General features: G+C 41.1%; 2 protein-coding genes and 2 long non-coding RNA genes across 7 annotated transcripts; 3 read left to right on the forward strand and 1 right to left on the reverse strand.

Annotated features, from left to right (window-relative positions):
• Positions 1-23559: 23559 nt before the first annotated feature.
• LOC115147458 (zinc finger protein 91) lies at positions 23560-29282 on the reverse strand. Of its 4 annotated transcripts, none has more exons than XM_029689705.1 (3): positions 29117-29282; positions 28079-28199; positions 23560-26667 (listed from the first exon to the last, which is right to left on the reverse strand). In XM_029689705.1, the coding sequence occupies exons 1-3, from the start codon at positions 29123-29125 to the stop codon at positions 24467-24469; spliced, it is 2331 nt and encodes a 776-aa protein (XP_029545565.1). In that variant the 5' UTR covers positions 29126-29282; the 3' UTR covers positions 23560-24466. The 4 variants fall into 4 exon arrangements, with proteins under 4 accessions (XP_029545565.1, XP_029545564.1, XP_029545567.1 ...); XM_029689704.1 differs by having other exon boundaries at positions 28067-28199; XM_029689707.1 differs by lacking the exons at positions 28079-28199; positions 29117-29282 and adding an exon at positions 28650-29108 and having other exon boundaries at positions 23560-26042; positions 26121-26371.
• A 215-nt stretch (positions 29283-29497) lies between these two features.
• LOC115147467 (uncharacterized) lies at positions 29498-31535 on the forward strand. The gene is made up of 3 exons (XR_003866347.1): positions 29498-29655; positions 31026-31085; positions 31251-31535. It is a non-coding gene; the product is annotated as an uncharacterized LOC115147467 (long non-coding RNA).
• Positions 31536-36440: 4905 nt separating this feature from the next.
• On the forward strand, positions 36441-54791 carry LOC115147457 (zinc finger protein OZF). The gene is made up of 9 exons (XM_029689703.1): positions 36441-36646; positions 37811-38076; positions 38277-38359; positions 38441-38495; positions 38628-38862; positions 39047-39253; positions 45493-45599; positions 51100-51247; positions 52727-54791. The coding sequence occupies exons 7-9, from the start codon at positions 45591-45593 to the stop codon at positions 54211-54213; spliced, it is 1644 nt and encodes a 547-aa protein (XP_029545563.1). The 5' UTR covers positions 36441-36646; positions 37811-38076; positions 38277-38359; positions 38441-38495; positions 38628-38862; positions 39047-39253; positions 45493-45590; the 3' UTR covers positions 54214-54791.
• Positions 54792-58024: 3233 nt separating this feature from the next.
• Positions 58025-58798, forward strand: LOC115147468 (uncharacterized). Its single transcript, XR_003866348.1, has 2 exons — positions 58025-58126; positions 58547-58798. It is a non-coding gene; the product is annotated as an uncharacterized LOC115147468 (long non-coding RNA).
• The last annotated feature ends 2150 nt before the right edge of the window (positions 58799-60948 follow it).

Genomic DNA, 60948 nt, shown 5'->3' on the forward strand with positions numbered 1-60948 from the left:
TAAATGTTTGGAATCCTGTTACCCTATTAATTAGCTTCCTGTAGAGCCATAAAATGTAAGGATTGGAGAGAAAGGGGAGTGTCTTAAGTAGGATGCATATATACTGTGAAGTCTGAAATCTTTTGCTGTCTGTAGGATGACAGTTCAGACACAGACTGTGTAGGTTTAGTGTGTGTATGGATGGGATGGTTAAATCACTGATTTATAGTACATTTACTATAAGACCTCCTGAATAAAGTTGGATATATTGTGTTATTTAAAGATGTAATCCTTAATGCTGAAACTCTCTGTTTGAGATATGACAACAACAAAGAAGTTACCGTAAAAAATGTACCGTTTTTATCCCCTCTGACCATAATAGAACAGTAGAACATGGACTGAACAGTTTGGCCTATACTTTTATTTAAAGGGATAGTTCAAGCCAAATTCAAAGTCATTCTAATTGAGGAATTAAAAAGCATTTTCCATAAGCATTTTTTCAAAACAGAAGAATTACATTAAAAGCCACAATGCCTATAACCCATGACTGGATTCAATCCCGCCCAATGTCTATTGAGCAGCACTGGGGCTGTTGAATTTCACAGTAGCGTGCTGGAAATCCTCGTCCTGTTTCTGGGGGTGGGACGGTGCAGTCCAGAGGCACTTCCTGGTTTCTGTGTTGGATGCTGGCTTAGGTAACATCATGCTGCTCATCTGTGATCGCTCTCTGTGCTGCAATAGAGGCCATGGCCATGCCTGAGATGTTGTCATACACTGGATTAGAGTCTGTCTGATGGGGAGAGAGGACAGACAACATGAGGGGGGAAAAATATTACCAGTCATTGAGTCCATCTATACACAGATGATTGGAGTCAGTTGACTGAGAACTGCAACAAACTCACCTCTCCATTCTCTGCTGTATCTCTTCTGTCTCTTGTGTCAGAGGTGGATTTGGAGGCCTTCTTCCTGTTTTGTGAAAAAATGAATCAATTAATAAATGAACAATTAATCAAGCAATATACATAATTTGATCGATTATACCACAGAATGTGGAAAAAGGATAAATTCATCTCACTCACCTGAACCACATGAACCCAAAGAGAGTATGAGAATCAGAATAACAACTATGATTCCTACAACTGCATTCTTCAAAGACTTTAGTTCCCCAATGAACATAACAGGAGAACGGTGGTTCTCGTAACCTTTAACACTACAGGAGTAGCTGACTGCGTCCTCACTGCGGATTTGGACTAGGTAGAGGTAGTTATCTTGGGTGTTTGTGTTGGTGAGACGTTGTCCGTTCTTGTACCAGATGTAGGTGTGGTTGTCAGAGTACAGGTGGTGCTACAGGTCAGTGTCACCTTCCCTTCCTCTGTGCCAGGAGTCTCCTTCACCTGTAAGTCTGAAAAGGGGTAAATTAAGACAAAAGAGCACAATCATCATTATTTCCACCAACAATATGACTTAGACTAGATGATATAATACTGTAACAGACAGTAATACCTGTGACATTCAGTTATTCCAGGTCATCTGTATCCCCATTTTACCTCAGTTGTTGTAAATCTAAACTTGTATTCAGCAGAGTCACTCTCTTTCAGGTCTGTGATTCTCAGGGTGGAGTCCTTGTCTGTAGTTGGATGGTACTTCACACTACCTGCATACTCTGTGTCCTGGCTTAGATCTGTAGTAACTCCAGACTCCCATTTGTTGAACCAGGATACTTCTGTGACGTTATTCCAGCTGGGATGTCTATACGTACAGGTAATGTCCACTGTTGACCCCTTCAAGGCACAGATACTCCTCTTGGTGTAAGTCACATTCAAACAGCTCTGACCATGAACACCTGAAACTAAATGTATCTGATCAAATCCTCAAACGATAATGAGACGATTTTCAAGTGTTTTAGATGTATTGGACTGATTCATTTAAAATGAATAAAATATACAGACCCACACAGTGCATTCGGAAAGTATTCAGAACCCTTGACTTTTTCCACATTTTGTTACATTACAGCCTTATTCTAAAACGAATTCCAAAATTATAATTCTAAAACGGTATAACATACCATCGGCCATCGTCTACCTTGTATATTATACTGCATCATTTCTACTAGTGTTACAGATTTGTATGTTTTCCCCCACATGTTCTACTATTGGTCCACAGGCCTTAATGATTGATACTTAAGATGATTATTATAGGTGAGTCCAGACTCACACACTGTAGGAGTGAGAAAATCCTCATGGTCTTTTACAGCACAGGAGTAACTGTCTGCAGAGTAATAACAGACCACTAGAGTATTACAGGAGTATTGTTAGGAAGTAGGGTCATGGAGATGTTGTCCGTTCTTGTACCAGATGTAGGTGGGTTGGGGTTGTCAGTCAGAAGACAGGTGGTGCTACAGGTCAGTGTTCTCTTCTATTCCTCTGTGGAGGAAGACACCTTCACCTGCAGGTCTGAATGATCATTATTAGAACTTGCAATATGAAATTGTACTGGATTACAATTAATATATTTGTATAAGTAGTTGCAGTAGATATATATTACCTGTATCAGTACAGTGGATATAAAACATCTACACACCCCTGTTAAAATGCCAGGTTTTTGTGATGTAAAAGAATGAGACAAAGATAAATCATCTCAGAACTTGTTCTACTGTTAATGTGACCTATAATGTGAACAATTCAATTGAAAAACAAACTGAAATCTTCGAGGGGGAAAAATAAAAACCTTACAATAACCTGGTTGCATAAGTGTGCACACTTAACTGGGGATGTGGCTGTGTTCAGAATTAACCAATCACATTCAAACTCATGTTAAATAGAAGTCATTACACACCTGCCATCATTTAAAAGTGACTGACATGATTTATCTTTGTCTCATTATTTTACATCACAAAAACCTGCCATTTTAGCAGGGGTGTGTAGACTTTTTATATCCGCTGTAGTTGTAGAAGTAGTAGATATTATATATTACCTGTATTAGTAATAGAAGTAGTAGATATGATATATTACCTGTGTTAGTAGTTGTAGAAGTAGTAGATATTATATTACCTGTATTAGTAGTTATAGTAGTTGCAGTAGATATTATATTACCTGTATTAGTAGTAGAAGTAGTAGATATTATACACTGCTCAAAAAAAAGGGAACACTTAAACAACACAATGTAACTCCAAGTCAATCACACTTCTATGAAATCAAACTGTCCACTTAGGAAGCAACACTGATTGACAATACATTTCACATGCTGTTGTGCAAATGGAATAGACAACAGGTGGGAATTAGGCAATAAGCAAGACACCCCCAATAAAGGAGTGGTTCTGCAGGTGGTGACCACAGACCACTTCTCAGTTCCTATGCTTCCTGGCTGATGTTTTGGTCACTTTTGAATGCTGGCGGTGCTTTCACTCTAGTGGTAGCATGAGACGGAGTCTACAACCCACACAAGTGGCTCAGGTAGTGCAGCTCATCCAGGATGGCACATCAATGCGAGCTGTGGCAAGAAGGTTTGCTGTGTCTGTCAGCGTAGTGTCCAGAGCATGGAGGTGCTACCAGGAGACAGGCCAGTACATCAGGAGACGTGGAGGAGGCCGTAGGAGGGCAACGACCCAGCAGCAGGACCGCTACCTCCGCCTTTGTGCAGACTCCAACAGACTCCATGAGGGTGGTATGAGGGCCCGACATCCACAGGTGGGGGTTGTGCTTACAGCCCAACACCGTGCAGGACGTTTGGCATTTGCCAGAGAACACCAAGATTGGCAAATTCGCCACTGGCGCCCTGTGCTCTTCACAGATGAAAGCAGGTTCACACTGAGCACGTGACAGAGTCTGGAGACGCCGTGGAGAACGTTCTGCTGCCTGCAACATCCTCCAGCATGACCGGTTTGGCGGTGGGTCAGTCATGGTGTGGGGTGGCATTTCTTTGGGGGGCCGCACAGACCTCCATGTGCTCGCCAGAGGTAGCCTGACTGCCATTAGGTACCGAGATGAGATCCTCAGACCCCTTGTGAGACCATATGCTGGTGCGGTTGCCCTGGGTTCCTCCTAATGCAAGACAATGCTAGACCTCATGTGGCTGGAGTGTGTCAGAAGTTCCTGCAAGAGGAAGGCATTGATGCTATGGACTGGCCCGCCCGTTCCCCAGACCTGAATCCAATTGAGTACATCTGGGACATCATGTCTCGCCCCATCCACCAACGCCACGTTGCACCACAGACTGTCCAGGAGTTGGCGGATGCTTTAGTCCAGGTCTGGGTGGAGATTCCTCAGGAGACCATCCGCCACCTCATCAGGAGCATGCCCAGGCGTTGTAGGGAGGTCATACAGGCACGTGGAGGCCACACACACTACTGAGCCTCATTTTGACTTGTTTTAAGGACATTGCATCAAAGTTGGATCAGCCTGTAGTGTGGTTTTCCACTTTAATTTTGAGTGTGACTCCAAATCCAGACCTCCATGGGTTGATAAATTGCATTTCCATTGATTATTTTTGTGTGATTTTGTTGTCAGCACATTCAACTATGTAAAGAAAAAAGTATTTAATAAGATTATTTATTTCATTCAGATCTAGGATGTGTTGTTTAAGTGTTCCCTTTATTTTTTTGAGCAGTGTATATTACCTGTTAGTAGTTATAGTAGTAGAAATTATATATTACCTGTGTTAGTAGTTATAGTAGTAGATAATATATATTACCTGGAGACAGACAGAGATGTTCCAGGGAAGCTGTACCCCCATTCTGCATACTGTGTTTTAAATCTGAACATGTACTCAGCTGAATCTCTCTCTCTCAGGTCTGTGATTCTCAGGGTGCAGTCTTTCTCTTTAGTCCCAAGATACTCAGCACGACCTGCATACTCTGGCACCGAGCTCAGCATTTTAGGCACCTCATTACATTTCTCTTGGCTATACCAGTTTGGTTCTGAGACTACATGATTACTTGGATGTTGATATGTACAGGGCAGTTCCACTGTTGAGCCCTTTAAGGCACAGATACTCTGATGGGTGTATGTCACATTGAAACCGTTCTGACCTAGAACACCTAAAACAGTAGTAGGCACATTATTCATTCAATTAGTTTCAATTATTATTACTACACTGAACAACAATAGAAACACAACAATCAACAATTTCTAAGATTTTACTGAGTTACAGGTCATATAAAGAAATCAGTCAATTGAAGTAAATGAATTAGGCCCTAATCCATGGATTTCACATGACTGGGAATACAGATATGCATCTGTTGGCCACAGATACCTTTAAAATAAGGTACCCAGTACCTGGTGTGGCCACCATTTGCCTCATGCAGTGTGACACATCTCCTTCACATAGTGTTGATAAGGCTGCTGATTGCGACCTGTGGAGCAGCTGTGCGAAGTTGCTGGATATTGGCGGGAACTGGAACACGCCGTCGTACATGTCGATACAGAGCATCCCAAAGATACTTAATGGGTGGCGTGTCTGGTACGCAGACCATGGAAGAAATGTGATTTTTCCAGCTTCCAGGAATTGTGTACAGATCTTTGCGACATCGGGCTGTGCATTATCATGCTGAAACATGAGGTGGGGCAGCGGATGAATGGCACGACAATGGGCCTCAGGATCTCGTCACAGTATTTCTGTGCATTAAAATTGCCATCAATAAAATTCAATTGTGTTCGTTGTCTGTACCTTTTCTGCCCATACCATAACCCCACTGCCACCATGAGGCACTATGTTCACAACGATGATATCAGCAAACCGCTGGCCCACATGACGCAATACACGCTGTCTGCCATCTTCCCGGTACAGGTGAAATTGGGATTCGTCCGTGAAGAGCACACTTCTCCAGCATGCCTCGCCATCGAAGGGGAGACTGAAGTCTGTTACAACGCAGTCAGGTCAAGACCCTGGTGAGGACGACGAGCAAGCAGATGAGCATCCCTGAGATGGTTTCTGACAGTTTGTGCAGAAATTATTTGGTTGAGCAAACCCACAGTTTCACTAGCCGTCCGGGTGGCTGGTCTCAGACAATCCCGCAGGTGAAGAAGCCGGATGTGGAGGTCCTGGGCTGGGGTGGTGACACGTGGTGTGGGATTGTGAGGCCAGTTGAACGTACAACCAAATTCTTTAAAGCGCTGTTGGTGGCTTATGGTAGAGAAATTACCATTCAAGTTTCTGGCAAAAGCTCCGGTGGACATTCCTGAAGTCAGCATGCAAATTGCACACTTCCTTCAAAACTTGAGACACCTGTGACATTGTGTTGTGTGAAAAAGCTCATTTTAGAGCGGCTTTTTATTGTCCCTAGAACAAGGTGCACCTGTGTAATTGTAACAGTATAGCTTCTGTCCCTCTCCTCGTCCGAACCAGGGACCCTCTGCACACATAGACAACTGCCTCCCACGAAGCATCGTTACCCATCGCTCCACAGAAGCCGCGGCCCTTGCAGAGCTACCGATTGAAACGCTATTAGTGCGCACCCCGCTAACTAGCTAGCCATTTGACATTGGTTACATAATGATCATTCTGTTTAATCAGCTTCTTGATATGCCACACCTGTCAGGTGGATGAATTATCTTGGCAAAGGATAAATGCTCATTAAGAGGGATGTAAAGAAATTTGTGCCAACAATTTCAGAGCAATAAGCTTTTTGTGCATATGGAAAATGTCTAGGATTATTTATTTTAACTCATGAAACATGAGACCAACTGTCACGTTCTTGGAAATGAGCGGACCAAGGCGCAGCGAGTATAGTTCGACATATTTATTTAAGTGAAACTTACAAAGACCGTGAGGACGTAGCGCCCAAACACACTAACAATCAATCAATATCCCACAAAACACAGGTGGGGAAATAGCTACCTAAATATGATCCCCAATCAGAGGCAACGATAAACAGCTGCCTCTAATTGGGAACCATATTAGCGCTAACATAGAAATAGAGATACTAGATCACCCCCTAGTCACGCCCTGACCTACTACACCATAGAGAACCAAGGGCTTTCTATGGTCAGGGCGTGACACCAACACTTTACATGTTGCGTTTATATTTTTGTTCAGTATATTTTTTTATCAGCTGATTTAGGACTGAACAATACAACTTTAGTAATAATCTAATAAACTTTAAAATTGTAGTTGAATCCATACTCAGACACTGCAGGAGAGAGGAGATCCTCATAGCCTTTTACAGCACAGATGTAAATGTCTGAATAGTAAATGTGGATAGAATATTGTTGGGAAATGTGCTCATCTAGACGTTGTCCATTCTTGTACCAGATGTAGGTGGGGTTGGGGTTATCCCTCAGAGTACAGGTGTTGCTACAGGTCAGTGTCACATCCTGTCCCTTATCTGCGATGGTGGGAGGCACCATCACCTGGCTTTGTTGTCCACACTTTGTTGCTGTATTTGCTGAGTTGAGTGTAAATGAAATCTGTAGAATAGCATAACTTAGTGATATGTGAGAGACAGCTGGGTCATTCCAGGAAGAGTGCCTTTTGCTTCCCTTTGTGTAGCAATATTGAATTTTAAAAGCCTGTTATAGTAAATTAAGTGCCCTTTAATATAGACAACATGAAGAAGAATTCAATAAATCTGATTACCCCTAAGGTCAATGTCCGCGCCCCATGGAAATCTAATTAGCACAATACAAAAATCCCCATTAAAAATCCATCTATTTAAGATATCAGGTTTTTTTGCACTGGATGCCTCTCAATCCACCGTATCTGCCTATTTCGCACTTCCGCATCTGCTGTGAAAGATGACCGAGCTAGAGAGGTGTCTTCTCACAAAATCGTCTGCAGCGTCCGAACGGTCTAGGAAGTCCACAGGCCTCACAAGACTCGTCTGAAGGTCCCCCGTACCAGTTAAACATGAATGGAAGTATATATAGACACTGTTTAGTGCCAAAAATAAGGAGTTAAATACATGTAAAAAAAATAATCATCATCCTGATCTCTAAGAATAATAGTGAAGACATCAAAACTATGAGAGTGTGCAATGCTGTCATCAAGGCAAAGGGTGGCTACTTTGAAGAATCTCAAATATAAACTATATTTTGATTTGTAACCTCTTACATCTAGACGTCCCGCTAGCGGAACACCTGCTCCAATATCCAATGATGGGCGTGGCGCGAAATACAAAGTCCTCGAAAATCCGAAAACTTCCATTTCTCAAACATATGACTATTTTACACCATTTTAAAGACAAGACTCTCCTTTATCTAACCACACTGTCTGATTTCAAAAAGGCTTTACAGCGAAAGCAAAACATTAGATTATGTCAGCAGAGTACCCAGCCAGAAATAATCAGACACCCATTTTTCAAGCTAGCATATAATGTCACAAAAAACCCAAACCACAGCTAAATGCAGCACTAACCTTTGAGGATCTTCATCAGATGACACTCCTAGGACATTATGTTATACAATACATGCATGTTTTGTTCAATCAAGTTCATATTTATATCAAAAAACAGCTTTTTACATTAGCATGTGACGTTCAGAACTAGCATTCCCACCGAACACTTCCGGTGAATTTACTAAATTACTCACGATAAACATTCACAAAAAACATAATTATTTTAAGAATTATAGATACAGAACTCCTTTATGCAATCGCGGTGTCCGATTTTAAAATAGCTTTTCGGTGAAAGCACATTTTGCAATATTCTGAGTAGATAGCCTGGCCATCATGGCTAGCTATTTTGACACCCACCAAGTTTGGTACTCACCAAACTCAGATTTACTATAAGAAAAATTGGATTACCTTTGCTGTTCTTCGTCAGAATGCACTCCCAGGACTTCTACTTCAATAACAAATGTTGGTTTGGTTCCAAATAATCCATAGTTATATCCAAATAGCGGCGTTTTGTTGTGCGTTCAAGACACTATCCGAAGGGTAACGAAGGGTGACGCGCCCGGCGCATTTCCTGACAAAAAATTTATAAATATTCCATTACCGTACTTCGAAGCATGTCAAATGCTGTTTAAAATCAATTTTTATGCGATTTTTCTTGTAAAAAAAGCAATAAAATCCCGCCCGGGAGTCGTTGTTTTCAAAGACAGAGAAAGTAAAATGGACTCTTCTCGTGCACACGCGCGCCAGTCTCATTGTTCTCAGATCGACCACTATCCAAATGCACTACTGTTTTTCAGCCATGGCCTGCAAAGTCATCATTCAACGTTCTGGCGCCTTCTGAGAGCCTATAGGAGCGTTAGAAAATGTCACGTTACAGCAGAGATCCCCTGTTTTGGATAGAGATGATCAAGAAGGCCAAGAAAAGGTCAGAGAGGGCACTTCCTGTTTGGAATCTTCTCAGGTTTTGGCCTGCCAAATGAGTTCTGTTATACTCACAGAAACCATTCAAACAGTTTTAGAAACTTGAGTGTTTTCTATCCAAAGCTAATAATTATATGCATATTCTAGTTTCTGGTCAGGAGTAATAATCAGATTAAATCGGGTACGTTTTTTATCCGGCCGTGAAAATACTGCCCCCTATCCATAACAAGTTAACACTTTTTTGGTTACTACATGATTCCATATGTGTTTTTTCATAGTTTTGATGTCTTCACTATTATTATACTATGTAGAAAATAGAACAAATAAAGAAAACCCCTTGAATGAGTAGGTGTGTCCAACCTTTTGACTGGTACTGTAGGTCAGATACTTCAGAACAAACTTCCTTTTAGGTTTGTTTTTTAAATGATCTGTTCTATGTAGTGAATCTGTTATTCAACATGATTCTATGGGCTAACAGCTGTAAGGGATTTATTTAATTTTGGGGGGGATGCTTTAAGGGATCTTAGAATTCAAAATCGAGTAGTAAAATGATCCTTGGTATGATGTTAAAACAATTACATGTAGCTTACTTGAACATCTAATTGTTAAATCATCGTGTAAAAGCAGGTGAGCTGGTTCTACTCTTTTTAGCCATTTTCTGGTGTTTTGTGGTGGAAAACTGAGTGGGACGAGAATAACACGTCAACCCTGTTGGATATGTTTTAACAATTAAAACATTTATGTGAAGCTTGCTTTCGAATGCAACTCCCTGTTGCACACAACAACCTTCCATTCCCCTTATCACAAAGGGATTAACTGCAGATTTAAGATTAAATTGTCAACCCTGTCACGGTCAACCCTGTAACTTTATTTGGAACTTAATAGGCACTTACTATAGTCATTTTTTATTGAACCTCTTGAGATGGGAAAACACATGTTTTATTAAGTTGAACACATGCTCTTCATGAAAATTAGGTGTAATCTGAATAATCTTTTGACCAAGAAACACTTCTCAGAAGGCACCGGATTGGTGGAACGACCCAGCTTCTGAAGGGAAATGGGAATGCCTAAAATACCCCTGAACACACCAGAATATTCATAATCATAAAACTAAAAACACCTTTAACCAGTTCGACACATACAACAACAGAGTTACACATGAAGTAAAACAAACAGTCAATAATAAGTCTATATACAATGTGAGCAAATGAGGTGAGATAAGGGAGGTAAAGGCAATAAATAGGCCATGGTGGCAAAGTAAATACAACATAGCAAGTAAAACACTGGAATGGTAGATTTGCAGTAGATGAATGTGCAAAGTGGAAATACTGGGGTGCAAAGGAGCAAAATAAATACATAAATACAGTAGGGGAAGAGGTAGTTGTTTGGGCTATTTATAGATGGGCTATGTACAGGTGCAGTGATCTGTGAGCTGCTCTGACAGCTGGTGCTTAAAGCTAGTGAGGGAGATAAGTGTTTCCAGATTTTTGTAGTTCATTCCAGTCATTGGCAGCAGAGAACTGGAAGGAGAGGAGGCCAAATAAGGAATTGGCTTTGGGGGTGACCAGTGAGATATACCTGCTGGAGCGCGTGCTATGGGTGGGTGCTGCTATGGTGACCAGTGAGCTGAGATAAGGGGGGACTTTACCTAGCAGGGTCTTGTAGATGACCTGGAGTCAGTGGGTTTGGCGACGAGTACGAAGCAAGGGCCAGCCAACGAGAGCGTACAGGTCACAGTGGTGGGTAGTATATGGGGCTTTGGTGACAAAACGGATGGCACTGTGATAGACTGCATCCAATTTATTGGAGGCTATTTTGTAAATGACATCGCCGAAGTCGAGGATCAGTAGGATGGTCAGTTTTACGAGGGTATGTTTGGCAGCATGAGTGAAGGATGCTTTGTTGCGAAATAGGAAGCCAATTCTAGATTTAACTTTGGATTGGAGATGTTTGATGTGAGTCTGGAAGGAGAGTTTACAGTCTAACCAGACACCTAGGTATTTGTAGTTGTCCACATATTCTAAGTCAGAACTGTCCAGAGTAGTGATGCTGGACGGGCGGGCAGGTGCAGGCAGCAATCGGTTGAAGAGCATGCATTTAGTTTTACTTGTATTTAAGAGCAGTTGGAGGCCACGGAAGGAGAGTTGTATGGCATTGGAGCTTGTCTGGAGGGTTGTTAACACAGTGTCCAAAGAAGGGCCAGAAGTATACAGAATGGTGTCGTCTGTGTAGAGGTGGATCAGAGACTCACCAGCAGCAAGAGCGACATCATTGATGTATACAGAGAAGAGTCGACCCAAGAATTGAACCCTGTGGCACATCATGTTGTCCTGAACCATCTCATGGCATTATATAATTGTCTGTTGATTTAATAGCAACAAGGATACCTATCATAAGAAGACTATTACAAATCTAAGAACGTGACCATACAGTCCCTGCCACTGACAAGAGAAAGACCACCAACACACTTCCTGCTGTTCTCAAGACCATTGTTGCATCACCCACCCTGCAGTGTTAGAAACATAAACAACAACTCACTCTGTACCTGGTGAATAACTACTCCTTATAAATCAATTGAGAGGTAAACAATTACTTATTGAACAGACCTGTCTATAGCACTGTATACACATAATAATCAATTTATTGCTCAAAATCTGTTTTATTCTTATAATCCTACAGCATTGAGACATGGGTCCCTATTATTATCAATAGCCAGAAGAATGTGGTTTATCACTAAAAACATACTATCAAACACTATATTATAAGATGACTTCAAGTGTACTTACAGAACAAAGTGGAGAGGTTTTGGAAGACAACTCACTGGCAGTATGAAAACGAAAGTACGTGAGTGGTTGACACATGTTGTAGTCAGGGCACAAGTTGCTGTAATTTCCTTCCTTTTCATGCAAGAAGACAACAATTATTGGACGGTTTCCAGGCAGAACTGTCACATCTGTCGTCAGGAATGGACCAAGGCGCAGCGGGTTGCGTGCTCATCATTGTTATTTATTAGTGAACACGAAAAAAACCCACGACAGTGCAGGCTATACTAAAAGCAATGCAAAAACAACTATCCACAAAACCCAAACCAAACACACACCTAATTATATGACTCTCAATTGGAGGCAACTAGAAACACCTGCCTCCAATTGAGAGCCCAACACCCAAACCTAAACATAGAAAAACTAAACTAGACAGAACGTCGAAATACATACAAAAACACAAACCCTCTGCCACATCCTGACCAAAACTAATACAATTACTACCTCTGCTGGTCAGGACGTGACAAGAACACATTTCAGAAGTTGCATCACAGCTGAAAAAAAACTTGTGGCAAGGCAGCATTTGCCACAGCACATTAGATTTCGTTGAATAAAATATTTAGACACAAAAAGGACAAACTGCTGTTTTTTTAACCCGATGTGCCTCATGATTTTGTCTACTCACACATAAAGATTGCTGCTGTAGTGTAATGCTTGGGCGTAGTTGTAATGGAAATTATATGATTAAAGGTTTGACTAAATGATTTCACTCAGAAACCCTATAACCTGTTGAAATGTATTCGAAATAAGGCTATAATAATGGGTTAAAAACTATATTGCAATACTGTGTGTGAGTAAGACACTGGTACCAATTCAAAATGAGCAGGGCAGAGTTGATAAGACGACCTTGGGAAAGGAACAGGAGAAGAGGCCTCCTTAAGTTAGGGAGAGAAACAACGGCCTGGGAACAGTGAGGTTGGCAAAAGATAAGGAGACAGGTGGTCTGGGTACTGTGGAAAAATACAGCCACCTAAAGCTGGGTGGAGTTCTCTACTGGTGTGTGTGTGTGTGTGTGTGTGTGTGTGTGTGTGTGTGTGTGTGTGTGTGTGTGTGTGTGTTAATACACTGCTCAAAAAAATAAAGGGAACACTTAAACAACACATCCTAGATCTGAATGAAATAAATCATCTTATTAAATACTTTTTTCTTTACATAGTTGAATGTGCTGACAACAAAATCACACAAAAATAATCCATGGAAATCCAATTTATCAACCCATGGAGGTCTGGATTTGGAGTCACACTCAAAATTAAAGTGGAAAACCACACTACAGGCTGATCCAACTTTGATGTAATGTCCTTAAAACAAGTCAAAATGAGGCTCAGTAGTGTGTGTGGCCTCCACGTGCCTGTATGACCTCCCTACAATGCCTGGGCATGCTCCTGATGAGGTGGCGGATGGTCTCCTGAGGGATCTCCTCCCAGACCTGGACAAAAGCATCCGCCAACTCCTGGACAGTCTGTGGTGCAACGTGGCATTGGTGGATGGAGCGAGACATGATGTCCCAGATGTGCTCAATTGGATTCAGGTCTGGGGAATGGGCGGGCCAGTCCATAGCATCAATGTCTTCCTCTTGCAGGAACTGCTGACACACTCCAGCCACATGAGGTCTAGCATTGTCTTGCATTAGGAGGAACCCAGGGCCAACCGCACCAGCATATGGTCTCACAAGGGGTCTGAGGATCTCATCTCGGTACCTAATGGCAGTCAGGCTACCTCTGGCGAGCACATGGAGGGCTGTGCGGCCCCCCAAAGAAATGCCAACCTACACCATGACTGACCCACCGCCAAACCGGTCATGCTTGAGGATGTTGCAGGCAGCAGAACGTTCTCCACGGCGTCTCCAGACTGTCACGTCTGCTCAGTGTGAACCTGCTTTCATCTGTGAAGAGCACAGGGCGCCAGTGGCGAATTTGCCAATCTTGGTGTTCTCTGGCAAATGCCAAACGTCCTGCACGGTGTTGGGCTATAAGCACAACCCCCACCTGTGGACGTCGGGCCCTCATACCACCCTCATGGAGTCTGTTTCTGACCGTTTGAGCAGACACATGCACATTTGTGGCCTGCTGGAGGTCATTTTGCAGGGCTCTGGCAGTGCTCCTCCTGCTCCTCCTTGCATAAAGGCGGAGGTAGTGGTCCTGCTGCTGGGTTGTTGCCCTCCTACGGCCTCCTCCACGTCTCCTGATGTACTGGCCTGTCTCCTGGTAGCACCTCCATGCTCTGGACACTACGCTGACAGACACAGCAAACCTTCTTGCCACAGCTCGCATTGATGTGCCATCCTGGATGAGCTGCACTACCTGAGCCATTTGTGTGGGTTGTAGACTCCGTCTCATGCTACCACTTGAGTGAAAGCACCGCCAGCATTCAAAAGTGACCAAAACATCAGCCAGGAAGCATAGGAACTGAGAAGTGGTCTGTGATTACCACCTGCAGAACCACTCCTTTATTGGGGGTGTCTTGCTTATTGCCTATAATTTCCACCTGTTGTCTATTTCATTTGCACAACAGCATGTGAAATTTATTGTCAATCAGTGTTGCTTCCTGAGTGGACAGTTTGATTTCACATAAGTGTGATTAACTTGGAGTTACATTATGTTGTTTAAGTGTTCCCTTTATTTTTTTGAGCAGTGTATATATTTACCAAAAAAATATATGGGGGATTGGAAATGATGCAGACAATTACATTGATGGAAGAAACAATCATTCCGCAATATTAAGCAGATCCACCCCTTAAAAAAAGCTAATATTGTACCTAGTAAGCTAACGTATCTAGCTAGTGTCGTGGAAATATTGGTTCAGAAATATTTCTCAGATACCGGAACTTTAAATTTAAATAGACTTTATTACAAAGCCAAGCTGGTCCAAGGATCATCTGACTTTGCCAGTCTCAGCACACTCCTTTTATACAGTTTCATCCTTACATAACATACATAGTCACTCCTATTAATGTAAATTATTAATACCCTTTGGCATTTCACCACCATTATCTTTTTGTCTCACTTCTGACTTATTTACGCCCATCTTAGATTATATTGTTTTATTTACGCCCATCTTAGATTATATTGGTGGCGTCACCATAGTACTAATACAAAAATATATATATATATATTTTACCAGGCAAGTCAGTTAGGAATAAATTTTTTTTTACAATGACGGCCTTGTTCTGGTGCAGAACGACAGATATTTAACTTGTCAGCTCGGGAATTCAATCCAGCAACCTTTCGGTTACTGGCCCAATGCTCTAACCACTAGGCTACCTGCCACCCCCATACATACATATGTTCCTAATACAGGTGCATGTCTACTGGTGCCTATAAATGATTAACTAATGTGCATGTCCAATAGCCTTCACAAGACCAGGCATGACCCAGAATGGTTAAGCCTGTACTGACTGAGCTTGCATTGGTTCTGATTACACATATACTAATGGTTAACTCGCTCTAACCACTAGGCTACCTGCCGCCCCAAACATAACCAGAACACAGAAATTTGAAGGATCAAATATGATGAAAAACTAGGCCTAGACATTTTATACAACAGAGCAGGCATATAATGTTAAAACCAGACTTACCCGATCCATTGGGGAAGCTACTGTTTCTTTGTATGTTTTGAACTGTTTGCCGCTAGATGTCCGCGTCAACAATTTGCTGTTGTCTTGTTCTTCTTTTGGGTTTTATGGCAGACTACACCTATTGGCGTATTGCCGCCACCTACTGTACAGCGAGTGAACGAAAAAGATAAATATCCATCCAAATTATTTCAATCGTAGGTAAAGAATTCATGCAGTACGTCTCTCCTTAATAGTGTCAAATCTTCATGAATTTGTTCCATTATAAATCTACTGATGTCTTGCCACAGATTCTTTACATGAATACCATAAAAAAAAGATTCAACACTGTTTCTGGATGGTCATTTCAAAAGGTAGAATTTGAATGTATCTATTTTTTGTACTTCTTCATGTAGTGGTTGGCAGGGTAATATGAACGAATAATTATATAATAAACTGCCTTAATTGTGTAAGTAAGTATGTGTGAGACAACAGATATTATCAATAAAACGATTCCAGTAAGGCATGACATAAAGTATATAGATAGATACAAAATCCTGTTGATACAGGGCAAGTACCACTGTTGTTGAATGGACCAAAACAAAAACAAATCTTTACTACTATTGAGTCAACAGCGGTAATCGAAGGTAGGTTCTGAGGGTCTTAACATGTTCCTGCATAATAAAGCAACACCTGAGGGAATGGAGACTAAAACCATTGCAAACTCTTTAGGCTTTATAGGGATCTTGTAAAGTAATAAGAATGAGTCATAATGAAGTAAAAGACCCTCTGCATTTACAAGTTGTCTCACCAAGAGGATATTATTTCTGAACCAATATTCTAAAAACAGAGATTTATTGTTATACAATATGTGCTGATTATTCCAGATATAATATATTGTGGGGAGAAATGACGCTTCTAAATGAAGGACCATGACTAGAAAACCTGCCAATGAAAAGCGGAGCTTCACTGGAACTTTGTCAATATTATAATTGCAAACCAACATGAAGTTAAGGCCACTAAAAGTAGAAAAGACATGATGAGGAATGCAGTCCCACATAGAAGTGGGTCTTCTTAGTAAGTGTTTTATCAAACTGATCTGAAAAGTATTATTTAAGGTAGGAATGTCCAGAAAATTCAGCCCACCATTCTCATAAGTGTTCAATGCAACAGTTTCCTAATGTGACGGGTACAGTTTCTCAAAGCACCTGGTCTGTAGAAAGGGTTCTACATGGAACCCTAAAGAGTTCTACCTTGAACCAGAGGTTCTACCTGAAACTCAAAAGGGTTCTTCAAAGGGTTCTCCTATGGGGACAGCCGAAGAACCCTTTAAGGTTCTAGATAGCATCTTTTTTTCTAAGAGCGTAGTGTTGTCCCGCCCACTCCTTTACAACACTTCAACCGTCCAAATAAATGATGTCATGGAGCATCACCATGGCGATGATGATTTGTGAGATGTCATTGCATTGACAATCCCCAATAGTGACTTAATGACATTTGGAGTTCCTGACATCATTTGTTTGGCTTTTAACTGTTAGAGAGGATGGCTGCATCTGAAATGTCACCTGACAGTATTTAGGGAATAGGATGCCATTTCAGACACAGACTATGTGTAGGTCTATTCTAGTCTGGTGGATGGATGGTGTAATAGATTGCTCCTGAGTCTAAGGCACTGCATCTCAGTGTAGAGTCGTTATTGTAGTCTCTGGTTTGAATCCAGGCTGCATCACATCCGGCCGAGTCCCATAGGGCGGCACACAATTGGCCGGCGTAGGCGCCATTGTACATAAGAATTTGTTTTTAACTGACTTGCCTAGTTAAAGAAAGGTTAAAAAAATAGATATTTAAAAAAATGAACATGGTAATCTGCCTAGATACAATTATCACTTACCTGAATTGTTGTTACCCTTTTTATGAGCTCATATAAACACCTACGTGAAAGTTACTGTCAGCACAGTGTAACAGCCATTTATAGCATTCTTTGTTCATTTTTCTTCCTCTTCCCCAGTCCACTTAAGAAAAGTTTTATTTCTCATTAGCTTCACCCGAGTACCCCCTAGTGGCTGGAAAACAACTGTATTAAGCCTCTTACAGTTAATCCTGTGACCTCTGAACTTTTATAGAACGTGCTGCCTCAAACATGCCCGTGTTGTACTACCATTTTTTAATTAGTAAAATTTCCCTATTAGCTCCTCTCTCCTGTCCAGTTGTTATTATTAGTTGTTCTATAGGTGATAAAACCTAAAATACTACAAATGGACTCAAAAGAACAAACGTGTGAAATGTAAATTGAGTAGCCATGCATCTGATAGGAAGAACATACAGAACTATCGCAGAGGATATTAGCCCAAAGAACTGTAGCGATGGAAGATGGCTACTATGCAAGGCGGACAAGTGGAGGAGTACAAAGAATCGCGGGAGGATTTTGAAAGCTATCTTGAGCTTTTGGAGCTATGGATGTTTACAAATGACATTAAATACGACAAGAATGTCAGTGTGTTTCTTTCTGTGATCGGTGCAGAAACATATGGACTATTAAAGAGACTGATCACACCTGATACACCAAGTACTTTGCAGTATGAAGAATTGAAGCTAGTGTTGCTAGTTCACTACAAACCAAAACCTCTGGTGATTGCGGAGCAATTTCATTTGAAAAAAATTTAACCAGAAGGAAGGAGAGTATGTGTCTGATTATGCGATGGCTTTGCGATAGCTGCCAGCTAATTGTGTTTTTGGTCCATATCTAGGAAAGGCATTGAGAGATCAGTTTGTAAGTGGACTGTGCTCTGAAGCTTTGCAGCACAAGATGCTAGCAGAGAAGGATCTAACATTCAGAAATGCATGTAAGATGGCATTGTCAATGGAGTTAGCTTCCAAGAACACCAGGGATATTTCAGAGTAAGCAAAAGAGCCTCAATGAGTAAATGCAGTGAATAAAAATGCTAAAACATTTCCCAGGAGAGCAAAAGGACAGTTCAAGGACAGAAATGACAATGGAGAGAAACATTATAAAAAAATGACACAAGGCAAGAGAATTCTGGTCAGCAACCATGCTACAGGTGCAGAGGAAAACATTCTGCTCGTGGTTGCAGATTCAACAATGAGAAATGCATGTCTGTTCTAAATTTGGACACATTGCCTCTTCATGTAGGAACCGCAGAGCAGGACAGACACAGTATGTTGATGCTGCTGAGAGCAATGGCAAGAGTAAGGAGGATGATTTAGAGTTTTTTGGGGTGTATACAGTTTATACTTCTTCCAATGGGAAAAGGGCATTACAATGAATGTCACATTGGATGGAAAGGATTTGGACATGCAGTTAGACACAGAGGCCGCTGTCTCTCTGGTCTCGGAACTGTGTTACCATGATGCTCTGACTCACCTGCCGTTAAAGAAAACGCAGTGAGAAAATTCCTTTGCTAGGTGAGACCATTCCTTTGGTGGGTGAGACGATTCCTTTGCTAGGTGAGACCATTCCTTTGCTGGGTGAGACCATTCCTTTGCTGAGTGAGAACATTCCTTTGCTGAGTGGGAATTTGCTGGGTGAGAACATTCCTTTGCTGGGTGAGAACATTCCTTTGTGAGGTGAGAACATTCCTTTGTGAGGTGAGAACATTTCTTTGCGAGGTGAGAACATTCCTTTGCGAGGTGAGAACATTCCTTTGCTAGGTGAGAACAGTCCTTTACGAGGTGATAATCGACGGTGAATCAAAGTGGTTAGAAGTTTTTCACATAACTTCAATGACATCAACGAATTTCATCAAAAACCTGCGAAGGCTGTTTGCAGCCTATGGATTGTGCAAAGAAATTGTCTCTGATAATGGACCCCAGCTGGTCTCTTCTGATTTCAAACAATTCCTAAAAAACAACAGAATCAAGCAGACCCTTCCTGCTTACCATCCTGCCTCGAATGGTGCAGCAGAAAGGTCAGTCCAGATAATCAAGCGTGCTCTGATAAAAAATGTTTGAGGACAACAGACAATCTACTGTCTTTCTCAAGCATCGCTGAGCCAATGTTCCGCAGTACCCCCCACAGAGTCACATGTCTGACCCCTGCTGAGCTCTTCCTGAAGCGCCAGATCCGAACACGCTTCAACCTACTCCGACCTGACTTAGCTAAAACAGTGGAAGAAAAACATGCCAAACAAAAAAAACACCATGACCATGGTAGACTACACCTTTGAGTTTTCCAGGAGGAAGAACAAGTGCGACAGGGAAAGATAAATGGATTCAGGCGACAGTAATCTGGAGACTGGGACCTCATTCAGGACGGAAAGAGAAAACGTTTTAATCACTGTGTAGATTTATTGTTAGGCCTCGTTAAATAAAGCTGATTATATTGTGTTATTTAATACATGGTGCTTACTAAGTTAAATCAAGCCCAGCATATACTTTTAAAAGTTATGGTTTAACCCAAAATTATTCTCATTATAAATTATACTGCATTTTACAAAACATTTTACTAAAAATCAGAACAATTTCAAGGTAAATTGCATGATGTGTATGAAGGGCCTGATTCAGACTTGAGATATGTAGACATAACATGGACTTAAATCAATAAAACGTGGACATTAGGCAATATTTTGGGACACTTGTCGATGTTAAGTTCTGAAGTCTGAATAGGGTTCGAAGTGTGGGTGTATACAGTCTTGAACATTAACCTCACTAGGGTAGGGGGCACTATTTTCACCTCCGGATGAAAAGCGTGCCCAAAGTAAACTGCCTGTTACTCAGGCCCAGAAGCTAGGATACTGATCTAAAACTGTTAAAATAATGTCTGAGAGTATAACAGAACTGATATGGCAGGCGAAAACCTGAGAAAAATCCATCCAGGAAGTGGGATTTCTTTATGTTTGTAGTTTTCCACTGACTGCCTATACAGTATCCCATGACTTAGGACTGAGATTGCACTTCCTATTGCTTCCACTAGATGTCAAAAGTCTTTAGAAATTGTTTCAGGCTTGTATTCTGAAAAATTAGAGATTAAGACCTCTCTGAGTGAGTGGATAGTGGAAAGTCCCCAGACCTGACCTACTGCGAACGACCGAGAGTGCGCCTTTCTTGTTTTTCTTTTATATTGACGAAGCTATTGTCTGGTTGAAATATTATGATTATTATTACAACCCGAGGATTGATTATGAACATCGTTTGACATGTTTCTACAAACCTTACTGATAGTTTGGGGATTTTTCGTCTGCCTGTTGTGACCGCCTTGGAAAACAAATTAATGTTGACCTCAACTCACCTGTCCATTCCCTGCCATGCCCCTTGTGTCAGATTTGGAGGCTGTCTTCATGTTTTTAACACAAATGAATGAATGAATCATTGAATAACAATCAAGTTCGTAACAAATCTAAATTATAAAGTGAAAGATAAGTCTTAGAAAGATGGCCACCTGAACCACATGAAGCCAGAGAGACAGAGGGTGAGAACCACAACTACATTTCCTATAGCAGCATTCTTCTGTATGTCCCATCAGCTGCACTAAAACCTGGTAAAAGGTTTTACAATAAATATGTCAAGATCTTTTTGGAGAAAACTTATTCTAGAAGAGGCCTCTGGTCCATATAAAAAACAACACTTAAATGAAGTGAGAAGCAGATGTGGTTGAGCAGATAATGGATTTAATATACTGATCTACTGAATCCATGAATACACACCAAGTATTGTTGAAACATTATTCTACATTATACAATTAATTAATGGATAATAGGATTTCATGAAATAAGATACAGCTCTGAACACCCCACCCACCTCAACATCCCCCTCTACACACAAACGGTTCACTATGACATTTTCCATGATGATATTAAGCCAATTAGATCAAAATGAGAATACATGGATAGGGGACCTGATCCTAGATCAGCACCACTACTCCAACACACTTGATACATATGGATCCAGAGCTGCATATTATGATACATAGGTTACCATGGTAATTAGACTTGGTAAACTGTTTGAGAATGGGAGATAGAAAACATCTTGTAAAGAGTAGTCTATTGAAACTTTATTTAGGGATCTGGAACCGGTGCCGGAGAGGAGGGAGATAAAAGATGACACATTTGTGCTTTCTGGTGTTTTATCAGTGACCCTGAATGAGCAAATCTCTTTCCACTGTGGTGGACATTTTAATATTATATTATTCTACTATACTGTTTAATTAGACATACTATACTGTTTAATTAGACATACTATACTGTTTTTACTTAGATAATTTTCTATTGTTGTATGTTACTATTCTACTGAAAGAATTTTCTATTGTTATATGCTAATATTCTTTGCTGATACAGGCTTGTTTTGTGTGACTTAGTCATAAATCTGAGTGTACAGATTTATGAGCTGCTTGGGTGCTACCGCAATATGTGACCTCCTGTGTTTACAATCGGCAGAAATGTAGCTATGTGGGAAGTGCAGGGAGGAACAGAGTGGTGCCGATATCAGCCATCTTGATCTACACAGACGAGCTAAATGACTTCTTACAACTCTGTTTCCAGTGCCTGTTTCTGCACATCTGCTAACTGTCAAATATAAAAGGATGTACTTTCAACAAAAGGTGAAAGACAGCTCTGTTCATTGAGCTTTCAACACTGACTATTGTTAGTGATGGTTGATAGCTTCATTTTTGCAAATCTTATAATAAAAATGTTGTTTGAAAAGTCTCTCTTCTTATTGAATTTCTCTGACACCACAAAGACAGGAGTAAGGATTCTCTCCAGCGTGTGAGCAGGAATTGAGTTTAATAAGAAGAACATTGTTAGATACAGTCGCAAATATTTCTACTTTTAAGAGAAACTGGCTGGCTGGCAGATAGGATTTAGTTCCTCGATCCCTGTTGCTGGCCCACACTCTAGTACATTAGGTGGTGTAATGTACCATAAAGTTGGATGCCAACCACCGATAAACCCCAAAGAAGAATATGTATTTTCACTGTCAGAGTGAGTATCTGGTCATATAATGGATAATTAGATTTTCAATCAGTGGAGGTGAACAAGTGCGCAGTTTGGGAGGAAGTAGAGATACGTTAGGTAATATGACAGATGACATGATATAGATGTACACAAATTTTCTGACGGAAAAAATATCCTAACAAGTTTTACAATCATGCTTATTTTTGTCCTGCAATTTAAACCGAACAAAGGAATGTGGAGGATCAAAGATGATGAAAACTACACCTAGACATTTATACAACACAGCAGGCCTATACTGTTAAATGGAAACCAGACTTACCGGATCCATCGTGGAAGCTATTGTTTTCTTCAGTGTTTCTTACTAAGACAAGAAATGTGTAGGCTACAGTACAGTTACTTTGCTGTCACAGAGTTCAGATAAGGATTAGGGGGAGAATTCCAGTCTCAAGGCTGCAACTGATGACCCCTAGGCCAGAGCAATCAAACATCTATTTAGATATTCAAGCTCAATTACGTTATGACAGCATAACGTCTCATATCTTTATTTAACTAGGCAAGTCAGATAAGAACACATTTTTATTTACAATGACGGCCTAGGAACAGTGGGATAACTGCCTTGTTCAAGGGCAGAACTACAGATGTTTACCTTGTCAGCTCGGGGATTCGATTTAGCAACCATTCAGTTACTTTCCCAACGCTCTAACCACTAGGCTACCTGCTGCCCCAGGCTAATCTTACTTCAGAAAGTTCCTGGATAAGATTCTACCTAATCTATACAGGTTGAGTAAAGCCAAGAAAACGTTCAACAACACCCCTTTCCAAAAGTATCCGGTTGTCTGCTATCGTCTACTTTAACCTGACAGCAACTTGGAACAGAGTTCTATTTGAGTCCAGTTGTTCTCAAGACTATTGTTGTATCTCCCTCCTTGCAGCCATAGAAACAACAAACACACTTTATAACTGGTGAATAACTACACCTGATAATTACATTAAGCAGGAAACAACACTTATTGTAGCAGATGTGTAGCACTGTAAGACACGTGTTTCTCTGTTGAATGTTTTAAACCTGTTTTAATCTCAGGACCATGACTACAACATTGAGTGTTGGGACACAGGGCAACAACTAATTGGTCAATTCAACATAATTCAGCTAAACATTTAAAAAATACATATTTAAAAAAAGTGTAAATGCAATCAGCAATGTAAAACAAAACAAGAAAACATGAAACCACATTCCAGATGTATGTTTTACAATGACATTTACATGCAATCATTCGTTCTGCGTAACAAATCACCAATGGTAAGGTATAAGATATTATCAAGTGTATTTCCAGTGTGAAGAGAGGAGTTTGGTAGGAGACCTTACTGGCCGTGAGAGAACAGAAGAGTGTGAGGTCTGTGGTTGACATAACCTATAAGTACTGATGGGCAGAGCTGGCTTCCTGCCCTCATGATGCCTTTTCCTAACAACCAACACATAATTCGATTCACAATAAAATGTGTGAACATCTTTCTGGAGCACACTTAATATACAATAAGGAAAGTTCAAAGATATCACTTTTAAAATCCTTTAAAATAAATGCAACAACATAATTTGACGACACTAATAGTCCTATGTCTTCTGTACTTCCATATGTCCCATCAGCTACACTAAAACCTGGTGAAGGGTTTTAAAATAAATATGTCAACATCTTTATACAAAAGGCCTGTGATCCTTATAAAAATAGAGATTTTAAAAACATATATTTAATGGATAATAGGAATTAATGAAATAAGATACAGCTCTGAACACCCCCACCCCACCACACACAGCACTCCTACTCCAAGACGCTTGATACATACGGATCCAGAGCGGCATAATATGCTACACAGGTTACCATGGTAATCAGACTTAGTAAACTGTTAAGAGAATGGGAGATGGATGACTCATGACAAGATGTTTTCCATTGAAACTTTATTTAGGGATCTGGAACCAGTGCTGGAGAGGACGGACATAAAAGATGACATGTTTGTGCTTTCTGGTGTTTTTTCAGAGACCCTGAACGAGCAAAGCTCTTTCCACATAGACAGGAGTAAGGTGTCTCTCCTGTGTGTGTGATCTGGTGTGTAGTCAAGGTGGAATTTTGAGAAAAACTCTTCCCACACTGATCACAGCTATAAGGCTTCTCTCCTGTGTGTATGCGCTGGTGTATAGTCAAGTATTCTATCTTCCTGAAACTCTTCCCGCACTGATCACAGGTATAAGGCTTCTCTCCTGTGTGTATGCGTTGGTGTGTAGTCAGGTTTCCGGATAGAGCAAAGCTCTTCCCACAATGATCACAGCTATAAGGCTTCTCTCCTGTGTGTATGCGTTGGTGTTTAGTCAGGGATCCTGAATGATTGAAACTCTTCCCACACTGATCACAGCTATAAGGCTTCTCTCCTGTGTGTATGCGTTGGTGTTTAGTCAGGGATCCTGAATGATTGAAGCTCTTCCCACACTGATCACAGCTATAAGGCTTCTCTCCTGTGTGTATGCGTTGGTGTGCAGTCAGGTCTCCTGATTGATTGAAGCTCTTCCCACACTGATCACAGCTATAAGGCTTCTCTCCTGTGTGTATGCGTTGGTGTGTAGTCAGGGCTCCTGATCGATTGAAGCTCTTCCCACAATGATCACAGCTATAAGGCTTCTCTCCTGTGTGTATGCGTTGGTGTGCAGTCAGGTCTCCTGATCGATTGAAGCTCTTCCCACACTGATCACAGCTATAAGGCTTCTCTCCTGTGTGTATGCGTTGGTGTGCAGTCAGGGCTCCTGACTGACTGAAGCTCTTCCCACACTGATCACAGCTATAAGGCTTCTCTCCTGTGTGTATGCATTGGTGTGTAGACAGGGATCCTGAATGATTGAAGCTCCTCCCACACTGATCACAGCTATAAGGCTTCTCTCCTGTGTGTATGCGTTGGTGTGTAGTCAGGGCTCCTGAATGATTGAAGCTCTTCCCACACTGATCACAGCTATAAGGCTTCTCTCCTGTGTGTATGCGTTGGTGTGTAGTCAGGGCTCCTGATTGATTGAAGCTCTTCCCACACTGATCACAGCTATAAGGCTTCTCTCCTGTGTGTATGCGTTGGTGTGCAGTCAGGGCTCCTGATCGACTGAAACTTTTCCCACACTGATCACAGCTATAAGGCTTCTCTCCTGTGTGTATGCGTTGGTGTGTAGTCAGGTTTCCTGAATGATTGAAGCTCATCCCACACTGATCACAGCCATAAGGCTTCTCTCCTGTGTGCATGCGTTGGTGTGTAGTCAGGGATCCTGAATGACGGAAGCTCTTCCCACACTGATCACAGCTATAAGGCTTCTCTCCTGTGTGTATGCATTGGTGTGTAGTCAGGGATCCTGAATGATTGAAGCTCTTCCCACACTGATCACAGCTATAAGGCTTCTCTCCTGTGTGTATGCGTTGGTGTTTAGTCAGGGATCCTGAATGATTGAAGCTCTTCCCACACTGATCACAGCTATAAGGCTTCTCTCCTGTGTGTATGCGTTGGTGTGTAGTCAGGGATCCTGAATGACGGAAGCTCTTCCCACACTGATCACAGCTATAATGTCTGTCTCCTGTGTGTATGCATTGGTGTGTAGTCAGGGATCCTGATTGATTGAAGCTCTTCCCACACTGATCACAGCTATAAGGCTTCTCTCCTGTGTGTATGCGTTGGTGTTTAGTTAGGGATCCTGAATGATTGAAGCTCTTCCCACACTGATCACAGCTATAAGGCTTCTCTCCTGTGTGTATGCGTTGGTGTGCAGTCAGGTCTCCTGAACGACTGAAGTATTTCCCACAATCAAAGCAGGTGTAAGTCCTCTCCCCTGTATGAATTCTCTGATGAGATTTTAAGATTTTAGATGCAGCTAAACTCTTCCCACACTGAGAGCAGTGGTACGGTTTCTCTCTATTGTGAATCGGCTCATGAATCATCAATTCCATCTGTTTAGCAAAACTCTTCCCACAGTCAGAACAGCAGTGGTGAGGTTTCTTCCCTACTCGTCTCTGCCGGTGTTTCTTGAAGTGTTCTGATCTGGAGAGAGTCTTCTCTTTCTTGTCAGCACCATGATGTTGTTGAGGTTCCCCAGATGATAAGCTCCTTCCACTGAGAGAGCAACGATTAGGGCTGTCCCCTGTGAGAAAAAGACATTGAATAATTACGTTTTGCAAATATGGATCCATAAACAGATGGATCCTTCCATTAAATAAATGCCTTTTGGGTCCGTTTGACATTTTTCCTTTAATAATTGTACTCGAATATTGAACTGTTATTATTTTAAATAAAGTGCCATTTAATACAGAACACATGGATAATTCAATTAATCAGATATGTATTTGAATAAAAACTTTCTAAAGTTACACCATTCAGCAATTTGACAGGTCCCTCCGTCAACCCTGTGTAACTTCTAGATAGATTTTAACCCACCTAATACAATAATTACTCCAAGTTTTACCATCATTGAGTAAAGTTACAAGCGCAGAATAATATGATTATTGTGAAGTCAATTAGTATAAGAGTTTGATTTAACCGTTGACATGCTATGAAAGAACAATTTCCCTAAAAAACCTGTTTACATGGACACACCTGAAATCAGGCTACCTGATGGGACTATGATAGCCAATTTTTTTAAATGTATCAAAATAAAAGGTTCTATAACAGCGATCATGTTATTTTTAAGCATATTTGATTCTAAGTTTGGACAAATAAAGTGTGTATGTGAAAACTATTTCTAAGCTGTATACTTTCAGTTTTTCCTGAACTCACTGCACTCGAGCAAAAGAACGAAGCTTGCGCTGCTTGTGTTAGCACATGCACAGATTAAATACACCTCTATAACTTTGATTAAAGTGTTTACATGTCCTAATCATTCTACAGATTGTTCAGAAAACCAGGTGTTTTTAAAGGCGTATGCTTACTTCAGTTATGACCTTACACCAATTAAGATAAGCAGAGTAACGGCCTACTGCCATAATCAGTTAAAATAATTGTTGCATAAGAAACATTGAACATCTAATAGTCAAATCATAGAGTAAAAGCAGGTGAGCTGGTTCTACTCTTTTTGTAAATTCTTTTTTGTGGTGGAAATCTGAGCATCTCAACCCTTCTATCCATACACAGACATGCTAGAACTGTTTAAACAATAACTTTTTTTTGTCAAGATTGCATTCAATTGCTACTCCCTGTTGCACAATACTAGCTTCCACTCCCCCTGTCACAAGCAGATTCATGACTGATTTAAAGGACTATTTTACCAATGTAATGTTTTGTTGTTTTCACTAGTCCCCTGTTACGGTCAACCCTGTTACTTTATTTGGCACATTGGCTCTTACTATATGATTTATATTTCATTTAACCTCTTGAGATGGCAAAACATGTGTTTTATTAAGTTGAACACGTGATCTTTATGACAGAATGTTAAAATGATGTGAAATCAAACTTTTTTTGGTACACTTCTTAAAATTGGGTGGAACGACAAGATATTTTCATCAATTAAATTGTCACAGAAGCAGACTGTAATCTAATCTACACACCATGGTTCTTACGTAATGAAATCAAATCTCCATGTTCCTCTTCTCCTCTCTTAGTTCCACTCTGACCCGGTGTTTTCCTGCAGACGACCAGACCCAGCAGTAAAGTACAGGGAGGCGATTGACCTGGGGACTCCTGGAGGATGGAGAGGGACGGGCTAGCTTTGGTATTCAACATAGATTAACATTAAACCAAATATTGTATTAATTTAGTCTAAACCTCTGATTTGGGTGCATTCCTCGAACATCTCCTTTTTCCTCAAATGTTCAATCGTTCACTACAACCCACAAATCTAATAGTATTGGTTTGGTGGAGGAATGGGCTAGTTTCCACCATTTATCTCATACTAGTCATTTCCCTTCAAACAGCGATGTAGAGAGAGGGATAACTGGGCCCAAAATCTGTCTTCTGCCTTATTTGATCTAATATACATTTCGTAACGATTAGGTTGCTAGGAGAGTATTGATAAAAGTACGAAACTTCATATGGAAATAGTGCCTGGACTTCAATAGTTACCGCAAACAAAGCCATAAACCACGCCCATTTCTACAATTGATCTGATTAACATGTGATTTTAACCTTAACAACACTTCTAGCTTTATGCCTAACATTAAATAAATCAAAATGCGATATAGACGTTTGTGGCTGTGGAACAAGTGTAAACACGCAGGTCTGCCCTCTCATTGGCTATAATGGTCCCACCTGATCTTGCCTCTTTACTGATTGCCTTCCATTGTTGAAAACATTTATTTTCTTTGTTAGAACGGCCACTTGAGTATATGGTCAAATAATGGATAACGTGTTCGAAAGGAATTTGAACACTTTGTGGAGGAAGGATAGATAATTAGTTCATTATCACAGATTCCTAAACATGATATAGTAGCAGGCTACTTTGACGAAGAAGAAAAAAATTACAACAAATTTTACCGTCATGTTTTTTTGGTCGAGACGTTTAAACCCAACACAGGAATGTGAAGGATCAAAGACGATTAAAACTAGGCCTGGACATTTTGTACAAAATAGCAAGCATATACTGTTAAAGCCAGACTTACCCGATCCATTGTGGAAGCTATTGTTTCTTTGTATGGAATGAAATGTTGTAGTCTACAGTACAGTTAGACTACTTTGTTGTAGTGTAGAGATCATGACTAAGGAGTTGCGGAGAGAAAATTCGATTCTCAAGGCTGCAAATGATGCGTCCCTAGACCAGAGCAATCAAACATCTATTTAAATATCAAAACGGAATTAAGTTCAAACAAATAAACGTCACATGTAGCCTAATATTACTTCAGAAAGTTCCTGGATAACATTTTATGTGATCTATAAAAGTCGAGTAAAGTCAAGAAAACGTTAAGAATCTTGTTGTCTGCTATCTTCTACCCTTGCCTGGCAGTCACTTGAAACACATGCGCAAAGAGGGAGTATCTGAATTACTACTATCTGAGAATTACTACTTCCGGTCTTTGGCTGCTACTATAATGGCAGCTGCTGTACGCTACCAGCACAGATCGGACAAAGAGCTGTTTATGCAAGTCTTTGCAATGGGTGCATCAAACCTAATTCACAAGTAATTCTCCGGTCAAAAATAAACGTAAGTCTAGTGGTGGAAAAAGTACTCAAGTGTTATACTTGAGTCAAAGTAAAGATACCATAATAGTAAATGACAAGTACAAGTGATAGTCACCCAGTCAATTCTACTTGAGTAAAAGTCTAAAAGTATTTGGTTTTAAATATGCTTATGTAACTAAATAAATATAAATGCTCAAATATACTTAAGAATTAAATTAAAAGTATGAATAATTAAAATGTCCTTATACTAAGCAAACCAGACGGCATCATTTTCTTGTTTTTTAAATGTACGGATAGGCAGGGGCACACTCCAACCCTCACTTAATTTACAAACAAAACATTTGTGTGTAGTGAGTCCGCCAGATCAGAGGAAGTAGGGATGACCAGGGTTGTTCTCTTGATAAGTGTGTTTATTTAACCATTTTCTGTCCTGCTAATCATTCAAAATGTAATGAGTACTTTTGCATGTCAGGGAAAATGTATGGAGTAAAAAGTATATAATTTTCTTTAGGAATGTAGTAAAGTAAAGGTAAAAGTTGTCAAATATATAAATACTTAAGCAAAGTACAGATTCCCACCAAAAAACTAATACATTCTTTAAAGTACTACTTAAGTATTTTACACCACTGCATAAGTCTTTCTTCTAAACTAAACTACAGCCAAATATACTGTATTTATAACTAACTCCCTTCTGTCTATGTAAATAACTTGTATAAAATAAAAATGTTATTTCAAAATAACAGTAAACAATGCTTTATAGCTACAATATAGCTAACATTAGCTAGCTACTGACAAGCTCATCTCTGCTGCCTGGATGCTTTCACATTTCTCTCGTCTGGGTTTCTTGTTAGCAAGCAAATGTACAAGCAGTAGCCTGCTGCAGTAGTAAGACTACACAAATTACCAACATTTTATTTTACACTGCACAGATATTTGAAAACAGTCAGCCCTCGAATGCTAGCTAACGAACGTTAGTTGATTGTAACATTGACACTGTCTGTGTGCTGACTACAGGTATAACTAACGTTATTTGATTGTATTATTGACATTGTTTTGTGCTGACTACATGTTTAACTAACGTTATTTGATTGTATTATTGACATGGTCTGTGTGCTGACTACATGTTTAACTAACGTTATTTGATTGTATTATTGACATTGTCTGTGTGCTGACTACAGGTTTAACTAACGTTAGTTGATTGTAACACCGACACTGTCTGTGTGCTGACTACAGGTTTAACTAACGTTAGTTGATTGTAACATTGAGACTGTGTGTGCTGACTACAGGTTTAACTAACGTTAGTTGATCGTAACATTGAGACTGTGTGTGCTGACTACAGGTTTAACTAACGTTAGTTGATTGTAACATTGAGACTGTGTGTGCTGACTACAGGTTTGGACGTCACTCTACAGATGAACCCTCTATCCTGACACCTCTGGAGCAGTGCTGCAGGTATAACATGGTACATGATTAAACATTAAGACGCAATGAGTTGTGTTGTCATGAATATATATATTCAGCTAGAGGAGAGAACATGATAAATGAAAAATATAATTTATTCCTCTTCTTTCTCAACTTTCACTCCATTTCTCTCTCGCTCTCTTTCTCCTTATCTAGGATCCGTTGCTCCACCCTACTGCTTCTGTCTGCGTCTCCTCTCCCTGCCCCAGTACAGTCTGTCATGTCATGAGGGACTCTGTTTTTCATGATCCTCTATTCTCCGTGGCCCCTCTCCGAGCTGCATCTCTCCTCCCTGGACCGTCGCCTAGCGACCATGCTCAGAACCTTGAGCCGTTGCCAGGAGTGACAGTGTAGCCACCATGGAAGAGGCGAGGATGATGTCACTCATTATAAGACCATGGTTACACCTGTGACACATGCAGGGTACACTCTTTGAAAAAAGGATTCCAAAAGGGTTCTTCGGCTGTCCCCATAGGAGAACCCTTTTGGGTTCCAGGTAGAACCCTTTTGGGTTCCATGTAGAACGCCTTTGTAGAAAGGGTTCTACATGGAACCCAAAAGGGTTCTACCTGGAACCAAAAAGGTTCTATATGAAAAGGGTTCTTCAAAGGGTTATCTTATGGAGAAAGTCAAAGAACCCTTTAAGGTTTTAAATAGCCCCTTTATTTTCTAAAAGTAGTGTTGCCACGCCCACTCGACGACAACACTTTAACCGTCAAAAGAAATAGTCCTGGCGCATCACCATGGCGTTGAATAATTGTGTGACGTCGTTACATCGGCAAGCCACAAGACTGACGTAAGGACATTTGGAGTTCCTGGCATCATTTGTTTGGCTTCTAACTGTTAGAGAGGATAGCTGCATCCCAAATGTCAACCGACATTCGGTACCAGTCAAAAGTTTGGACACTCCTACTGATACATTGTAGAATAATAGTGAAGACATAAAACATATGATGTAGTTACCAAAAAAGTGTTAAACAAACCAAAATATATGTTATGTTTTAGATTTTTCAAAGTAGCCACCCTTTGCCTTGATGACAGCTTTGCACACTCTTTGCATTCTCTACCAGTTTCATGAGGTAGTCACCTGGAATGCATTTCAATTAACAGGTGTGCCTTGTTAAAAGTTAATTTGTGGAATTTCTTTCCTCCTTTATGTGTTGCCAATCAGTTGTGTTGTGACAAGTTAGGGGTGGTATAAATCAAATCGAACTTTATTTGTCACATGCGCCGAATACAACAAGTGTAGACCTTACTGTGAAATGCTTACTTACAAGCCCTTAACCAAAAGTGCAGTTCAAGAAAGAGTTAAGAAAATATTTACCAAATAAATGTAAGTAAAAAATTATAAAAAGTAACACAACAAAATGACAATAACGAGGCTATATGCAGGGGGTACCGGTACCGAGTCAATGTGCGGTGGTACAGGTTATTTGAGGTGATTTGTACATGTAGGTAGGGGTGAAGTGACTATGCATAGATAATTAACAGCAAGTAGCAGCAATGTACAAAACAAATGGAGGTGGAGGGTGGGGGGGTTGTCAATGTAAATAGTCCGGTGGCCATTTGATTAATTGTTCAGCAGTCTTATGGCTTGGGGGTAGAAGCAGTTAAGGAGCCTTTTGGCCCTAGACTTGGCGCTCCGGTATCACTTGCCGTGTGGTAGCAGAGAAAACAGACCATTTTTGGGGCTTTCCTCTGACACCGCCTAGTATATAGGTCCTGGATGGCAGGAAGCTTGGCCCCAGTGATGTACAGGGCTGTACGTACTACCCTCTGTAGCGCATCTGAATGATGGCGAGCAGTTGCCATACCAGGCGGTGATGCAACTGGTCAGGATGCTTTCGATGGTGCAGCTGTAGAACTTTTTGAGGATCTGGGGACCCACGCCAAATCTTTTCAGTCTCCTGAGAGGGAAAAGGTTTTGTCATGCCCTCTCCACGACTGTCTTGGTGTGTTTGGACCATGATAGTTCTGTCGTAACGTTGGCTGACTATCTTTCATTAATGTGATGACTCTTATATCAAATCATTTCTCCATGTGTAAGTATTACCTGATTAAACTAATCACGTAAACAGTAATTAACTAGGAAGTCGGGGCACCATGGGAAAATGCGTTCCATGATGTTTGGGTATAATGTCTGGCTCACGAGGGCGTGTTTAAGCCATATAAAAACAATCCTCTCGTTTAGAAGGCACATTACATATTCTCAAAATTATTGTTATACTTACCGTAAATTCCGGACTATTAAGCTCACCTGAATATAAGCCGCACCGACTGAATTAAAAAATATATAAATATTTTGAAGATAAATAAGCCGTACATGTCTATAAGCCGCAGGTGCCTACCAGTACATTGAAACAAATGAACTTTACACAGGCTTTAACGAAACACGGCTTGTAACAAAAATAAATAGGCTTTAACGAAACACGGCTTGTAACAAAAAATAAAAAATTAGCAGTAAACAGTAGCCTACCAAGAAAGTCATTGCTCCAGACCAAGCTCCCGTGCAGCAGCTCTATTTCCTTTTCCAACAGCCAGATCAATCGCCTTCAACTTGAAAGCTGCATCATATGCATTTCTCCGTGTCTTTGCCATGATGAGGGTGACAAAATGACTACCGTAATCAGAATGATGAGCGCGCTCGATTTAATCTAAACAGTTAACCAAAAAGTTGTTTGACCTTAACCCGTTCGGCAATTTCATTGGTCTAATGAAAGCTTCATGCCGCCAAAAAACTGAGTATGTCACAGAATGTGTTCTTTTAAAAAAAAAATATATATTATATTAGCCGCGTCATTGTTTAAGCCGCGAGGTTCAAAGCGTGGGGAAAAAGTAGCGGCTTATAGTCCGGAAATTACGGTAATCGTTATTTTATACAACATTCAGATGCAAACCTCATAATTGAGAAGTGCATACAAACAAAGATACTGTAATGTGGTTGTGACTGTATTAACACTTTGCTTGTTTGATGGTTTGTCTGAGGGCATAGCAGGATTTCTTATAAGCATCCGGATTAGTGTCCCGCTCCTTGAAAGCGGCAGCTCTAGCCTTCAGCTCGATGTGGATGTTGCCTGTAATCCATGGCTTCCGGTTGGTACAGTTGAAGTTGGAAGTTTACATACACCTTAGCCAAATATATTTAAACTCAGTTTTTCACAATTCCTGACATTTAATCCTAGTAAATATTCCCTGTTTTAGGTCAGTTAGGATCACCACTTCATTTTTAATTATGTGAAATGTCAGAATAATAGTAGAGTGATTTATTTCAACTTTTATTTCTTTCATCACATTCCCAGTGGGTCAGAAGTTTACATACACTCAATTAGTATTTGCCTTTAAATTGTTAAACTTGGGTCAAACATTTTGGGTAGCCTTCCACAAGCTTCCCACAATAAGTTGGGTGAATTTTGGCCCAGTCCTCCTGACAGAGCTGGTGTAACTGAGTCAGGTTTGTAGGCCTCCTTGCTCGCACACGCTTTTTCATTTCTGCCAACAAATATTCTATGGGATTGAGGTCAGGGCTTTGTGATGGCCACTCCAATACCTTGACTTTGTTGTCCTTAAAACATCTTCGGGCTAGGGGGTGCTATCCTGAATTTCCGCCTGTCTGACATGCCCAAAGTAAACTGCCTGTTACTCAGGCCCAGAAGCTAGGATATGCATATAATTGGTTGTATTTGATATTAAACACTTTGAAGCTTCTAAAACTGTTAAAATAATGTCTGCGAGAATAACAGAACTGATATGGCAGGCAAAAACCAGAGGAAATTTGTTATTTTTTGGAGCTCACAGGCCATTCCAATGTTAGCCTATTGACTATACAAGAAAATTGCTCCCAGATTGCAGTACCTATGGCTTCCACTAGATGTCAAGTCTTTATACAAGGTTTCAGGCTTGTTTTTTGAAAAACGAACAAGTAGTTGTAGTTTATCCAAGGTGTTCCTCATTAGGAAAGTAGGCTTGTGGCACATGAATGAGGGCTCGCTCTTTGTTATTTATCTTCCCTATTGAACATACTTCTTTCCGTCTTAAATATTATCATTTATTTACATATTATGGTACAACGGGTTTGAATTGAAACGTTGTTTAACCTCACTAGGGTAGGGGGCACTATTTTCACCTCCGGATGAAAAGCGTACCCAAAGAAAACTGCCTGTTTCTCAGGCCCAGAAGCTAGGATATGCATATAATTGGTAGATTTGGATAGAAAACACTCTAAAATTTCCAAAACTGTTAAAATAATGTCTGTGAGTATAACGGAACTGATATAGTAGGCGAAAATCTGAGAAAAATCCATCCCGGAAGTGGGATTTTTTTATGTTTGTAGTTTTCCATGGACTGCCTATACAGATTCCAATGACTAAAGACTCATCTTGCACTTCCTATTGCTTCCACTAGATGTCAACAGTCTTTAGAAATTGTTTCAGGCTTGTATTCTGAAAAATTAGGGCGTAAGACCACTCTGAATTAGTGGACCCTGCAGTGTCCCAGAGCTATTTACTGCGTGCGACCGAGAGTGCGCCTTTCTTGTTTTCCTTTTATATTGATGAAGCTATTTCTGAAGACATTTCTCCAAAAAGTACGATCTTTGTCCCCATGTGCAGTTGCAAACCGTAGTGTGGCTTTTTTATGGCGGTTTTGGCGCAGTGGATTCTTCCTTACTGAGCGGCCTTTCAGGTTATGTTGATCTAGGACTTGTTTTACTGTGGATATAGTTACTTTTGTACCTGTTTCCTCCAGCATCTTCACAAGGTCCTTTGCTGTTGTTCTGGGATTGATTTGCACTTTTCGCACCAAAGTACGTTAATCTCTAGGAGACAGAACGAGTCTCCTTCCTGAGCAGTATGACGGCTGCGTGGTCCCATGGTGTTTATACTTGCGTACTATTGTTTGTACAGATGAACGTGGTACCTTCAGGCATTTGGAAATTGCTCCCAAGGATGAACCAGACTTGTGGAGGTCTAGAATTTTTTTGTTGAGGTCTTGGCTGATTTCTTTTGATTTTCCCATGATGTCAAGCAAAGAGGCACTGAGTTTGAAGGTAGGCCTTGAAATACATCCACAGGTACACCTCCAATTGACTCAAATTATGTCAAGTAGCCTATCAGAAGCTTCTTAAGCCATGACATAATTTTCTGGAATTTTCAAAGCTGTTTAAAGGCACAGTCAACTTAGTGTATGTAAACTTCTGACCCACTGGAATTGTGATATAGTTAATTATAAGTGAAATAATCTGTCTGTAAACAATTGTTGAAAAATTACTTATCATGCACAAAGTAGATGTCCTAACTGACTTGCCAAAACTATAGTTTGTTAACAAGAAATGTGTGGAGTGGTTGATAAATTAGTTTTAATCACTCCAACCTAAGTATATGAAAACTTCCGACTTCATCTGTACATCTGGTACAAGAACGGACAACACCTCACCAGCTCAAAGACTCTAGATAACTCCCTGATCCTAGACCCAGTCAGCAGTGAGGATACAGGCAGATACTCCTGTGCTGTACAAGGCTACAATAATATCTACTCTCCTGAAGAGACTGTTATTTGTAAGTATTTGTAAGACTTTTTTTCTATTGTGCTATTGACTGTACACTTGTTTATTCCATGTGTAACTCTGTGTTGTTGTTTGTGTCGCACTGCTTTGCTTTATCTTGGCCAGATCGCAATTGTAAATGAGAACTTGTTCTCAACTAGCCTACCTGGTTAAATAAAAAATAAAATACAAGAATCTCTACTCTCCTGAAGAGACTCTCACTGTTATTTGTAAGTATTTGTAAGTAAATGACAGTTTTAAACTTCACTTGTACTGTGTGTGCTCTTGTATTGAGTTGAGTTCATTTATACTCCTGAACTGGAAATACCCCCAAACTGCATCATGCTCCCTTTTTGGTGGCAGAGATTGTTAATACTTTAAGAGGGATGTCACATGTGTTTGCAAGACAGAGAATCTGAGATCTGATCTCCTTGCGAGCTAGTGAGGGAGGAAGCAGCAAGATGCTGGTTACAATCTTCTTACCATTTTACCAGCAGCGTACCACCCTGCATCCCACTGCTGGCTTGCTTCTGAAGCTAAATAGGGTTAGTCCTGGTTGGTCCCTTTTTTAATTTAATTTATTTAACTAGGGAAGTCAGTTAAGAACAAATTCTTATTTTCAATGACAGAACAGTGAGTTAACTGCCTTGTCCTGGGGTAGAACGACATATTTTTACCTTGTCAGCTCAGGGATTCGATCTTGCAACATTTCAGTTATTAGTCCAACGCTCTAACCACGAGGCTACCTGCCGCTCCTTGATGGGAGACCAGATACTGTTGGAAGACCACTAGGAGGCACTCTTCCTCTGGTCTGAAAAAAATATCCCAATGCCGAGGGCAGTGATTGGGGACATTACCCTGTGTAAGGTGCTGTCTTTCAGATGGGATGTTAAACGGGTGTTCTGACTCTTTGTGGTTACTAAAGATCTAATGGCACTTATCGTAAGAGTAGGGGTGTTAACCCCAGTGTCCCGGCTAAATTCCCAATCTGGCCCTCAACCCATCATGGCCAACTAATCATCTCCATTTTCCAATTGGCTGATTCATCCCCCCTCTTCTCCCCTGTAACTATTCCCCAGGTCGTTGATATGAATTAGAATATGTTCTCAGTCAACTTACATGTTAAAATAAGGGTTAAATAAGAAAAATATAACCCTCCTTTCGTCTCCAACACCAGATCCTCCAAGGAAATCACTCCGGGTCAGTCAGTCCTTCTGGTAAAATAGTGGAGGGCAGTTCAGTGACTTTGACCTGCAGCAGTGACGCCAACCCACCTGTGGACAAATACACTTGGTACTTTCAAAAAAGGACTTTAACCAAATGGATTCGAACAGATCTACAACATCACCAACTTCAGGTCTGAGGACAGTGGACATTACCACTGTGAGGCCTGGAATAAAATGGCATCTAAGAACTCTACAGCTCTGATGATTATTATAACAGGTACAGTTTAATCAACAATGGTCTGTCTTTACATAAAAATACACAGTTCAAGCTCATTATTTGCTCATAGTCATTACATTTAAAGCTCATTGAGAAACATTTTAAGCAATGTATTTGTTGGCTTATAGCAATAATGTATTTTTCTTGTTTTAAGTTTATTAGAGCATCTATGTACTAATTTCCTCCACATTTTTGTTTAGTGAAACAAATTTCAGTTATGACTGCAGTTGTAGGAATCATAGTTCTGGTTCTCATCCTTTGTCTCTGGTTACATGTGGTTCAGGTGAGAATCTTTCTAAGACTTTCCTTTCACTTTATCATTTTCATCCATCCATCCATCCATTAATTAATTCATATAAAACAGGAAGAAGGACTCCAAATCCACCTCTGACATTAAAGACGCAGCAGACGATGGACATGTGAGTTCAGATCAAATAGTATTTGTTTTCTATCAGATTTATTTCATTGGTTGATTAATCTTGCCTGGCACAAAAAAGCAATGGAATAGTTCCAAGGTCTGCTTATCTTGTCTGTCCTCTCTCTCCATCAAGGAGACTGTAGTCCCATGTATGACAACATCTCAGGCATGGCCATGACCCCCACTGCAGCACAGAGAGCAGACAGAGGTGAGCAGGATGACAGTCACTACACCACCGTCCACGTCTCTTGGTTCAATAACCAGGAATTGCCTCTGCATTCCACTGTCCAACTGCCTCAACCCCAGAAAGAGGATGAGGATGTCCAGTACGATGTTGTGAAATTCAACTCCCCCAGTGCAGCCCCACGGTAAGTAAGTCTAGACATTACAACATCTCAGATAATTTCAAAATTATATGGTTCTTGTGCTTGACAGCTAGGAATGCGTACAATACTTTTATGTTAAGAAGACCAGCAGTTGTTTGGTTTAAATGTATTAAGATGTACAATGACTTCAAAGTTGTTTGGGTTAAATGTATTAACATCTATACAGACTACACTGTGCCTGAGGAAGGCCCCCATCATCAAGGACCCCACACACCCCAGCCACAAGCTGTTCATACCCTTACCGTCGGGTATCGGAGCATGAGGTCTGATGCCAACTGGCTCAGAGAAAGTTTCTATCTACAAGCCACCAGACTGCTTAACACTTGAACCAAGAAGAACTGAACACAAGATGATCTTTGTTGCGTCCCAAATGGTACCTCTTTCCCTCTAGTGCACTGTGTAGTCGTGGGTCGTGGGCTATTGGCTTGAGAATGAGCTTTGCTTTGTATATCTGAAAGGGAACAAGACAATACCAAACTTGTCATTCTTTAGCTCTTTGTGTGTGTTTTAGCGAGAGGAAAATGTTGTCCATAATGTTTTAGGTCATCATGAGGGATGGCACAACAAATTGGGGAATCATTACTGTATCTTCAGTACTGTTAACTTCCCTGGGCTAGCGTCCCACCCTAGTCAACAGCCAGTGGAATTGCGTGGCGCGAAATACAAATACCTCAAAAATGCTATAACTTCAATTTCTCAAACATATGACTATTTTCACCATTTCAAAGACAACACTCTCGTTAATCTAACCACATTGTACGATTTCAAAAAGGCTTTACAGCGAAAGCAAAACATTAGATTATGTCAGGAGAGTACCCTGCCAAAAATAATCACACTGCCATTTTCAAAGCAAGCATATATGTCACAAAAACCACAGCTAAATGCAGCACTAACCTTTGATGATCTTCATCAGATGACACTCCTAGGACATTATGTTATACAATACATGCATGTTTTGTTCAATCAAGTTCATATTTATATCAAAAACCAGCTTTTTACATTAGCATGTGATGTTCAGAACTAGCATACCAACCGAAAAATTCCAGTGAATTTACTAAATTAGTCATGATAAATGTTCACAAAATACATAACAATTATTTTAAGAATTATAGATACAGAACTCCTTTATGCAATCGCGGTGTCAGATTTTAAAATAGCTTTTCGGTGAAAGCACATTTTGCAATATTCTGAGTACATAGCTCGGCCATCACGGCTAGCTATTTTGACACCCACCAAGTTTGGCACTCACTAAACTCAGAATTACTATTAGAAAAAGTGGATTACCTTTGCTGTTCTTCGTCAGAATGCACTCCCAGGACTTCTACTTCAACAACAAATGTTGTTTTGGTTCCAAATAATCCGTAGTTATATTCAAATAGCTCCGTTTGGTTCGTGCGTTCAGGTCACTATCCGAAGGGTGACGCGCGAGCGCATTTCGTGACTAAAAATGTCAAAATATTCCATTATCGTACTTAGAAGCATGTCAAACGCTGTTTAAAATACATTTTTATGCTATTTTTCTCGTAAAATAGCGAAAATATTCCAACCAGGCAACGTTGTATTCATTCAAAGGCTGAAAGAAAAAAATTGAGAATTCTCGTGAACGCGCATCTCAGTCTCACTGTCCCCAGGCTGACCACTCACAAACTCTGCTGCTGTTCTTTGCCCAGAGACAGCAGACACCCCATTCCACTTTCTGGTGGCTTTAGAGAGCCAATGGGAGCCTTAGAAAGTGTCACGTTACAGCACAGATGCTGTATTTTTGATAGAGATGCAACAGAAGGACAACAAATTGTCAGACAGGGCACTTCCTGTATGCAATCTTCTCAGGTTTTGGCCTGCCATATGAGTTCTGTTATACTCACAGACACCATTCACAGTTTTAGAAACTTTAGAGTGCTTTCTATCCAAATCTACTAATTATATGCATATTCTCGTTTCTGGGCAAGAGTAGTAACCAGTTTAAATCGGGTACGTTTTTTATCCGGCCGTGCAAATACTGCCCCCTAGCCCCAACAGTTAATGTACAAGACTATACAACCACACTGTTATTCACTTCAGAACCTATTCAGACTTTAGATAAGTTGACTTCACATGGACATAAGTAAAAAAATGTTCAGTCTACTTATCTCAAATCTGAATTGGGCCCTTCATACACATCTTGCTATTAATAATGTTAAAACAAATGTAAATTATTTTGTAAAATGCTCAATTAAAATTACTTTCATTTAGGGTTGAACTATCCTCTTGAATAAAAGTATATGATAAAACTGGGCTTGATTTCACCCCCCAAAAATGTAACCTTTATTTAACTAGGCAAGTCAGTTAAGAACAAATTCTTATTTACAATGACGGCCTACAATGACGGCCTACACTCAGTACGCTCCATGTATTAAATAGCAGCTTTATTTAAGAGGCCTTACAATAAAGGTACACAGTGATTTAATCATCACATCCCATCTGTAGTATTTTAGGTGTTATCACCTATAGAATAACTAATAATAACTGGACAGGAGGGAGCAGCTCATTTGGGAAACTTTACTAATCCAAAACATGATAGTACAACACAAGGGCATGTTTGAGGCAGCACATTCTATCAACGTATTAAAGTTAAGAGGTCACAGGATTAACCAATCAGGTAAGTGAACTTCGTATCTTGGCAGACTACCATGTTAATAGACCAATCTATTACATCATCCATCCACCAGACTAGAATAGACCTACACATAGTCTGTGTCTGAAATGGCATCCTATTCCCTATATACTGTCAGGTGACATTTCAGATGCAGCCATCCTCTCTAACAGTTAAAAGCCAAACAAATGATGTCAGGAACTCCAAATGTCATTAAGTCACTATTGGGGATTGTCAATGCAATGACATCTCACAAATCATCATCGCCATGGTGATGCTCCGTGACATAATTTATTTGGATGGTTGAAGTGTTGTCGAGAAGTGGGCGTAACAACACTACACTCTTTGGAAAAAAGGTGCTATCTAGAAACTTAAAGGGTTCTTCAGCTGTCCCCATAGAGAACCCTTGGAAGAACCCTTTTGAGTTTCAGGTAGAACCTCGAACCTAGAACCTGGTTATCAGAAGGGGGAAAGGAGAAGATTAATTGAGTGTCGTCTGCATAGCAATGATAGGAGAGACCATGTGAGGATATGGCAGAGCCAAGTGACTTGGTGTATAGCGAGAATAGGAGAGGGCCTAGAACTGAGCCCTGGGGGACACCAGTGGTGAGAGCACGTGGTGCGGAGACGGATTCTCGCCACGCCACCTGGTAGGAGCGACCTGTCAGGTAGGACGCAATCCAAGAATGAGCCGCGCCGGAGATGCCCAACTTGGAGAGGGTGGAGAGGAGGATCTGATGATTCACAGTATCAAAGGCAGCAGATAGGTCTAGAAGGATGAGAGCAGAGGAGAGAGAGTTAGCTTTAGCAGTGCGGAGAGCCTCCGTGACACAGAGAAGAGCAGTCTCAGTTGAATGACCAGTCTTGAAACCTGACTGATTTGGATCAAGAAGGTAATTCTGAGAGAGATGGCAAGAGAGCTGGCCAAGGACGGCACGCTCAAGAGTTTGAGAGAAAAGAAAGAAGGGATACTGGTCTGCAGTTGTTGACATCGGAGGGATCGAGTGTAGGTTTTTTGAGAAGGGGTGCAACTCTCGCTCTCTTGAAGACAGAAGGGACGTAGCCAGCGGTCAAGGTTGAGTTGATGAGCGAGGTGAGGTAGGGGAGAAGGTCTCCGGAAATGGTCTGGAGAAGAGAGAAGGGGATAAGGTCAAGCGGGCAGGTTGTTGGGCGGCCGGCCGTCACAAGTCGCAAGATTTCATCTGGAGAGAGAGGGGAGAAAGAGGTCAAAGCATAGGGTAGGGCAATGTGAGCAGGACCAGCGGTGTCGTTTGACTTAACAAACGAGGATCGGATGTCGTCAACCTTCTTTTCAAAATGGTTGACAAAGTCATCCACAGAGAGGGAGGAGGGGGAGGAGGATTCAGGAGGGAGGAGAAGGTGGCAAAGAGCTTCCTAGGGTTAGAGGCAGATGCTTGGAATTTAGAGTGGTAGAAAGTGGCTTTAGCAGCAGAAACAGAGGAAGAAAATGTAGAGAGGAGGGAGTGAAAAGATGCCAGGTCCGCAGGGAGGCTAGTTTTCCTCCATTTCCGCTCGGCTGCCCGGAGCCCTGTTCTGTGAGCTCGCAATGAGTCGTCAAGCCACGGAGCAGGAGGGGAGGACCGAGCCTGCCGGGAAGATAGGGGACATAGAGAGTCAAAGGATGCAGAAAGGGAGGAGAGGAGGGTTGAGGAGGCAGAATCAGGAGATTGGTTGGAGAAGGTTTGAGCAGAGGGAAGAGATGATAGGATGGAAGAGGAGAGAGTAGCAGGAGAGAGAGAGCGAAGGTTGCGACGGCGCAATACCATCTGAGTAGGGGCAGAGTGAGTAGTGTTGGAGGAGAGCGAGAGGGAAAAGGATACAAGGTAGTGATCGGAGACTTGGAGGGGAGTTGCAGTGAGATTAGTAGAAGAACAGCATCTAGTAAAGATGAGGTCAAGCGTATTGCCTGCCTTGTGAATAGGGGGGGACGGTGAGAGGGTGAGGTCAAAAGAGGAGAGGAATGGAAAGAAAGAGGCAGAGAGAAATGAGTCAAAGGTAGACGTAGGGAGGTTAAAGTCACCCAGAACTGTGCGGGGTGAGCCATCCTCAGGAAAGGAACTTATCAAGGCGTCAAGCTCATTGATAAACTCTCCAAGGGAACCTGGGGGGCGATAAATGATAAGGATGTTAAGCTTGAATGGGCTAGTGACTGTGACAGCATGGAATTCAAAGGAGGAGATAGACAGATGGGTCAGGGGAGAAAGAGAGAATGTCCACTTGGGAGAGATGAGGATTCCAGTGCCACCACCCCGCTGACCAGATGCTCTCAGGGTATGCGAGAACACGTGGTCAGACGAGGAGAGAGTAGTAGGAGTAGCAGTGTTTTCTGTGGTAATCCATGTTTCCGTCAGCGCCAAGAAGTCGAGGGACTGGAGGGTAGCATAGGCTGAGATGAACTCTGCCTTGTTGGCCGCAGACCGGCAGTTCCAGAGGCTGCCGGAGACCTGGAACTCCACGTGGGTCGTGCGCGCTGGGACCACCACGTTAGAGTGGCAGCGGCCACGCGGTGTGAAGCGTTTGTGTGGCCTGTGCAGAGAGGAGAGAACAGGGATAGACAGACACATAGTTGACAGGCTACAGGAGAGGCTACTCTAATGCAAAGGAGATTGGAATGAAAATTAACTAAACAACTGGGGAAGCGAGAGAGCAGGGCCTCCCTCACTAACCATTCACTGAAACACTCAAATATAACTTTTCCAACTTCCACTTTAGAAATTATAATTGATGTAAACTACAGTGGTTCAATGTTTCCAGGAATAGGCTCAAACTTATTTTATTCAGCTAGATAACTTGGTACAGTATTCTTCCGTGAACCCCACCCAGTGCACCGTATCCTATGACGCCATAGCTAACTAGCATGCTAGCATCCAATAACACACGGTTAGCACCAATACTTGGTTACAACGAACTACCAATGGATCATTCGTGTCCGTGTTTAGTTCCTTTCATAACGCAGAAGTAATGAGTATGGTAGGCTGAATTTTCTGGACATTCCTACCTTAAACGATACTTTATAGATCAATTTGATAAAACACTTCATAAGAAGACCCACTTCTATGTGGGACTGCATTCCTCATCATGTCTTTTCTACTGTTGGTGGCCTTAACTTCATGTTGGTTTGCAATTATAATATTGACAAAGTTCCAGTGAAGCTCCGCTTTTCATTGGCAGGTTTTCTAGTCATGGACCTTCATTCAGAAGCATAATTTCTCTCCCCACAATATATTATATCTGGAATAATCAGCACATATTGTATAACAATACATCTTTGTTTTTAGAATATTGGTTCAGAAATAATATCCTCTTGGTGAGACAACTTGTAAATGCATTGGGTCTTTTACTTCATTATGACTCATTCTTATTACTTTACAAGATCCCTATAAAGCCTAAAGAGTTTGCAATTGTTTTAGTCTCCATTCCCTCAGGTGTTGCTTTATTATGCAGGAACATGTTAAGACCCTCAGAATCTACCTTCGATTACCACTGTTGACTCAATAGTAGTAAAGATTTGTTTTTGTTTTGGTCCATTCAACAACAGAGCGATACTTGCCTTGTATCAACAGGATTTTGTATCTATCTATATACCTTATGTCATGCCTTACTGGAATCGTTTTATTGATAATATCTGTTGTCTCACACATACTACTTACTAACACAATTAAGGAAGTTTATTATAAAATGATTCATTCATATTACCCTGCTAACAACTACATGAAGAAGTACAAAGAAATAGATACATTCAAAATGTACTTTTTGAAATGACCACCCAGAAACAGTGTTGCATCTTTTTTTTAATGGTATTCATGTAAAGAATCTGTGGCAAGACATCAGTAGATTTATAATGGAACAAATTCATGAAGATTTTACACAATTATGGAGAGATGTACTGCATGAATTCTTTACCTACGATAGAAATAATTTGGATGGATGTTTTTCTTCTTCGTTCACCCGCCGTGCAGTAGGTGGCGGCAATAGGTGCAGTCTGCCATAAAACCCTAAAGAGGAAAAGGACAACAACAAATTGTTGACTCGGACAGCAGTTCATATCATACAAAGGATGGATCGAGTAAGTCTGGTTTTAACATTATATGCCCGCTGTGTTGTATAAAGTGTCTAGGCCTAGTTTTCATTATCTTTGAACCTCCACATTGCTGTGTTATGTTTGGGGCGGCAGGTAGCCTAGTGGTTAGAGCATTGGGTCAATAACCGAATCCCCGAGCTGACAAGGTAAACATCTGTCGTTCTGTCCCTGAACAAGGCTATTAATCCATTGTTCATAGGCCGTCATTGTAAATACGTTTTTGTTTCTATATCGGACTTTCCTAGTAAAATAAAGGTTACATTTTTTTTAAAGTAGCCTACAACTATATCATTTGTATTGTAACGACCCTGGGTTTATAAGCGCGGATATCGACTCTCCCGCTTGAGCATGCTTTTGCGGCACAGTAGATAGCGCGCTGGACTTCGGCATAGAAGGTCGAGGGTTCGAGACCTGCTCCCTACTTCTTTCATTACAGTATTTATTATGGATCCCCATTAGCTGCCAACGCAGCAGCTACTCTTCCTGGGGTCCAGCAAAATTAAGGCAGTTCATACAATCGTGTTTAGGAATCTGTGACTATGACCTAATTCTCTCCTCCCTCCCGAAGTGTGTACATGTTCACATTCCTTCACTGATTTCTTACACATTATCCATTATTTGACCAGATATTCAAGTGGCCGTTCTAACAAAGAAAAGAAATGGCTGCAGTCCAAACACGTAGTTTTTCCCTTGGTGGTATCCCCGTCGAAACCGGATGCAGTTTGATTGCCATCTTAAAGGAGGTCTAACATTGGCCCTTGATTTAGCTTGAAGGAGCGAGTGAACAACGGGGTTGATATGACCCACAATTCATTGCAAACTGTAGTCACATGTCAAACTCTGGTGGCCGCTAAGCGTAAAATTTTATCAACAACCTGCATTTTCAGTATCTCAGTAAAAATATTAAGCTAGCTTGCAATTATAAAAATATATATTAGTGTTGGCAAAGTGGGTTAGTTTTGTTGTGAGGAGTGCAATTCTGAAATGTATTGGAATAAATGACCAAACTATGAAACTAGCTAGCCAGCTATGGGTAACTGTAGCTAGCTACCTGACAGGAGTGCTAGTGTTGGATTTTCCAGTACCTATACTGTTTTCTTAGAAGTAGTAAGCAGAATCGATATAGGGTTAACCATTAGTATATGTGTAAGCAGAACCAATGTGTTTGTGCAAGCTGACTCAATACAGGCTTAACCATTCTGGGTCATGCCTGGTCTTCTGAAGGCTATTGGACATGCACATTAGTTAATCATTTACAGGAACCACTAGACATGTACTTGTATTAGGAAGGTACAGTTGAAGTCGGAAGTTTACATAGACCGTAGCCAAATACATTTAAACTCAGTTTTTCACAATTCCTGACATTTAATCCTAGTAAAAACTCACTGTCTTAGGTCAGTTTGGATCAACACTTTTTTTTTAAGAATGTGAAATGTCAGAATAATGGTAGACAATGATTTATTTCAGCTCTTTCTTTCATCACATTCCCAGTGGGTCAGAAGTTTACATACACTCAATTAGAATTTGGTAGCATTGCAATTAAATTGTTTAACTTGGGTCAAACGTTTCAGGTAGCCTTCCACAAGCTTCCCACAATAGGTTGTTGAATTTTGGCTCATTGCTCCTGACAGAGCTGGTGTAACTGAGTCAGGTTTGTAGTCCTCCTTGCTCGCACACGCTTTTTCAGTTCTGCCCACACATTTTCTATAGGATTGAGGTCAGGGCTTTGTGATGGCCACTCCAATACCTTGACTTTGTTGTCCTTAAGCCATTTTGCCACACATTTGGAAGTTTGCTTGGAATCATTGTCCGTTTGGAAGAACCATTTGCGCCCGAGTGTTAACTTCCTGACTGATGTCTTGAGATGTTGCTTCAATATATCCACATAATTTTCCTACCTCATGATGCCATCTATTTTGTGAAGTGCACCCTTCCCTCCTGCAGCACAGCACCCCGAAAACATGATGCTGCCACCCATGTGCTTCACTGTTCGGGATGGTGTTCTTCGGCTTGCAAGGATCCTCCTTTTTCCTCCAAACATAACGATGGTCATTATGGCCAAACAGTTCTATTTTTGTTTCATCAGACCAGAGGACATTTCTCCAAAAAGTATGATCTTTGTCCCCATGTGCAGTTGCAAACCGTAGTGTGGCTTTTTTATGGCGGTTTTGGCGCAGTGGATTCTTCCTTACTGAGCGGCCTTTCAGGTTATGTTGATCTAGGACTTGTTTTACTGTGGATACAGATACTTTTGTACCCATTTCCTCCAGCATCTTCACAAGGTCCTTTGCTGTTGTTCTGGGATTGATTTGCACTTTTCGCACCAAAGTATGTAAATCTCTTGGAGACAGAACGCGTCTCCTTCCTGAGCTGTATGATGGCTGCGTGGTCCCATGGTGTTTATACTTGCGTACTATTGTTTGTACAGATGAACATGGTACCTTCAGTCGTTTGGAAATTGCTCCCAAGGATGAACTAGACTTGTGGAGGTCTACAGTTATTTTTCTGAGGTCTTGGCTGATTTCTTTTGATTTTACCATGATGTCAAGCAAAGAGGCACTGAGGTTGAAGGTAGACCTTGAAATACATCCACAGGTACACCTCCAATTGACTCAAATTATGTCAATTAGCCTATCAGAAGCTTTTAACTCCATGACATCGTTTTCTGGAATTTTCCAAGCTGTTTAAAGGCACTCGGTGTATGTAAACTTCTGACCCACTGGAATTGTGATACAGTGAAATAATAAGTGAAGTGAAATAATCTGTCTGTTAACAATTGTTGGCAAAATGACTTGTCATGCACAAAGTAGATGTCCTAACCGACTTGCCAAAACTATAGTTTGTTAACCTGTTATGGATAGGGGGCAGTATTTTCACGGCCGGATAAATCGGGTACGTTTTTTAATCTGTTTATTACTCCTGCCCAGAAACTAGAATGTGCATATACTTTTGGATAGAAAACACCCTAAAGTTTCTAAAACTGTTTGAATGGTGTCTGTGAGTATAACAGAACTCATATGGCAGGCCAAAACCTGAGAAGATTCCAAACAGGAAGTGCCCTCTCTGACCATTTCTTGGCCTTCTTTAGCCTCTTTATTGAAAACAGAGGATCTCTGCTGTAACGTGACACTTTCTAAGGCTCCCATAGGCTCTCAGAAGGCGCCAGAACGTTGAATGATGACTTTGCAGTCCATGGCTGAAAAACAGTAGCGCATTTGGATAGTGGTCGATCTGAGAACAATGAGACGGGCGTGCAAGTGAAGAGTCCATTTTACATTTTCAGTCTTTGAACGAAAACAATGACTCCCGGTCGGAATATTATCGCTGTTTTACGAGAAAAATCGCATAAAAATTGATTTTAAACAGCGTTTGACATGCTTCGAAGTACGGTAATGGAATATTTTGAATTTTTTTGCCACGATACGCGCGGGCGCGTCACCCTTCGTTACCTTTCGGATAGTATCTTGAACGCACGAACAAAACGCCGCTATTTGGATATAACTATGGATTATTTGGAACCAAACCAACATTTGTTGTTGAAGTAGAAGTCCTGGGAGTGCATTCTGACGAAGAACAGCAAAGGTAATCCAATTTTCCTTATAGTAAATCTGAGTTTGGTGAGTTCCAAACTTGGTGGGTGTCAAAATAGCTAGCCAGTGATGGCCGAGCTATCTACTCAGAATATTGCAAAATGACACTATCCGAAAGGGTAAATAAGGGTTACGCGCACGACGCATTTCGTGACAAAAAAATTCTAAATATTCCATTACCGTACTTCGAAGCATGTCAACCGCTGTTTAAAATCAATTATTATGCCATTTTTCTCGTAAAAAAGCGATAATATTCCGACCGGGAAAGCGTGTTTAGGTTCACAGACGAAAGAAAATAAAACATGGGGTCTACTCGTGCACGCGCCTCAGCCCATTGTCCTCTGATAGAGCACTTGCCAAAAGCGCTAATGTGTTTCAGCCTGGGGCTGGAATTACATCATTCAGCTTTTTCCCGCCTTCTGAGAGCCTATGGGAGCCGTAGGAAGTGTCACGTTACAGCAAAGATCCTCAGTCTTCAATAAACAGAGTCAAGAAGCTCAAGGAATGGTCAGACGGGCCACTTCCTGTAAGGAATCTTCTCAGGTTTTTGCCTGCCATATGAGTTCTGTTATACTCACAGACACCATTCAAACAGTTTTAGAAACTTTAGGGTGTTTTCTATCCAAAGCCAATGCATATTATATGCATATTCTAGTTACTGGGCAGGAGTAGTAACCAGATTAAAGCGGGTACGTTTTTTATCCGGCCTTGCAAATACTGCCCCCTATCCCCAACAGGTTAACAACTAAAGGCTTTCAGCTGAGCCACTTACTGTGAGTGGTCTTATTCTCTCCCCATTCACAATAGAAGCCTGAAACAACTTTCTAAAGACTGTTGACATCTAGTTGAAGCCTTAGGAAGTGCAATCTGACCCCATAGACACAGGATATTGGATAGGCAATCACTTAAAAAAACTACAAACCTCAAATTTCCCACTTCGTGGTTGGATTTTTCTCAGGTTTTTGCCTGCCATATGAGTTCTGTTTTACTCAGACATTATTTTAACAGTTTTGGAAACTTCAGAGTGTTTTCTATCCAAATCTACTAATTATATGCATATTCTAGCTTCTGGGCCTGAGAAGCAGGCAGTTTACTCTGGGCACGCTTTTCATCCAAACTTCCCAATGCTGCCCATTATCCCAATGAAGTTAAACTTCAAGATTTCCACCAAGGACGTTGCCTCCGATTATCACTCTCCCTCGCTTGGGCAAGGGACGTTTTAAGGTACACTCGGATGTAAAACGCAATTCAAGGGCTGAGGTCTGTTCAGTTTGAAACGCCACTTGAAGGCTATCGAGAAGGGTCAACATCAGGTGGGACGATTACAGCCAATGAGAGGGCAGATATGCATGTTTTCACTAGTTGCCACAATGTCAACCATCTATATCGTATTTTTATTTATTTATAGGGTTAGGCATAAAGTTTGTGTTTTCAAGTTAGGGTTAAAATCACATTAGTTGTAGAAATGGGTGGGGTTTATGGCTTTGTTTGTGGTAACTAGTGACGACCAGGCACTACTTCCATAGTTTTTTCTTTTTTTTCTCAAAGTTGCCGGGATGTGACGTCCTACTTTTACCAATACACTCCTAACAACCAACTCGTTACGAAAATGTATGTATGATCAAATAATCCAGAAGCCAGATTTTGGGCCCTGTTGTCCCTCTTGCTTCTCCTCTTCTGCTCTGTTTGATAGGAAATGACTGGTACAAGAAATATGGTGGAATCTAGCCCATGCCTCCACCAATCCAATGCTCTTAGATTTGTGGGTTGTAGTGAACGATTGAACATTTCAGGTAAAAGGGGATTTTCGAGGGATGCACCCAAATCAGAGGTTTAGACTGAATTAATACAATATTTGGTTTAATGATCAACTGTAAACTTCTTGTGGCCAACAGGACAAAGCTAGCCCGTCCCCCTCCACCCTCCAGGAGTCCCCAGGTCGACTGCCTCTCCGTACTTTACTACTGGTTCTGGTCGACTGTAGGAAAACACCGGGGCAGAGTGGAACTGAGAGACGAGAAGATGGAGATTTGATTTCATTACGTAAGAACCATGGTGTGTGGATTAGTCTGCTTCTGTAACAATTAATTGGTTAATTATATATTGATAAAAATATTTGGTAGTTCCACACAAGTTTGAGAAGTGTAACTTGGTCCCCCCAAAAAATGTTTGATTTAACCTAATTTTGACATTTTTTCATGAAGAGCACATGTTCAACTTCATAACATGTTTTCCCATCTCGAGGTTATATGAAAATACATACTGTATTAAGTGCCAATGTGCTAAATAAAGTAACGGGATTACTGAAAACAACAAAACCACTAGTTTACAGTGGTAAAATGGAAGCTAGTTTTGTTCCACAGGGAGTGGAAATTGAATGCTAGCTTCACACAAAAAAATTATTCTACCATACCAATTTCTGGGTAAAATGGTTCACTTGCTCAGTTTTTTACAAAAAACAACATAGAATCGATAAGACTAGAACCAGCTCACCTGCTTTTACTCTATGATTTGACATTCAGTGTTTCTTTTGCCCAAAAAATGTCAGGAACAGTTTCACCATATTAAAACATGGGTTGATCTTAAAATGAGGGACATATGTAAATGAATCACTAATTACATGAAATAAATAATGTTCAGAAATGACTGTCGAAGTCACCAAATAACTAGGGCTTTACATGCACACTCATAATTTGACATTAAACTAGTTATGGCAGTAGGCCGAATATGGCATTAGTCATGTAAACACCTTACTCTGCTTATCTTAATTGGTGTAAGGTAATAACCGAAGTAAGCATACGCCTTCAAAAACACCTGGTTTTCTGAACAATCTTTAGAATGATTAGGACATGTAAACACTTTAATCAGAGTTATAGAGGTGTATTTAATCTGTGTATGTGCTAACACAAGCAGCGCAAGCTTCATTCTTTTGCTCGAGTGCAGTGAGTTCAGGAAAAACTATTTCTAAGCTGCATACTTTCGGTTTTCACATACAAACCTTAATTTTTGAAGCAGTTCGGAAAAATAACATGGTCGCTCTGGTAGAAATGTTATTTTGATTGGCCATTTTCAGCATTTATCAAAGTCCCATCAGGTAGCCTGATTTCAGATGTGTCCATGTAAACAGGTTTGAGGGAAATTGTTATTTCAAAGCATGTCAACGTTTAAATCAAACTCCTTATACTATTTGACTATTCACAATAATCATATTATTCTGCGCTTCTAACTTTACTCAATGATGGTAAAACTTGGAGTAATTATTGTATTAGGTGGGTTAAAATCTATCTAGAAGTTACACAGGGTTGACGGAGCGACTTCAGAATTTTCAAAATTCAGAATTTTGTCACTTTAGCAAGTCTTTATTCATATTATTTAATAACAGATGTAAAATGTAATACTGGTGCACAATTTCTACTTGAAAAATATAAAAGGGAAGCAAATGGCATTCATTTCATGGAAGGACCCATCTGTTTATGGACCCATATTTGCAAAATCTAACTATTCAATGTCTTTGTTTCACAGGGGACATCCCTAATCGTTGCTCTCTTAGAGGGAGGGGCTTATCATCTGGAGAGCCTCAACAACATCATGATGCTGACAAGAAAGAGAAGAGTCTCTCCAGACCAGAACACCTCAAGAAACACCAGCATAGAGGTATAGGGAAGAAACCTCACCACTGCTGCTCTGACTGTGGGAAGAGTTTTGCTAAACAGGACTTGACAATTCATGAGCAAATTCACACTCTAGAGCATGCATCTAAAACCTTAAAATCTCATCTGAGAATTAATTCAGTGGAGGGACCTTATACCTGCTTTGATTGTGGGAAATACTTAAATAAGTCAGGAGCCCAGACTAAACACAAACACATAGGACAGAAGCCTTATAGCTGTGATCAGTGTGGGAAGAGCTTCAATCACACAGGAGCCCTGACTAGACACCAACGCATACACACAGGAGAGAAACCTTATAGCTGTGATCAGTGTGGGAGGGGCTTCAATGAGTCAGGACACCTGACTAAACACCAACTCATACACACAGGAGAGAAGCCTTATAGCTGTGATCAGTGTGGGAAGAACTTCAATCAGTCAGGACACCTGACTAAACACCAACGCATACACACAGGCGAGAAACCTTATAGCTGTGATCAATGTGGGAAGAGTTTCAGTGACTCAGGATCCCTGATTACACACCAACGCATACACACAGGAGAGAAGCCTTATAGCTGTGATCAGTGTGGGAAGAGCTTCAATGAGTCAGGACACCTGACTAAACACCAACGCATACACACAGGAGAGAAGCCTTATAGCTGTGATCAGTGTGGGAAGAACTTCAATCAGTCAGGACACCTGACTAAACACCAACGCATACACACAGGAGAGAAGCCTTATAGCTGTGATCAGTGTGGGAAGAGTTTCAGTGACTCGGGATCCATGATTCTACACCAACGCATACACACAGGAGAGAAGCCTTATAGCTGTGATCAGTGTGGGAAGAGCTTCAATCAATCAGGAGCCCTGACTACACACCAACGCATACACACAGGAGAGAAGCCTTATAGCTGTGATCATTGTGGGAAGAGCTTCAGTCGATCAGGAACCCTGAGCAAACATCAACGCATACACACAGGAGAGAAGCCTTATTGCTGTGATCATTGTGGGAAGAACTTCAATCAGTCAGGACACCTGACTAAACACCAACGCATACACACAGGAGAGAAACCTTATAGCTGTGATCAGTGTGGGAAGAGTTTCAGTGACTCGGGATCCATGATTATACACCAGCGCGTACACACAGGAGAGAAGCCTTATAGCTGTGATCAGTGTGGGAAGAGCTTTAATCATTCAGGAACCCTGAGCGAACACCAGCGCATACACACAGGAGAGAAGCCTTATAGCTGTGATCATTGTGGAAATAGCTTTGCTCATTCAGGATCACTGAAAAAACACCAGAAAGCACAATCATGTTTTCTTTCATCTCGTTTCTCTCCGGCACCGGTTCCAGATCCCTAAATAACAATTCAATAGAAAACATCTTGTAAAGAGTTATCCGTCTCCCATTCTCTAACAGCTTAAGTCTGATTACCATGGTAACCTGTGTAGCATAATATGCAGCTCTGGATCCCTATGTTTCAATCGTCTTTGAGTAGGAGTGGTGTGTGTGTGTGGTGGGGGGGAGTTCAGAGCTGTATCTTATTTTATTAACTCATTATCCATTAAATAATGTTTCACCAATAGTAGGTGTATATTCATGTGTGGGGGAAATGTTGTCTGAAGAGAGCTCCTTGAATTGTACATCTTGTCTCATAAAATCATTGGTTCCTGTAGGTGCTGGGTGGAGATGTGAGGGGGAGACAGTCAGACCTTTTGGCAGAATGCCCAGAATATGTTCTATAAGTTACATGCAGGAATCAAACGTTAAGGATGAATAATGTAAATCATGCAAATATAACTTTTCTGTTTAAGAAGTATATAAGAGAACTAACAGGACTACCCCGAAAGAGCTCCTGACCAACGTGTACTATGGTGCATTACGTTTGTTGCAACCTCTCCAGCTTGCTGATAATAAAGAATGATTCATTTATGTTTGACTTTGAGTCCCTGGTGGTAATTTCCATGACATGTATTCAATACATCAATAAATGAAACCCATTATCTTATGTGAAGGAGATGTCGCACTGCATGAGGCAAATGGTGGTCACACCAGATACTCACTACCTTTTTTAAAGTTATCTGTGGCCAACAGATACATATCTGTTTTCCCAGTCATGTGAAATCCATAGATTAGGGCCTAATTCATTTATTTCAATTGGCAGATTTTTTTCACCTATGTAATATATAATCATCTTAAGTATCAATCATTAAAACTTCTTATGGCTTGGGGGTGCTATTTTCACGTCCGGATTAAAAGTGTGCCCAAAGTAAACTGCCTGCTACTCAGGCCCAGAAGCTAGGATATGCATATAATTAGTAGATTTGGATGGAAAACACTCCAAGTTTCTAAAACAGTTTGAATGATGTCTGTGAGTATAACAGAACTTATTTGGCAGGCGAAACCCCGAGGACAAAACATCCAGGAAAAATAAATGTTGAGGTCACTCTCTATTCAATGGAATTTCATTGAGAATCTTGAATTCTAAGGCAGTTGCTTGCAGTTCCTATCGCTTCCACTGGATGTCAACAGTCTTTAGAAATTGGTTGATGTTTTTCCTTTATGTAATGAAGAAGTAGCCCTGTTCAGAACAAGGGTAGAGTGAAGTGTACTGTTTGATAGAGGTGCGTGACCTAAAAAGCACGCTCCACTTTGTTTTCCTCCGGTATTGAACGCAGTTTATCCCGTCTTAAATTTTATCGATTTATTTGCGTTAAAAAAAAACTAAAGTTGTATTAGGAAAGTTGTTTGAAATTTTTGGACAAAGATTACAGGTAACTTATGAGATATTTTGTAGTAATGTTGTGCGAGTTGCAACCGGTGTTTTTCTGGATGAAACGCGCCAAATAAATTGACATTTTGGATATATAACGACGGAATTAATCGAACAAAAGGACCATTTGTGATGTTTATGGGACATATTGGAGTGCCAACAGAAGAAGCTCGTCAAAGGTAAGGCATGAATTATATCGTTATTTATGAGTTTTGTGTCGCGCCTGGCGGGATGAAATATGATTGTCTGTGTTTGTTTGATGGGGTGCTGTCCTCAGATAATAGCATGGTTTGCTTTCGCCGTAAAGCCTTTTTGAAATCTGACATGGTGGCTAGATTAACAAGAAGTTCAGTTTTAATTTGGTGTATCGCACGTGTGAATGTATGAAAGTTAAATATCTTTTTGGGGAAATTTGGAATTTGGCCCTCTGTCATTTCACCGGATGTTGTCAAATCAATCCCGTTAACGGGATTTGAGCCATATATCAATTGTAGAGCATGTGGGAAGAAACAGACAAATCTGTGCACTCTTGGATAGTAACACTAGTAGAAATGATGCAGTATAATATAAAAGGTAGAAAATGGCTGATGGCATGTTATCTTGTTATACCGTTTTAGAATTTTTTTTCAATCCATTTTAAAATAAACCTGTAATGTAACAATGTGGAAAAGGTCAAGGGGCCTGAATACTTTCCGAATGCACTGTGTGTGTCTATATATTTCATTCATGTTAAATGAACCAGTCCAATACATCTAAAACACTTGAAAATCATCTCATTATTGTTTGAGGAATTGATCAGATACATTTAGTTTCAAGTGTTCATGGTCAGAGCGGTTTGAATGTGACTCACACCAAGAGGAGTATCTGTGCCTTGAAGGGGTCAACAGTGGACATTACCTGCACGTATAGACATCCCAGCCGGAATAACGTCACAGAAGTATCCTGGTTCAACAAATGGGAGTCTGGAGTTACTACAGATCTAAGCCAGGACACAGAGTGTGCAGGTCATGTGAAGTACCATCAGTGTTATAGTCATGAGAATAAAACAGGTTCAAAACAATGGACAGAGAAACACTTTACTTACAGTGCTACACATCTGTTTTGATAAGGTATTTTTCCTGCTTAATTAGATCAGATGTAGTTATTCACCAGTTATAAAGTGTGTTTGTTGTCTATCTTTATGTTTCTATGGCTGCAGGGAGGGAGACGCAGCAACGGGCTTGAGAACAGCAGGAATAGATACATAGGCCTGTGGTTTACACACATCTCTCAGCAACTGTGTAACAAACTGCTTCAGAGTGATTCTTTTATTTATTTAACCTTTATTTAACTAGGCAAGTAAATGTCGGCCTACCAAAAGGCAAAAGGCCACTTACTGGGGCTGGGATATATATATATCACACTCCAGCCATCCAACCACTCCAACACACATCACGACAAGAGAGGCAAGACAACACTACATAAAGAGAGACCTAAGACAACAACATAGCATGCTATCAACACAACATGACAACAACATGGTAGCAGCACAAAACATCGTATAAACATTATTGGGCACAGACAAAAGCACAAAGGGCAAGAAGGTAGAGACAACAATACATCTCGAGATACTTCTCCATGGTTGTTATTCACACAGAACTCAGCAACTTTGGCAACAAAGTGTTGACAAACTGTCTGTGTGAGCTAATAGGTTTGTGCCTAATTTAATATCCTTTTGATGTGTGATTGTGTTTCAGTGATACTGGGGCAGGATGGCTGGAGTGTGACTTACACCACTCAGAGTATCTGTGCCTTGAAGAGGTCAACAGTGGATCTGTCCTGCTCTTACACATATCCCAGAGGTCATACAGTCACAGAGACATCATGGTTCTATAGACGGTCTGGTGTGAAACCTCAGAATGATGATCGTGTGGAGTACTATGGGGACAGAGTGATTAACTGCACCCTGAGAATCAAAGACCTGAGAGAGAGAGACTCAGCTGAGTACTGGTTCACATTCAAGACTCAGATCATACAAGGTCATGTCTTTCAAAGTGTGACAAGTGAGAGATTTTCTGGCAGCCCTAAAGCCAGGCTGTCTGTCACAGGTACACTATTTTGTAATGCTTTATCAGTTACATTAAAGCCTTTGGAAATCTGTTTTAATTTGACATTATACATTACATTAGGAATGACAGTATGTATGTGATATGAATGTCTTGTGTCATTTGATTACAATGGTTGTCGTTTGTTGTTTGTTTTTAATCACAGGCCCGAAGGCAAAAGTTCAAACTATAGTGACAGAGGGACAGACTGTGACACTGACCTGTAGCACCACCTGTACTCTGACTGACAACCCCAACCCCACCTACATCTGGTACAAGAACGGACAACGTCTCACCCACCCAAATACCAAAATAACTACCTAGACCCAGTCAGCAGTGAGAATACAGACAGATACTCCTGTGCTGTAAACGGCCATGAGGATCTCCCCTCTGCTGAAGAGACTCTCACTGTCAGATGTAAGTACAATACATATATATATAATTTCACTGTAATTGTATTCTAGTATTATACTTTGGTTACACTGTGTGTTCATTTGTATGTCATTCCCAACACTAGACGGCCCAAAGAGAGTGTGTGGGAGATAATTTGATGTCACTAATTACATTTGCCATTTCTGAGAAGAGATCAGGCCAATAATTACATTTTGCTAATGTAGAAATGATGTCACCTAGTGCATTTGCTGTTTCTGAGCAAAACTCATGCCAATGATTACATTAGCTAATGTACATGACTACATTAGCTAAGGCCCATAACTACATTTGTTACATTTGGACATACTAATGTTAGGTGAACATGGAGACAGGATGGTAACAAAATGACTAATAGGTGAAACATATATATACAATAAATGTATTATTTTTTGTATTACATAAAAGGTCCTGCCACCATTATAATCTAACTCGAAGCAGATGTGGGCGTTACTGGACGTGAACAAGCAAGAACTGGGACTAAAAGATAATGGTGGCGAAAGGACAAGGGGAGTTATTGCATTTACATATGGGGAGTGCCCATATGTTTATGTAAGGATGTAATGCTATAAAGGCAAAGCTCTGTGCTGAGAAAGACTTGTATTCCATGGAATAGCACGACTTTGCTACTTTGTAATAAAGTCTAATTTCAATTCACAAGGTCCAGTAAAGATGTAATATTTCTATGTCAATATTCCACAACAAGTGTCAGTATCAGTCAGTCCTTCTGGTAAAATAGTGGAGGGCAGTTCAGTGACTCTGACCTGCAGCATTGATGCCAACCCACCTGTAGACAAATACACCTGGTAGAAGAACGTACCCTCACCAAAAGCATCAGGACAGAGTTATAGCATCTCTAACATCAGCTCTGAGGACAGTGGAGAAAACTACTGTGAGGCTGAGAATACAATTGGAGTCCAGAAATCTACACCTCAATTGATCATTGTAGCCGGTAAGATTATTTTTTATTTAAAGCTATATGATAACATTCCTATCATTCTTTATGCTTTAGGGGAACAAGCTTTTGTTAGAATGCATCTGTAGGAATCTGTCACGACTTTCGCCGAAGTCGGCTCCTCTCCTTGTTCGGGCGGCGTTCGGCGGTCGACGTCACCGGCTTTCTAGCCATCGCCGCTCCATTTTTTCATTGTTCCATTTGTTTTGTCTTGTTCCCTGCACACCTGGTTTACATTCCCTAGTCACACTGCATGTATTTATTCCTCTGTTCCCCTCCATGTCTTTGTGTGAAATTGTTTTTGTCGTGTTTCGTGTTACGCACCAGGCTGGGTTTTCCCCTGTATTTCCGTGGTATTTACTCATCTGACCAGTGTACCTGCTCCTGCTGACTCCATGGGTGGTGTGAAATTCTGTCAAGGTTGTGCGCTACTGGTGGAGGAGTCAGGTGCAGGAGAGCAGAGAGTTGTGAACCGGCGCACACTTTATTTAGGCAGAGGCAATAAAACAGACAGACGCCACTGCGTCAAAACCTCCAGCCAAAGGTAAAAAGTGCAAGGTGCGAAACAGTCACAAAAATAAGCAAATGTTCAACAATTAAACATCCTTCGTGTAAATACCACGGAAATACAGGGGAAAACCCAGCCTGGCGCGTAACATGAAATATGACAAAAACAATTTCACACAAAGACATGGGGGAGAACAGAGGAATAAATACATGCAGTGTGATTAGGGAATGTAAACCAGGTGTGCAGGGAACAAGACAAAACAAATGGAACAATGAAAAAATGGAGCGGCGATGGCTAGAAAGCCGGTGACGTCGACCGCCGAACGCCGCCCGAACAAGGAGAGGAGCCGACTTCAGAGGAAGTCGTGACAGTACCCCCCCTTGATGCGCGGCTCCAGCGGCGCGCCTACACCGGCCTCGGGGACGACCCGGAGGGCGAGGCACAGGACGATCCGGCCGGCGACGGTGGAACTCCTGCAGCAGTTCAGGGTCCAACACATCCGCCACCGGAACCCAGCACCTCTCCTCCGGACCGTACCCCTCCCACTCCACGAGGTACTGAAGGCCCCTCACCCGACGCCTCGAATCCAGGATGGAACGAACGGAGTACGCCGGGGGCCCCTCGATGTCCAGAGGGGGCGGAGGAACCTCCCGTACCTCAGATTCCTGGAGCGGACTAACCACCACCGGCCATGGAAGCTGTATCCTTTAACACAACTCGTTCACTCTCCTCAGGACTTTGAATGGCCCCACAAACCGTGGACCCAGCTTCCGGCAGGGAGGGGCAGGTTTCGGGTCGAGAGCCAGACCATAGTGGTGGTTCTGGTTCTCATCCTCTGTCTCTCTGGCTTCATGTGGTTCAGGTGAGTGTGAAGAATTTACCTTTTTCTTTACATTCAGTTTTTTATAATTGATCTTGATTGATTTGAATTGATTCATTCAGTCATCATTCTTTCATTTACAAAACAGGAAGAAGGCCTCCATATCCACCTCTGACACAAGAGACAGAAGAGACACAGTAGAGAATGGACAGGTGAGTGTTGGAATCAGTTGACTGAGAACTACAGTGGTCTGTGAAGAGATGTACTCAATGACTGTGGTATTACTTTATTTTTCAACCATTATGTTATCTGTCCTCTCTCCTCATCAGCAAGACTCTAGTCCCGTGTATGACAACATCTCAGGCATGGCCATGACCCATACTGCAGCACCGACAGTGGACACAGACCAGGATGACATTCACTACACCAGCATTCAACACAGAAACCAGGAAGTGCCTCAATACTCCACTGCCCAACCGTCTCAACCCCAGAAACAGGAGGAGGATGTCCAGTACACTGCTGTGAAA

The sequence above is a fragment of the Salmo trutta genome, chromosome 14 (genome assembly GCF_901001165.1).
Source record: "Salmo trutta chromosome 14, fSalTru1.1, whole genome shotgun sequence".
NCBI lineage: Eukaryota > Metazoa > Chordata > Actinopteri > Salmoniformes > Salmonidae > Salmo > Salmo trutta.

Coding starts and splice junctions, on each gene's coding strand:
- LOC115147458 (XM_029689704.1), bottom strand. Junction 26,668..28,066: donor TTCATTACGTAAGAACCATG/GTGTGTAGATTA, acceptor TTTTTCTCACAG/GGGACAGCCCTAATCGTTGC.
- LOC115147457 (XM_029689703.1), top strand. Junction 51,248..52,726: donor TGGAGATTTGATTTCATTAC/GTAAGAACCATG, acceptor TTTGTTTCACAG/GGGACATCCCTAATCGTTGC.